Raw genomic sequence first — 70,982 nt, 5'->3', positions numbered from 1 at the left:
TTGTTAAATGTATTTTAGTTTAGAATTAAGCTTATTTTAATTTCGTTTAGAATTAAGCAATTTTATTTTTCAATACCACAGAATTATTGAACTATTCCGTTGCAATTCTGGCACAAGAGCTCAAGGTAGTGCATATTATGCACGGTTGGGAAAAGAGATAAAAGGATTGGCAAGGTGAGCTGCAGAGGAAAATAAGAGAAAATAAATGAGGCATGGTCAGGGAAGCAGTAGGGTGGGGAATCTGGGTCGAGATTATTTTCTTCCTTGATTCAGCTAGACTTCGCGAAAGCCAGTGAGTATCTGCAATTCCAGACATTACATCAATTCATCGTTGGAGTAGATTAGAGAAAGATCAGATATCTCCATCCCATACCTCAAATACTTAAAAACTAATGTTGAGAAAGGTCTGCAGATGCTGAAATTTTGAAAAGAGAACAGAGTGGCGGAGCTAATGCAGCAGGTAGAAGACCTCTGGCCAGTGACGATGCATCCCACAGACGCTGCCTGATCCAGAGTGTTTCCAGCATTTTTTAAAGCAAAACTGGGTCATCGATGGTGGGAGCAAGACAACAACACATCCATGCAAATACTTTCCTCACCTCCCCCCCCCCCCCTTAGGCCCCCTTCATGCCACCGCCCTTAGACCCCTTCACCCCACCCCTTGGCTCCTCACCCTATTGTCCGCCTTACCTTGCTTTCTTGCCCCTCCACACCCTCACCTTCCTTTCTCCCCCTCCCCTCACTCTATCCCACCCCTCCCCTTTCTATATCCTTCCTCTCCCTCCATACTATTCTCTCCACCCCACTTTCTATATCCTTCCTCTCCCCCCAACCACCCTTTTCTCTCCCCCCCCCCCCCCCGCCCCCCTCCTCTACCCTATCCACCCACCCCCCCCGCAACGCCCACCCTCCTCTACCCTACCCACGCCCCCAACACCAACCCTCCTCTGCCCTAGCCACTCTCTCCACCACCCCCCCCCAACGCCCACCGTCCTCTGCCCTACCCACCCCCAACGCCCACCCTCCTCCACCATATCCACTCTTCCCCCCCCCCCAACGTCCACGCTCCACCATATCCACCCCCCAACAACGCCCACCCTCCTCCACCCACCCCCACCTTCCTCTGCCCTATCCACCCCCACACCCAACGCCCACCCCTCTCTGCCCTATCCACTCTCTCCACCCCCCTCCTCTGCCCTCCCCCCCAACGCCCACCCTCCTCCACCCACACCTTCCTCTGCCCTATCCACCCCCACACCCAACGCCCACCCATCTCTGCCCTATCCACTCTCTCCAACGCCCACCCTCCTCTGCCCTTCCCCCCCCTCCTCTGCCCTTCCCCCCCCTCCTCTGCCCCCACCCTCCTCTGCCCTATCCACTCTCTCCACCCCCCCACCTTCCTCTGCACTATCCACCCCCCCCCCCCCAACGCTCACCCATCTCTGCCCTATCCACTCTCTCCACCCGCCTCCACACGCCCCACCCTCCCCCACCCTATCCACTCTCTCCACTCCCCCCCCCCCCCCCACCTTCCTCTGCACTATCCACCCACCCCCCCCCCCCCCACGCTCACCCATCTCTGCCCTATCCACCCTGCAACCGCCGCCCTCCTTCCCCCCCCACCCCACAACCGTTATTTTCTCCTTCCACGCGGTTCCAAGTGGAAGGTTATTGGTGATTGCCAATAAAGAGAGCGCTTATATTCATTTTTTTTTCCTCTCACACTCTCTCTCCCTCTCACCCACCGGTTTCTCTAGCCGCCACTGAAGCACAGCAACTGTGTGAAGAGAGCTCCGAGCCGCTACCAGCCGAATAGCGCCGGGTCCGCTATCACACCGTCACACAGCGCCCCGCCCCCTCCCGGGCGCCCCGCCCCCTCTCCCCCCTACCACGCTCCCATTGGCCGCCCGCAGCCCGCGCCGGCCCCCCATTGGCCGCTCCCGCCAATCCTCCGGCCGCGATTTACCTCTGCATTTTGTGCCGGCCCGGCATGCAGCGCGGCGGCGGGAGGCGCGTCCTAGCAACCGGCGGTTGTCGTCGTCCAGCCGGGAGCTGCCGTCGTCGAGGCGGCGGCCATGCAGTCAGTCCTTCAGCTTCCCTCGCTGTAAGCTAGATGGATCACATGTGATAGGAGTAGAATTAGACCATTCGGCCCATCAGGTCTACTCCACCATTCAATCAAGGCTGATCTATCTCTATCCCCCCCCCCCAACCCCTTTCCCATGACCTCTCCCCATGACCTCCCCCACCCCCCCCACACGCTCACTCAGGGCAAGAGGAACAGAAGTGCCCACAGGTTCAGGAAAAGTTTGGCGTGTTCATACGTTTAGTTAAGAGGTACAGCGCGGAAACATGGCTCTTTGGCCCACCGAGTCCGCGCCGACCAGCAATCACCGCACACCAACACCATCCTACTACTCACAGTGACTGGGGCCAATTTTACATTTTACATCAAACCAATTAATCTACAAACCTGCACGTCTTTGGAGTGTGGGAGGAAACCTGGAGGAGCTCCTGGAGAATACCTATGCGGTCAAGGGGAAAACGTACAAACTCTGTACAGAACCACGATCAGGATCTAACCCGGGTCTCTGGCGCTGTAAAGCAACAACTCTACCACCGCCCAAAGTGGTAGCAGAATTAGGGCATTCGGCCCATCTCGTCTAAGCCATTCAGTCGTGGCTGCTCTATCCCTCTTAACCCTGTTCTCCTGCCTTCTCTCCTTAACACCTGTACAAATCAAGAATCTGTATATCTCTGCCGTTAAAAAAATATCCATTGACTTGGCCTCCACAGCCTTCTGTGGCAATGAGTTCCACAGATTCACCAAATTCCCTACAATTCCCAGATGTCCCCAACAGCTCTCACCAATTTCTACCGATGCGCCGTACAAAGCATTTTATCGGGATGCATCACAGCATGGTTTGGAAACAGCTCTCCAGGAACACAAGAAATTTGCAGAGAATAGTGGATGCAGCCCAGATTATCACAGAAAACAACTTTCCTTCCATTGACTATTTATACCTCAATTTGCCTCAGCAAGACCAGCAGCATAATCAGGGATGAGTCTCTCCCTCTCCTCTCCCATCAGGCAAGAGATATAAAAGAGTGAAAATGTACACCTCCAGATTCAGGGACAGTTTCTTCCCTGCTGTTATCAGGCAACTGAACCATCCTATCAACAACTAGAGAGCAGTCCTAAACTAAAACGGTCGTCTTTGCTTTGGTATGGACCGGCGAGTACCTGGGATTCCAGACATTACACAAATTCATTGCTGGAGGAGATTGATGAGTTTAGTTTACATTATTGTCACATGTACCAAGGTACAGTGAAAAGCTTTTGTTGCAGGAAAAGCTTTTGTCCAGCCAGCAGAAAAACAATACATAATTACAATCGAGCCATCCACGGTGTACAGATATGTATTATCTTTTCATTGACTTGACGCAACAAAAACTTTCACTGTATCTCATGTACACTCATGTACACATGACAATAAACTAAACTAAAAAACGGTGTATCTAGTTAGTTCAGATATGTTGAAAGTTACGGCCTAAAACAAAAATGTCCAGTTTATAGTTCCATCTCCATTTATTTACTTATCAAAGTAGGATTTTTTTTTAAATCCACAGATGTTACAAACTATTATATATAAGATTAAGAAATATTAAATCACTCAAGGCCTTTGAGGATTATACAGTAAGCAAGAAAGAACCCAAGTGGGCAATTCGAAGGGCCAAAATGCTTGAAATGTCACTGGTATGTCAGATAATACCATAAGAGATAGGAGCAAAATTAGGCCATTTGGCCCATCGAGTCTACTCCGCCATTCGATCATGGTTGATCAATTTTTCCCTCTCAACCCCTTTCACTTGCTATCCTCTATCCTGTGATGCCTCTATTAATCAAGAACCTATCCATCTTCGCCTTAAAGATACCCAACGAACACTGCTGATAGCAACTGCCAATTATGATATGTTTGCAGCACCAGGCTGACCAGGTGCAATCAAAAATCAGAAGTGAAAAAAGTTATCACGTTATGACACAAAGTAGCCAATAAATACATTGGTTCTCTTTCAACATTGTGCCGGAACTGTACACCGTTCCTCTTGCCTCTCCACTGATAACCCAGATATAACAGCTTCCTGTGCAGTCTCAGGAAATGGAATATCTCTTCTTTATCCCCCCCCCCACCTTCCAATTTATCAAGCCACAGATACTTTCCAAGCAAAACACTTATTTACTTGGACCTCATTCAGTTTAGTATTTTGTATTTGTGGCGACAATTAAGTGTTTTGCTTACAGTCCTTTCTTTCGAGGTACAGCGCCATCACGTCTTTCAGTTTGGCCCATTACTACATCAGGCTCAATATTAAGTGTGTGAGAAGGAACTGCAGATGCTGGTTTACACCAAAGATAGACACAATGTGCTGGAGTAACTCAGCGGGTCTGGCAACATCTCTGCAGAAAAGGAATAGGTGCATTTCGGGTCAAGACGTCCTGAAGAAAGGTCTCGATCCAAAATGTCACCAATTCCTTTTCTCCAGAGATGCTGCATGACCCACAGAGTTACTCCAGCATTTTGTGTCCATCTTCAAAATTAAATGTAATGGTTTTGGAGACTAACATTTACACCTTCTCTGGGAGCTTTTTTGTCTTTTTTACAACCTGTTGCCATGCTCTTTTTGACTTGCACCGTGATTCCTCCTGTTCTTTAATTCTATTGTTCCAGTTTAATAATAACAGAAGTGGAGATAGTCAACAACTTCAAATTCCTGGGCATGCATATCATTGAAGATCTGTCCTGGACCCAGCACATTGACGCAATGATGCAAAGTAAGCTCACCAATGGCTCTACTTCCGTAGAAGATTGAGGTCAGTATGTTGACAAATACTCTCTTGAACCTCATGAAGGACTTGAAAGACTTGAGCTGGCCAAGCTGAAAAATATCACGAACCCCCTGCTGGACCCTCTGCAGTTTGCATACTGGGCCAATAGATCGGTGGATGATGCAGTCAACGTAGGCCTGCACTTCATCCTCCAGCACCTCGACCGCCAGGGGACCTATGCAAGGATTTTGTTTGTTGATATTAGCTCTGCATTCAACACCATTGTGCCAGAGCTACTACACTCCAAACTCTCCAAGTTGAATGTGCCTGAACCCCTCTGTCAGTGGATCACAAACTTCCTGACAGACAGGAAGCAGCATGTGAGGCTGGGAAAGCGCATCTCGGACCCGCAGACCCTCAGCAGAGGAGCATCGCAAGGCTGCGTACTTTCTCCTCTCCTTTACTCTCTCTACACCAACGACTGCACCTCCACAGACTACGCTGTCAAGCTTCTCAAGTTTGCGGATGACATAACCCTGATTGGACTGATCCAGGATGGGGAGGAATCTGCCTATAGACAGGAAGTGACACAGCTGCCATCCTGGTGCCTTCGTAACAACCTGGAGCTCAATGCTCTTAAGACAGTGGAATTGATAGTAGACTTTAGGAAAAGGTCTCCTAAAAGACTTTAGGAAAAAGTCTCCTAAAGCCTCCCCCTCCCCGTCCCATACTCACCATCAATAACACCGCAGTCTCTGTGGAGTCTTGTAAGTTCCTTGGAACTATCATCTCTAATGACCTGAAATGGGAGGCGACCATCGACTCCACAGTCAAAAAGGCCCAAAAGAGAATGTACTTCCTGTGGCAGCTGAGGAAACACAATCTGCCACAGGCAATGATGGTCCAATTCTATACTGCCATCGTAGAATCTGTCCTCACCTTCTCCATCATGGTCTGGTTTGGCTCAGCCACCAAGCACGACATCCAGAGGCTGCAGAAAATCGTCCGATCAGCTGAGAAGGTTGTTGGCTGCAACCTTCCCCCCTTTGACGAACTGTACACTGCAAGGTCCAGGAAGTGAGCGGGTAAGATCATCTCTGACCCTCACACCCTGGCCACAAAATCTTTGAAGCACTTCACTCTGGAAGGCGACTCCGAACTGTCAAAGCCGCCACAGCCAGACATAAAACAGCTTTTTTTCCATGAGTAGTAGCTCTACTCAATAACCAAAAGTCTGCAGCCTCATTTTGCTCTGGTATTTTATTTCATTCACGTGTTCAAACTAACTGGCGGCGGCAGCAAGCAGGCAGGCTGGCAGGGCGGGGACGGGCCGAGTGGCAGCAGTGGGCGGGCGGGCAGGGCGGGCATGGGCCCAGAGCGGCAGCAGCGGGTGGTCGGACAGGATGGGGACTGGATGAGCGGCGGCTGAGCCGGAGTGGGCAGAGGGAGGGAGAGTCAGGTTGCAGGGTGGCCGAGTAGTTTGCGCGGAGTTTGAGTAACTCACACACACACACATGATGCAAACTATTCCAATCGTCAAGTCAACGGGATCTAAACCACAGCTAACAATGAAAGACCTGTGGAGAAAGGAACTGCAGATGCTGCTTTTTATGCATGGATGGAGGGAGGGAGTGACAGGGTAGGGGAAAGGAGAGGGAGGGAGGGAGAGGTGAGGGAGGGATTGGGGCGGGGAGGAAGCGAGGGGAAAGAAGAGGGTGAAGCGGAGGGGTAGGGAGTGCTGGGGGATGAGGGGAAATGAGCTGCGCCTGCACAGTTGGGGGCTATGCGTGAGTGGTGGAATATTGCGTTGGGGGAACGGGTTGTGTTGGGGAAACGGGAGGGTGGTGGAATATTGCATTGGGGGAGCAGACGGGTCTAGTAATTGATAAAAATATACTGGATGAATATTTAGAAGGTGTTGTACACGCAATGGAGGATTGCTTGCTAGCATTTTAAGATACAAAGAAGACCAAATCAGACCGAAAATGTTATTTTTACACTGAGTTCCGCCAATACGTACACACAGTTTATACTGCGTTCGCGATCACTAGCAATGTTCTTTGTTTATCCTGAATGACCTTTGACAAATCCCATGATTCATTGCGCGCGAGATACCGAACTCACTTATTGTTCTGTTTTGGGACATATGATAATAACTAGAGCCAGGATTTTGCCATAATGCCATAAGTGCCTTTTCATGCCTTTTTTGATGATTTCAGGAAGATAATGCCTTTTTCACGATTGAGTGCCTAAATCAGCCTTTTTTGCCATTTTAACGTAACTTACAAGAAAATTTACACCACCGGGGCAAAACCTGGCTGTAAGTGGGTGTTAAGTGGTGATTGGAGAGAGGTGCTTGGGAAAGGGTTCAGTCTTTGCAAACTGGAGTCATGCTTTAAGTGGGTGTGAAGTGGTAATTAGGGAGGAGTAGGTGGGGAAGGGTCCAGTCTTTTCAAACTGGAGTCAAGCTGTGAGTAGGTGTGAAGTGTTGGTTGGGGTTACCAGGGTTAAGCTTCTGTTTATCGAAACTGCAGTAGAACTCGTTCAGGTCGTTGGTCAGCTGATGATTGTCCAAGGAGCAGGGGGTTTTCCTCTTGTAGCTTGTGATTTCTTGCAAGCCCTTCCACACTGAAGAAGAGTCATTTGCTGAGAACTTGCTCCTCAACTTCTCGGAGTACCTTTCCTTGGCAGCTCTGATTCCTCTTACGTAGAAACATAGAAACATGGAAAATAGGTGCAGGAGTAGGCCATTCAGCCCTTCGAGTCTGCACCGCCATTCAATATGATCATGGCTGATCATCCAACTCAGTATCCTGTACCTGCCTTCTCTCCATACCCCCTGATAACCCTAACCCTGATCCCTTTTGCCACAAGGGCCACATCTAATTCCCTCTTAAATATAGCCAATGAACTGGCCTCAACTACCTTCTGTGGCAGAGAATTCCACAGATTCACCACTATCTGTGTGAAAAATGTTTTCTCATCTCGGTCCTAAAGGATTTCCCCCTTATCCTTAAACTGTGACCCTTGTTCTGCACTTTCCCAACATCGGGAACAATCTTCCTGCATCTAGCCTGTCCAACCCCTTAAGAATTTTGTAAGTTTCTATAAGATCCCCCCTCAATCTTCTAAATTCTAGCGAGTACAAGCCAAGTCTATCCAGTCTTTCTTCATATGAAAGTCCTGACATCCCAGGAATCAGTCTGGTGAACCTTCTCTGTACTCCCTCTACGGCAAGAATGTCTTTCCTCAGATTAGGAGACAAAACTGTACGCAATACTCCAGGTGTGGTCTCATCAAGACCCTGTACAACTGCAGCAGAACCTCCCTGCTCCTATACTCAAATCCTTTTGCTATGAATGCTAACATATCATTCGCTTTCTTCACTGCCTGCTGCACCTGCATGCCTACTTTCAATGACTGGTGTACCATGACACCCAGGTCTCGTTGCATCTCCCCTTTTCCTAATCGGCCACCATTCAGATAATAGTCTACTTTCCTGTTCTTGCCTCCAAAGTGGATAACCTCACATTTATCCACATTATACTGCATCTGCCATGCATTTGCCCACTCACCCAGCCTATCCAAGTCACCTTGCAGCCTCCTAGCATCCTCCTCACAGCTAACACTGCCCCCTAGCTCCGTGTCATCCGCAAACTTGGAGATGTTGCATTCAATTCCCTCATCCAAATCATTATTATATATTGTAAATAGCTGGGGTCCCAGCACTGAGCCTTGCGGTACCCCACTAGTCACTGCCTGCCATTCTGAAAAGGACCCGTTTACTCCTACTCTTTGCTTCCTGTCTGCCAGCCAGTTCTCTATCCACATCAATACTGAACCCCCAATACCGTGTACTTTAAGTTTGTATACTAATCTCTTATGTGGGACCTTGTCGAAAGCCTTGTCTTCTTAGCTTGTACTTGACCTGCCTGTAGAGGTCTGCATCCCCGCTCCTGTAGGATCTACTCCTGCAAGCATCAAAAATGCCTAAAGTCAAGTCAACACCTTGTAAAAAACGGAACGATTTGGTGAGAGTGTACGGGAGTGATATATTCTCTACAGACAACTGTGTGCTGTTTTGCAATGCATGTGAGAAAACAGTGAATCATGAGAAAAAATATTTCATCTCCATGCATGTCTAGACTGCTAAACACAAGTTGGTGGCAGAGAAACAGAAGGTAGGAAATACGCAAGCTTGTCTCCTCACAACATTTATTGCTGGCTCCAGTGAATTTTCAAGTGATCTGTGCAACGCATTCATTGCTGGAATTCCACTGTAGAAAATGGAAAACAAATCTCTGAGTTTTTTTAGGGAAATACACCGAGGAACATATACCAAGCGAGTCATGATTATGGAAAAATGATGTTGACAGCAACTTCAACATTGTTGTGCAGAAAATTAGAGATGAAGTAGCATGCAACAAAATATGGATCTCAATAGACGAGATAACTGATGCTGTGGGGAGATTTGTTGCCAATGTGGTCATTGGTACACTGGAGGTAGATCAACCATCAAAGGAGTATTTCTTGACATCGGAAGTATTGGAGAAGTCATAGAACTGAACTATTGCTCAGTTGTTTACATCTTCACTTGCTGTACTTTGTACTTAAAGTTCCTGGTGATGTAGGTGAAGACATACAAGGATAATGGGAGAGGGTGATTTTAGCAACAAAGATCTTGAAGAAATACAAAACCTAGCTAAAGTTCTCAAAGATAGTTGTAATGCACAAGATATCGACATGAATGTAGAGTTTGTAGCTTGTTTTAGGTATGCATCAGTGACACCAGCTGGGGTAGAAAGAAGTTTTTCACAACTGTAGCATATTCTGTCTGACAGACGGCATAATTTAACACCAGATAATTTAAAAAAATGCTGGTAGTTATGTGCAACCAGGCAACTTTGGGTCATTTAATGTAGTATACCTTTATAATTATCATTTTTAACCATATTTTGGTGGTGGAAATAAATGCTTTTTTATGCCTTTTTTGTCAATAAATGCCTTTTCGTGCCTTTTTTGTAATTTTATTATGCCTTTTTGCCTGCCTATTTCAGAGATTTTTAGCGCCTAAACATCCTGGCTCTAATAATAACATACTCTTGGCCCTTGACATAGTAACCCAGAAGGACTACATTCAGCCCATCATCTCCGTGCAGGTCAGTAAAGTAGCTGGCCTAATATATCCTTCCGTCACTAGGTCAGTAACTCTGCAGGTACACATCTGGACATACTCAGCAGGTCATGTAGCAGCTGCAGAGAGCAATAAGCAAGGATAGCATTCTGATCTTTCATCAGAACTGGAAAATGAGAGAAAACAGGTGTGCTGTAAATTGAGAGAAGGAGGGGTGTGGTGATAACAACCCGTCTGAGATAGGGTGAAGATCAAGAAAGATCATCTGATAGACTTGGTGAAACCCACATAAAACACAATAAATCCATTCTTGTCATTAACATTCCTTATTATCTGCAGATATGAACTTACCGCAACAAGTCCACGTTAACTGTGGATTAGATGTATCTTTTTTTAATGCTTATTCAGGCTCTCAAAACTGATTATTTGTTCGCTACTGAAATTAAACAAACCAGCCTGTAATTATTTGGTTTATCTCTTTCTTTTTTACGCTGTACTGTATTAGCAGTTCTCCAATCTTCTGTCAAAACAATTAACAAATGATGATCATAACTTCTGCAATTTAATCTCCAGCTTTTTTTTTAACAATCTGGTATATGTTTCATCTGGGACTGGTCATTTAGCTGTTTCAAAAATCCTAAACAATAATACTTCCATTTTAACTATTCTTATTCACTTAATTAATTATAACGCCTGCACCACACTCCTCTCTTGCAAAGACATCTACAAAGTAATTATAAAAAAACTCTGACTGCATTCTCTTCTGGTTTCTAAATACCCCAACACTTTCCTTTCCTTAACCTGCCAATACTTTATTCATCCTCTCTCTTTGGTTTCTTAATTTCATCCTAACACTTCCTATATTCTTTAAAAAATTGGTATCTGACATGGGCTCCCATTTTTTCCCTTTATCTCATTAGACGTTACCATCCAAGGAGCTATAGATTCAATACTCACATTATGTATTTACACTAAAGCTCTTGAATGTTCTTGAATACCTCCAATTGTCCTGAGACTGATTTACTGCCAAGTAGTTGCTTCAGCTTCTAAATTGCATCTCAGCCAAAATTACCTTTGTTCTTTTCCACAACTGTACTAAATCTATCTGAAATATGATAATTACAACAATAGTGCATTATCACTGATAGTCTTTCTACCTACGCGGCTCATTCCCTAAAACTGAATACAGAACTGACTCCACTCATTGTCTTACTTTCCTACCCCTCTTGCTACATATTTGCTAAAACAAATTCTCCCGTATTGTACCTTCCCATTGATTATTTTCCTTTTTAACCCCTATCTCTTAACATTTGTTTATCATTAATAGTTTTCCACATTGATGAAAAATCAATGACCTGATATATTATGGTCCAATTCTATATGGCTTTCATAGAGTCTGTCCTCGCCTTCTCCATCATGGTCTGGTTTGGCTCAGCCACCAAGCACGACATCCGGAGGCTGCAGCGAATCCTCCGACAAAGCTGCAACCTTCCCTCCATTGACGAACGGTACACTGCAAGGGCCAGGAAATGAGCGAGTAAGATCATCTCTGACCCCTCTCACCCTCAGGGGCTGCGAACGGTTTTGAAAGTGGGGGGGCTGAGCGATCACTGATCACCGGCCTCGGGGGGAGGGTGGCTCAATTATTATTTTTTGTCGTTGCTCGACCTCCTAAAACTGGGGGATAATACAGACCATCCCCCAACTCAAAAAAGTAGGGGGGTATATCCCCTATCACCCTCCCCCCTCCCCCCCTCTCTCGACCTCCCTCTCGGGGCCGACTCTCCCTCTTTCTCCCTCCCTCTCGGGGCCCACCCTCCCTCCCCTTCCGTTCAGCGGCTAATCACAGACGTTGAGCAGAAGGGAGGGAGGGTTTTGGGGGCACAGTCGGTTTCCGCCACGGCTGGTCGTGGTTTTGCCCAAAGAGCATAGAACGGAGCTCCACTCTCTGATCTTTGGTTTTGCTGCACTCACTGTGCGCTTGTTCTGAGATTCTGGATGTCGGAAGTCCTCAGAAGAAGAGAAAAATCCGCCTGCGGGCCAGATAATTTCAGGTAATGAAGCATGTCTCTCCAAAAAAGTGGAAGGGCTGCAGCCCCCCAGGTTCCGTGGCCCATGCCCTGGCCACAAACTCTTTGAATCACTTCCCTCTGGAAGGCGACTCTGGACCGTCAAAACTGCCACAGCCAGACATAAAAACAGCTTTTCCCCCATGAGTAGTAGCTCTATTCAATAACCAAAAATCTGTCGCCTCCTTTTGCTCTGGTATTTTTTATTTAATTCACATGTTTAATCAATAATGTTTTATTATTAATCTTTAATGTTTTATGTGTCAATCCTAACTGTCACTGCATGTCATGTTGTCACTTGCGAGCGGAGCACCAAGGCAAATTCCTTGTATGTGAATATACATGGCCAAAAAACGTATTCATAAACTTATTCATTCATTCATTCATTCATTAACTGCATTTTTCCACAGGTGCTGCTGACCTCTAGAACATTTCAAATATTTTGTTTTTATTTGTTGTTAAGGAATTCCTTAAAAAAAAAAACAGAATTAAGACAATGCAAAATTAATTGTCACACCCAAGTACTCTGAAAAGAATTTGCTGAAATTAAAACATCTTCAACTGGCAAATTAAGAAATAAAATAAATACCGTGGAATAAATTTTTTAAGTGGATGTTATGAAAGTATTTGCTTTGGCTAGTGGCAGCATTCTAAGACAAAAAGCAATGTACCCCCAGAGAGAGCTGAGTATTCAATCTTGGACAAGCTGAGGTTATTCTGTGTAGGAAAGAACTGCAGATGTTGGTTTAAATCGAAGGTAGACACGAAATGCTGGAGTAACTCAGTGGGACAGGCAGCATCTCTGGAAAGAAGGAATGAGTGACGTTTCGGGTCGAGACCCTTCTTCAGAAGTTATTCTGTACTGTATTACACTTTTACAGCAGTGGAATAAAATTGTGAATTTCTTTACCTGACAGCATGGTGGTAGTATTATCACCACAAGAAATGAATCAGTCGGAAGATAGCTCATCACCAACTTACGAAGAGCAATTGGCGATAGACATTAAATGTTGACCTTTCATATGCCATGTGAAAATTAAAAGCAAAGCATGTAGCTTAACCATTCATTTGATATGGAAGCTAGGATTTGTCTGTCTTAGTAAGATAATGTGTTTGCTTGCTATATAATTTTCTAAGCCAAGATGTTTTTTCATGAAAATATGTTAACCATTTGTGGTGAAGCAAAATGTTTTAATGGTTCAAGGCATCAAGTGAGGTTGTTGACAATGAATTTATCTGCAAGCAGAAATTCCCTTACACAGTTTTAAATTACTGTTCCCATATTTTGTTAATGATTATCTTTTGAGATTATCGCATTAATGGAAACATTCCAACATTTAGCCTGTCATACCCCCTTAGAATCTTGAATGTCTTGAGAGGGAGTTAGATTTAGCTCTTAGGGCTTTAGCAATTTGTGCATTCTCCCTGTGACCACGTGAGTTGTTTCTGGGTGCTTCGATTTCATTGCACACTCCAAAGACATACAGGTTTGTTGTTAATTAGCTTTGGTAAAATTGTGAATTGTCCCTGGTGTGTAGAATAGTGTTAGTGTGCAGGGATCGCTGGTCAGCGTGGACTTTGTGGCCGAAGGGTCTGTTTCTGCACTAAATCTCTCAAGCCTTAAGGCAGTTGCAGCTAAACCCTGTTCTACTATAACGATACTTATCTATTTTAACACTACTCAACCAGCAATAATGACCACAATGTAGTAAAACTTAAATCAATAGTTTTACCTTAAAACTCTTCTGTTGAAGGCCATCAGCTTCTGGTGATTTGTCTGCATTTAGTCCCATTAGGTTTTCCAATGCTTGGCCTTTTATGATAGATGGTCTTCCAAACTCTCGTTGGTCTCCTCCCTCAGTAGCTTCCGAGTCACCCACTGACTGTAAAATTCTCAGTCCTCTAGTTTTCCACTACTGATTGCCGTGAATATTTAATATTCTCCTTGTCCTCTTTTCTTCATTTGTGTGGTTCATCTTCCTTATTAAGTCCCTATTTCTGATTGGAATTAGTGTTTTGCTGCACATTATGAAATAGCTGTTAAAAATATCTGTCCCTGCTTGTCCAGTGAACTTTCCTTTTGCCTATTTTCCTGTACCATTCTAATCACCGATTACTACTCCCCAGAAGATCCTTAACTGTGAGATATTTTATTTATCCTACTTTATTGCACATAACCAGAAATGATAATAGAGTCTGATCGAGCCTCTGACTGTGCTCACTTGTTTTCCCGCACTCTTTTTTCGGTTTTCGTCTTCTTGCCCTGAAACGGAGTTGGGCTCTCCTTACACCTCGGTGCAGTTTCCAACGCCCCCCAACATGATGCTTCCATCCAACACATCTTTTCCTCCACTCCCTTTCCTGCATTCTGAAGAAACAGTCGGCTACAAGAGACTGGTTCAATTTTCCTTTTTTCATTGATATTCATACTCTTTCTATCTGAAGCAATGATTAACCTTCAATTTAGTCTGTATTTGTTCCTAACATTATCTCACATTGGTTAACCATCCCGTGTGACTGTCTGTATCTGGTCTTATTCACAATTATAGTGAAGCTCATCATGACCAATGCTTCATTTTCTGCCGACATATTGCTTCCTTGAGTCAAAAATGAGTTAAATAATCTCAGCAAATCAGTTTTTCCTAAATTTCCAGTATGCAGTTTCCTGATAATTCTAGAGAATTATTTCTGCATCCTCAACTTCCTTCAGATTGTGCATCTGTTGGTCATTTATTCCTCTACCATTCTATCTCACCTTATTTATCACTCCATTTGTCATTTAATCGCATGTGTCTTCCAACCCATCACCAGATTTCACCGTGTGCTCCTCTTCCTTTTCCCTATTTTTCTTCATTTTAAAACTTTATTTCATCTCAAAATGAAATGTTAACTCTCATTCTTTTTCACAGATGCTACTACCTGACCTGGTGTGTAGTTATAGCTTTTCCTCTTTTATTTCATATTTCCAGCATCTGCAGCATTTTGCTTTGCATTCAGGTTATCAATTTGACAGGAACTTCCGAAGATTTCAAATGCCTTGTGTTATAATAGCAAGTAGATTTTATAGTTTTGTTAAAATCAGAATCAGACTAGCAAACTGCTAGGGGGATAATTTAAAACCTCTAAACATCTCATGGCAATATTATAAAAAAGAGCAGAGAAACTATTCACAGCATATGGTCAATATTTATTCCAAATCACAACTAAAGATCTTTTGGTCATTATCACTTCACCAGTTTGTGGAGCTTGCCATGCACAAATTGACGGCTGATTTTCACACAATACAAAAATGTTTCTGGGCTTTGATGTCAATGTTCCAGGGCTGATTATTCACGTAATTAACATGTCAAATAATTATACCTGAAGAATAATTGGAGCCTACCTGAATTAGTCATATGAAACAAAATTTTATTAACACAAAACATTCTCTACAAACGCCGACATGATGGATCAATGGCAAAAGCTTGCATTTATAGAGAATTTTTGATGTAATTAAACATCCCATTAAATGTAATATTTTCAAAAACATGCATATGGACATGTTTGGTACATCCTAAAGCCAAAACTCAAAGATTATATTTAAAGAAAATTGGAGACTGGCAGAGATTTAAGGCAACTCCTAGCATATCTCTGATGGTGGAGAGAAGAAAATTGTTGATGGCTTCCAGACCTGAATTAGGGTAATACCAAGATCTTGAGAGTTAAAGTGCTGGAAGAAATTACAGAGTCATGGCCCAGGCCATGAAGAAATCTGAATTTTACAATTGAGGTATTGATGGCGTTAGCTTTAGCACCATCGACGGTGACCTTACATTTGGAAAAAATTAGACTTGTCTTAATTGACAAACCAGAATAATTTGCTAGAACATGGTCTCCATTTATAGATTATTTGAAGGGGTAGATTGGTCCAGCACGGGAGCCTGACTGAAGCTTGAATCCAGGATTAAATGAATAGTTATGTTTTATAACCCACGGACCTATCTCCTAAGCTGTATTATTGATAATTTACTCTTTTTAAAAAAAATTATCTTTTTTTTCTTCTCTCTCTTTCTATCTATAAATAAAAATAAATAATTAGAAGCAGTGTTAATACGTAATTGATAAATGAGGATCCCAGCTATTTTGATAACTAATAATATAGAATCGTTAAACAAAGTCTGTATTGGTTTGGATTATGATATGCTTCTAATAAAAAATATAATTTAATAAAAAACTTTAGCACCATCGTGATGCTCAGTTCATGAGGCATTACCCCATGTGTTACAAACCAAAAATAGGAAGATACATTAAGGTTTCAGTGTCAGAAAAGAGGAAAGTTGAACATGCAATCTAGATTTTGACTGTCAGGAATCACGACAGTAAATAAATTCAGATACCACCCACCCAGCCATCCACCGCCCTCCCTCTCCAAGTGTAAAAACACTGCACCTGATATTTTTAGTCTAAGTCTCCCATTTTGGCACTACTCAGGTCTGAATCTCCTTGCTTTCCAAGATATGACAGAGTTAAACATGCTCATACTAGTAAGAGGAAGTTCTATAGATAGCAACAATAACATTTCTGAAACTACAAAGAAATGATAGTCATGTGATAATTAGAAATACAGTAAACTATTCTTTTGACATGCTTTTCTTCAAAAGTTGACCTTTGTGGTTATTGCTGGAAGAACTAGTTGAAAATCAATTACCATTCAAGACGAACAATTTCTTTCTCTGAAATATGCTAAAATTAACAAACATAGTGGCGCAGCAGTAGAGTTGATGCCTTACAGTGCCAGAGACCCGGGTTCAATCCTGACTACGGGTGCTGTCTGTAGAGAGAATGTACTTTCTTCCTGTGACCACATGGATATTCTCCGGGTGCTTCAGTTTCCTCCCACACGCCAAAGACATACAGGTCTGCAGGTTAATTGGCTTTGGTGAAATTGTAAACTGTCCCTAGTGTGAAGGACAGTGCTAGTGTACAGGGTGATTGCTGGTTGGCGCGGACTTGGTGGTCCAAAGGGCCTGCTTCAGCGTTGTATCTCTGAAGCCTAAAATAAAGTCTAACGTCATAAGAGTCTGATTGTAAGATCCAGCGCATCATTTATTTTGTTTCAATTTTCTGCCCCAGAAAATATTGTCGCTGAGGACAGAATTATGTCACTTTGTAATTAAAGGTGAGAAAATATGCAATGAGAATCGTTCTATCCACTCAGGCATTGCATCCTCTAATACCACCTTCTCCAGTATTTAGCAATTCTCATAGAGAATAAAATTTACGCCAATCTCAAAAAGTTCCCTCCAACTCTCTAAGGGAATCTTGTTATCACCAGGAGATTTTGATTTGGTGCAATAACTAAAGTTAGCATTTCATTTAATGTAAGACCTTTTATGACAGGGCAGCACGGTGGCATAGCGTTAGTGCTACTCTTTACAGTACCAGAGACCCAGTTTGTCTGCACGGAGTTTGTACGTTCTCCCCGTGACCTGCGTGGGTTTTCTCCGAGATCTTCGGTTTCCTCCCACACTCCAAAGACATACAGGTTTGTAGGTTAATTGGCTTGATATGAGTGTAAAATTGTTCCTAGTGTGTGTAGGATAGTGTGAATGTGCAGAGATCGCTGGTCAGCGCGGACTCAATGGGCCGAAGGGCCTGTTTCTATGCTGTATCTCTAAAATAAGAAATGTTAAATGTTAAAATAAGAAATAGTCTACTCAGTTTACATACCAATTTCTTCAACCCTAAATACCATGTCCTCATCTCTCCTTTCTTTACCCCTCCCCATCTGTCTTATGGATGTGTCCTTATAGGCCAGACAATTGTATTCACTAGGCAAACTCAAAGATTAAGATATTAAAGCCTTCAATAAATGTAATCCTTTCAAAATAAGTAACAGACTTTACTTGTTCAGACATCCAGAGTAGAGCAATCCAATTTTTCACCATGTTATGAATGAAAATATCTATCTTTCAAACAAGAATATAGATCTTTTTTGATCTATTAAATGTGATTGGGACAATTTGATCCTTCTCTCCCCTTTAAAATAATGAGTATCTCAGTTAGATTAGCCCTAAGATATCTTATTAGTTATGTAAACATCTATTTTAGATGCTATTCCCTCAGGCATGTGCCCAATTCCAATTATCAATGTTGCATGTACTTTGTAACCTTCCAAGGCCAAATTGTTCTTCTTTTTCCCAGAAAAGTACATATTTTGAGAAGGCCATTTTTGACAGGCCTTGACTTACAAACAAAAAAGAAAATTGGAAGAACACTAGAGGCGTGTGTGTGGAATCATGCATAATAGAATGGGGAAAATCTAAAAGCTATTGAGTGTATTTTTACAGTCAATTCTAGCAGTATCACATTATTATTAGAGTCTCCCAATCCTGTTCAATGTTTCAAAGACAACCATTTTTATTTTTATTGAGTTACTCCGAACTCACCTGAAAGTGCTGACTTATACCAGGTATGATTCCACAAACTCAAGAACCCAAGTAGTCATTCAGTGAATATCAACAATTTGTTCAGCTTCAGGATATACCAAACCTGAATATGACCCCCTTTATCCCTGCACAAAATAGCTAGGCCAGCATCAGGCAGGAAAACATCTACAATGATACAACAGCAAAATAACTGGAGATGTTAGAAATCTGAAACAAAACAAAAAATAGTTCATTTAATATATTTTATATATTCAATAAAAAATGAATATATTTTTATTCATATGTAGGTTAACACAGGGTCAACGGTACAATGAAATGTGTTAGACAAGACAACGGGTCACCTCAGCAATGATATTGTAAATACTCAGCATTATCAAGTCGTCAGAGATTTCATGAGTTGTGTTAGATCTGATGGTCTACCTTCTAAGCAACTTGCTCTTTTCTAGAGGGAGGCTACCGCTTGCCCTCTTTAGAGCTGCCCTTGAATTACACCCCTTTCCATTATCCGCCCCTGTCCTAACAGCTACACTACTTGAACCATGTACTCTCCAACCTTTCTGGTTCTCTGATTAACGCACTGTCTGCGCCTCCATCTCCTACCAAGCTTTTAACTGGTGATTCTCTTAAAATCCAAAATCTATCAATTTAGGTTGTGAATATACTCATCACAGATCTTCCACAGCCTAAATTGGAAGTAGATAGTTGATCAATAACAGGCAATTGACTATTGCTGGTCTAATGGGTTACTGTACCTGCACTTTAACTTTCAGTGCAGAAGGAACTGCCGATGTTGGTTTATGCCGAAAATAGACATGAAATGCTGGAGCAACTCAGCGGGTCAGGCAACATCTCTGGAAAATTGGAATAGACAGTAGACAATAGGTGCAGGAGTAGGCCATTCGGCTCTCCGAGCCAGCACCGCCATTCGATGTGATCATGGCTGATCATCCCCAATCAGTACCCCGTTCCTGCCTTCTCCCCATATCCCCTGACTCCGCTATCTTTAAGAGCCCTATCTAGCTCTCGCTTGAAAGTATCCAGAGAACCGGCCTCCACCGCCCTCTGAGGCAGAGAATTCCACATACTCACAACTCTCTGTGAGAAAAAGTGTTTCCTTGTCTCCGTTCTAAATGGCTTATCCCTTATTCTTAAACTGTGGCCCCTGGTTCTGGACTCCCCCAACATCGGGAACATGTTTCCTGCCTCTAGCGTGTCCAAACCCTTAATAATCTTATATTTCAATAAGACCCTCTCATCCTTCTAAACTCCAGAGTATGGAAGCCCAGCCGCTCCATTCTCTCAGCATATGACAGCCTCGCCATCCCGGGAATTAACCTTGTAAATCTACGCTGCACGCCCTCAATAGCAAGAATGTCCTTCCTCAAATTAGGGGACCAAAACTGCACACAATACTCCAGGTGTGGTCTCACTAGGGCCCTGTACAACTGCAGAAGGACCTCTTTGCTCCTATACTCAACTCCTCTTGTTATAAAGGCCAACATGCCATTCGCTTTCTTCACTACCTACTGCTTACTTTCAATAGGTGACGCTTGGGTCGGAACCCTTGTTCAGCTGAAGAGGGGTTCCGATCCAAAATGGCTCTTATTCCTTTTCTCCAGAGATGCTGCCTGTCCTGCTGAGTTACTCCAGCATTTTGTGTCTATCTTTAACTTTCAGCGTTTCGTGTACAACGATAGAATAGAATGCCTTTTATTGCAATTCAAACAAACAAAAGTTTGAACAAAATGTTGTTCCCTGCAGTCATAACAACAAAAAAAACAAAACACACAATGAACAGAGTTTCACACAAACATCCATCACAGGGAATTTCCAACACCTCCTCACTGTGATGAAAGGCAAAAGTCTTTTCTCTTCCCTGTTCTTCTGTCAAACTGCTGCATCGATGTGATCAAGGCTCTTGATGTTAAAGCCCCCGGTGGGCGATGGTAAGTCCCGTGGCCGATCAAGCCGCGCCGGGCGATGAAAAGCCCTGCGACGGGCCAATTCAAACCCCGCGATTCGGGGCGGGTGAAGTTGCCGTTGCGGGAGCTTCCGAAAATCGATCTCCTACCAGGGACCTGCGAGCTCCCAATGTTAACGTCCACAGGGCCTGCTGCCGAAGCCGCCGAAGCTCCGGTGTCGGGTCGCAGCCACAGCGCCACCACAGCCTCCGAAGTCAGCCAGTTCTGTGATGGTAAGTCCACAGGCTCTGCGACCGGAGCCATCAGATCGATTCCAGTTGGAGGCCGCCAGTTCCACGATGTTAGGCCCCAGCGAAACGGAGACACGACAAGGAAAAGATCGCGTCCCCGTTCAAGGAAGAGATTTAAAACGTTTCCCCCACCCCCCACCCCCCACATGTACACAACTAAAAATAAACCAAAAATATACCCCTAGCAAGACAAAAAAAAAAGACAAAAAGAAAAAAGACAAATGGATTGCAGGCGAGCTGCAGCTGCTTAAGCAGCGCCGCCACTTCCGGAGGACGTCTCTCAACACCAATGCTTATAATTCTCATACCATTTTAAATTGTAAGGCATCGCTGGAGATAGAGACTCTGTTAAGTATCTCAAAGTCCCTCAAACAGCTATCATAACACTCTTGCAGGTTGTCACCTACCAGTATAGGTAATGCATCCTGCTACTCAAATTCGCGCACTCTCTCTCACACATTCATTCTTAATACAAATTGTTTTTTCCAAAAAATATATTTTATTCATGAACTATACAATTAAACCATCCAGGACATTCATCTGTCATCATGCTATGTCTCAAGAATATCATTACAATACCGCACAATGTGTACATTGCCAACAATTTTTCATTCACAAACATTCCATTCATGAGATTATTGACCTTTGAACTATCTTTAATTGGATTTTATCTTGCACTAAATGTTGTACCCTTCACCCTTTATCTGTGCACTGTGGGCGGCTTAATTGTAATCATGTGTAGTCCTTTCTTTGACTGGAAAGCTCGCAACAAGAAGCTTTTAACTGTACCTCGGTACACGTGACAATAATAAACTAAGCTAAACTAAACTATACATTGCTTCAGTGTGTCGTGGCTGGTGGATGTGAGCTTTCCGCTTAGAGTGTCTGAACTAAGCTTCAATGCGTTCCTCAGTATGTACTCACGACCTTTGAATATGCCAGTTTGCAGTTTTTGATTGAGGACAGCTCCTTGCACTTAGACCAGAATGTGTTTGACAGATCAAAGCGTATAATTTGCTGAGTTAATCTTGCAGCAGCAGTGAACATTTATCTCAGTATGTGTTCCTGGGAACAGCCCATGTTACACAGATCTCAGAATGAACATCAACAACAATTGTTGCATTCCTTGTCAGATCTTGTTGGCAGAATGCATTCTGCAGAAGGAGGTGGATGGATGACCGTCTTATTTGCACTGTGACCACTCCAACGTCAGCACAGAGACTCATTGTGCATGTGGGATCTGATGGAAGGGGCCTTTTTACACTAGCTAACAAACCAGAGTCTCCATGTGTGATTGAGGCATTCTGCCAAAAGATTTTGATATTCACTTATAGAGTCATAGAGTCATAAAATGATAGTGTGGAAACAAACCCTTTGTTCCAACTTGTCCACACCGTCCAACATGTCCCAGCTACAATAGTCCCATCTGCCTGCGCTTGATCCATATCCCTCCAAATCTGTCCTATCATATTGGGCAGTCAAGGTGGTGAAGCAGTAGAGTTGCTACCTTACAGCGATTGCAGTGCTGGAGACTGGGTTCAATCCCAATTACGGGTGCTGTCTGTATGGAGTTTGTACGTTCTCCCCGTGACCTGCCTAGGTTTTCTCCGAGAGCTTCGGTTTCCTCCCATATTCCAAAGTCATACAAGTTTGTAGGTTAATTGGCTTTGTAAATGTAAAAATTGTCCCTAGTGGGTGTAGGATAGTGTTAATGTGCGGGGATCGCTGGTCGGTGCGGACCCGGTGGGCTGAAGGTCCTGTTTCTGTGCTGTACCTCTAAACTAAACTAAACTATCCAGTTACCTGTCTAACTGTTCCACTGGAAAGGATCCACTGTCTCCTTTCCCCAAATCCATTTACTTTCAGCAGTGAATATAGTCATATTTCAATACACTGTATTTGCACTGTATCTACAAGTTATCTGGTCAGTAATTTACTCTTTTGACCCAGAACTCTTAAACTTTATCTCTCTATCTCTTTCCATTCCTCACAGATTGATTTATTATTTATCCTCACATTCCTTAATTCCTCGTTTATATACTTCCTGCAATGAATATAGTCATACCATCAACATCATAAATACTACGCCATGATCACAGTGAATGACAGTGCTGGCTCGAAGGGCCGAACGGCCTACTCCTGCACCTCTTGTCTATTGAAACTAATATCTGTTCAAATAATGTTAACTCTCCTCCATTATATATGTTGTAGTTACAGTACCAGTAGACTCTTTGCCTCGTTGATTTTTTATTATTTTCTATTAGCATTAGATTTGAAATAAATTAAATTAAATGACTTGGAGAAACATTATTGCTATTAGTTTATTATAGTCATATCTATCAGGGTACGGTGAAAACATTGTTTTGCGTGTTATGCACGCAAATCATACCATACATGAGTACACCAGGTTAAAAGAGAAAATAAACAGAAAGCAGAATAGTGTGTTACAGCAGATAGAAAATGTGCAAGGCCACAATTAAGTAGATTTGAAGATCGGAAATTCCTCCTTAGCGTACAAGAGGTCCATTCAAGAGTCTAATTTCAGCTCGAAAGATGTTGTTCTTGAATCTGGAGGTACATGCATGTTCTGCCAGGAGGGATAGGGGCAAAATGAAAATGGTCGGGTGTGAGTGGTTCTTGATTATGTTGGTTGCACTATAATATAACAATTGGAGCATAAATAAAACATCTCATTAATATCACCAAGAAAACTAGTAGCAGTAAAGCCAGATTTATGTCCAGTATGTGATGGTTTCAATCCAGGCTTTTAAAAATAATAAAGAAACAGGGTTTGCAAATTATGCTGGTTTACAAAAAAGGACACTAAGTGCTGGAGTAACTCAGTGGTTACCTAGAATATCCCTGGAAAACATCAAAAGGGATGTTTTGGGTCAGTATCCTTGTTTAGATTAATTGTGAGGATGGTGGAGAAATCTGGAAGAGAGTAGTGGCTGCGGCAGGACAAAGCCTGGCAAGGTAATAAGTTGAGGGGGGGGTGGGATTGATGAGCAGGTGGTGAACAAAGGACAGAAATGAAAAGATAGAGGGGAGAGACAAAATGTTGAAGAGCTGTGAATTGTTCTTGAAGCTGGAGGAAAAGATCTAGGTGGAAGGGGAGGTGGAAAGCAGAAATAGGTGGGGCATAGGGGAGGGGGATGGGGGAAGAAAGAGGGGTGGGAAAAGAGGGGGAGGGGTTGCAGGTTACTTTACCAAAAATTGGAGAATTCAATGTTCTTACCGTTAGTCTGTAAGCTATCTAGGGAAAGGGTGGGGGGGGGGAGAGGAAGGAAGAAGGAAGAAAAAGGGGGTTGTTCTCTCGAGATGCTGTTTGACCCACTGAGTTACTCCAGCACTTCATGTCTTTTTTTTATCAAATAATGTTTCTTGGAGGAAGTAACCAAGCAGTGGACAGGAATAATTTCTAGAATGCATTGAAAGTAGACAGTGGACCCTGGCTCCTGAAACGGATGTCAGAATCTTTGGACAGAATGCCTCAATCATGCGTGGAGACTTTAGTAGGTTGGCTTGGGGCAAAAAGGTCCTCTCCATCAGATCCCTCACACTTTCTGTACTGTTGTTGGCGTGGCACCGATGGCGGTCAACCACCTTCTTCTCCGGTGTGTATTAGCTAAGAAGATCTGATGATGTTGTACAAGACAAATTGTTGGTGATTCACGTTATATAGACACAAGTTGCTGTTCACGTTATATAGATACAAAAAGCTGGAGTAACTCAGTGGGTCAATCAGCATCCCTGGAGAAAAGGAATAGGTGACATTTCAGGTCGAGACCGTTCTTCGGACCGAGAGTCAGGGGATAGCGAAACGAGTGGTATAATGATATAGGGAGATAGCGAACAAATTAATAAAAGATATACAAAAAGTAATGATGATCAAAGAAAGGTGGAGCCCACAATGGTCCATTGCTGGTTGTTAAATGGTTGATAACGAGTTGTACAGATCGAGAAACTTAAAAGGTCAACGTGAAAATAGTATGTCAACAGAGGGAATGAGAAAGAGAGGGGATGCAACGGTTAGATGAAGTTGGAGAAATCAATATTCAAACCACTGGGTTGTAAGCTGCCCAAGTGAAATATGAGGTGCTGTTCCTCCAATTTGGGTTTGGCCTCACTCTGACAGTGGAGTTGGCCCAGGACAGAAATGTGCAGGAATGAACTGCAGATGCTGGTTTACCCCGAAGGTAGACACAAAACGCTGAAGTATGTCAGCGGGTCAGGCAGCATCTCTGGAGAGAAGGAATAGGTGATATTCTGAAGAAGGGTTACGGCCCGAAATGTCACCCATTCCTTCTCTCCAGAGATGCTGCCTGACCCCACTGAGTTACTCCAGCATTTTGTGTCTATCCCAGGACAGAAAGGTCAGTATGGAAAGATAGATACAAAATGCTGGAATAACTCAACAGGACAGGCAGCATTCTGGAGAGAAGGAATGGGTGACGTTTCGGGTCGAGACCCTTCCTCAGACTGAAAGATGGAACAATGTGTACTAATATCTCTCGTTTCCCTAATCCCCAAATAGTCTGAAGAAGGGTCTCGTCCCGAAACGTCACCCATTCCTTCTCTCCAGAGATGCTGCCTGTCCCGCTGAGTTACTCCAGCATTTTGTGTCTATCTTCGGTTTATACCAGCATCTGCTGTATAGGAAGGAACCGCAGATGCTGGTTTACACAGAAGATAGGCACAAAAAGCTGGAGTAACCCAGTGGGACAGTCTGCGTCTCTGGAGAGAGAGAGAGAATGAATGAATGAATGAATGAATGAATGTGTGAGTGAGTGATTGAACGAGTGAGTGAGTGAGTGAGTGAGTGAGTGGGTAAGTTAGTGGGTGAGTGAGTGAATGGGTGAGTGAGTGACTGAATGAATGAATAAGTGAGTGAGTGAGTGAGTGAATGAATGAATAAGTGAGTGAGTGAATGAATAAGTGAGTGAGTGAGTGAGTGAATGAATAAGTGAGTGAATGAATGAATAAGTGAGTGAGAGAGTGAGTGAATGAATTAATAAGTGAGTGAGTGAGTGAGTGAGTGAGTGAGTGAATGAATGAATAAGTGAGTGAGTGAGTGAATGAATGAATGAATAAGTGAGTGAGTGAGTGCGTGAATGAAAGAAAGAAAGAATGAATGAATAAGTGAGTGAGTGAGTGCGTGAATGAAAGAAAGAAAGAATGAATGAATGGGGAGACGTTTTCGGGTCGAGACCCTTCTTCAGACTGAACAGAACAGGGGCCGGCAACAGTTGACCCCAGAGAGGCTGGAGACCACGCTGCTTGGACTACTAGCGGCGGCGCGCACGGCCGGACCACCACCACCACCAGCAACGGCGGCGCGCACGGCGCGGGCGGGCGGGGACGCGCGCAGCTTCCCGCTGGTTGAAGCCGCTGCCGGGGCCACACCGCCCCCGCGCGACCGGCCGCCCGTCCCGTCCCCGCGCACAGCACAAGCGGCGGGAAGCAGCGTCGCCGAGGTGGGCATCGCTCGGAGCTGCGGCCAAAGCGCGGAAAACCCGGGTAAGTGGCGCTCGCTCGCTCGGCTTCTGCGGCCATTTCGGGGACTCGACCGAACGGAACGTGCATGGCGGGGAAAGGATGCCGTCGCCCGGCCTCTTTAGTCCGGTGAGGCCCGGCTCGGCCAGGCATGGCGGGGAAGGGAAGGGAGGCCGTGTCCTGGGCTCGGTGGGCCGGCATGGTCCGGTGCGGCGAGGCGAGGCAACGCCGGTTGGTGCCGGCATGGCGCGGTTTTTGGCTGGGCGGGAGGAAGGTGTTCACTGTCCTTGATCGGCCTCATCTGCTTGCAGGCCCCGCATTGTGAGGGGGGCAAGATGTCGGGTGGCTACCGGTGGGGAGGCCCCAGCGGCGGCGAGAGCCGGATCTATGTGGGCAACCTGCCGACCGACGTGAGGATCCGCGACATCGAGGACATCTTCTACAAGTACGGCAAGATTCGGGACATCGACCTGAAGAACAAGCGTGGCTCGGCGCCCTTCGCCTTTGTCGAGTTCGAGGACCCGAGGTAAACGGCGGAGCCGCGGCCCGGGACATGGCGCAGTCTCTAGTGACCCCCTTCTTACTGACCGTGAACCGGGACATCAAATCCCCCCCTCCCCCCACCATCGGGCCGATGCACCCGCACCCTCCCCACTTACAGTGAACCGGGGCCGAATGCTCCCACCCCTCGTGTCCCGGGATCTCCACCTCCCCCATCGGGACCGTGTGCTCCCGGGACCTCTAATTTCCCCCATCCCCACAGAGGGTGCTCTATCCCCCGGGTCACAGGACTTCCAACACCCCCCCCCCCCCCTCAACGGGGCCGTGTACCCCGTGCCCCCCCCATCATAGAAACATGGAAAATAGGTGTAGGAGTGGGTCATTCCGCCCTTCGAACCAAAATGAGCACCCCGTTCCTGCTTTCTCCCCATACCCCTTGTTTCCCTTAGCCCTAAGAACTAAATCAGGCTCTCTTTTGAAAATCTGTGTCCCAGGAGCTCTAATTCCCCACCCCGTCGACTCGGGGGACCCCCCCCACTTCTCAGGAACCTACCCCCACTGCTTGTATCTCTTCTGCTCTGTGAAATGGGCCGTATGCTACCAATCCCTCCAACCCACCCAACAGGGGCCATGTGCTTCCCCTCCCTCCCCCGTGTCCTGGGACCTAAAAACTATCCCCCACCGACCCCCACCATGCCTTGGACTCCAACCCTCTCCTCCACCGTGCCCCAGGATCATGCCCTCCCACCATGAACCTGGCAGTGTGTCTCTTCCCTTTCTCTCCACCCCCCCCCCCAAGTGAACAGGGGCCTGCACCTTAACCTCCCGCATCACCTTCCACTATGAATGGATCAGAATTTAGTTGTTGGTGCCAATGTTCTTTATTCAAGATTTAGTTGAATGCAACATGTGTCCTGCACATGTCTTTAACAGTTTGTCTCGCTCGCCCTCTAGTCTTTATTTCCACCCGAGGGAAAAGGTTCTGACTCCAGAGAAAACTAAACAAGTTTGTCCAAACTCTCTGTTTAGGTAATGATCTCTTATCCACGTAAAGTGCAAAATCTCACACTTGTTCCAAAAACTCCACATGCCATTTTTCCACCCATTTCTGTAGTTGATCTAAATCCCGTTGTACACTTTGACGGTCTTCCTCACTGCAAACGTACTAACCAACCCCTTTATGTTTACGTCCAAGTCATTTATGTGTATATATATCACAAACAGAAGTCCCAGCACAGATCCCTGTGGAACTCCTCTGGCCACAGACCCCCCCCCCCGCCAGAATAACACCCTTGTGCCACAACCCATGGTCATCTATAAGTAAGCCAGTTGCTTTATTTATATTACTATTCTAAAATAATAGTTTCGAAATTTTCCTAAATGCAGCAACATCTATCCATTTTTTTCTTGATTGGAACTGGGAAGAACCTGACATTTCTTCTTGTTGCAAAGGACAGTTATTTGCATTCAAGGGTGGGCAGCAAAGAAAATTGTTTACTTAAAAATAAATGTAACATTTAACCACTTCTCCCTTACTACTTTCCTCAACAGTTGGAGAATCATTCCTGAAGTCTCATACGTCTACAGCAGCTTTCTTAACTAGTTTGTGACCTCTTGTTATTTCCCGGCCCTCATAACCTGCCCATGTGTCTGATTATTCTCAGCAAGCCATTGTGCCCTGATGATCTGGGCTAGTACCAAGTTGTAAATGGTTCTAGCTAGGTCATGCCCAGATCTTTTTGGTGATTGTAGCACAAATCAAATTGAATTCTGATGGATGTGGACGGTGTTATACTGGATATACGGTTGACCTAACAGAGCACTTCATGTCTTAGCTTGATGCATTCTGCAAATCTGTTCATCTTTGTGCTCAAATCTGAAACTTGGTTTTTAAAAATATGGGTTGCGAATATGGTAGGTGAGGCACATTAGAAAAATTGGTTGGTCCAAGTCCCTGCCATAAAAGTCAGAACGAGGAGCTGTGAATTCATGCAACAAAGACTGGAAGAGTGGATGTAGTTTTAACAAAAAAAAAACTTCAGCTGCAGTGATCTGTGTGTCTTAGTATCAATATTTTTTGCAACAATCACTCTCTGCAACTTTGAAATTAGTCATATTAGTTCATTTCCAATTAGGATCTTTATTTAATTATAACTTTATAATTAAAACATGAATGAATTTTCATGCAAGCTGTTGAAGAGTAAAGTGAACTGGTTTTGTGTCAAAGTGGATCATTTCTATCTGGCGTTTCTGGCATCTCAAGCTTAAAACCGTGCAATTGGTTTTATTCTTGCAGTACACAAGCACTATCCTAAACAGTAGGGACTATTTGCAGTAGCCAATCAACCTACAAGCCTGCACGTCTTTGAAATGTGCGAAGAAACCAGAGCACCCGGAGAAAATCTAGGTGGACACAGGGAGAGTGTACAGACTCCGTACAGACAGCACTCGCAGTCGGGATCGGATCCGGGTCTCTGGCACTTTAAGGCGGCCACTCTACTGTTATGCCACATTGCTACCCATTTAAAGCTGGTATTGTTTGAGCCTTCTCAACCAGTTTTGCTTTCTGGCTTCATCTAACCTAAACCAGGTTAAACAGTCTTAAATTTTTTCAACAAATAAGAAACACAATATTCAAACCATTTTCTAGCTGTCCAGATTTGTGTGTCTGCCCTGTTATCTCCCTGCAACTTTGCAATATTGTCTTCTTGAAATCCATTCAAATGCCTTTCTAAGAGTTCCAATGGAATTCAATTCTGAAAAATATTGTGAACCCTCCTTATTTCCCTTGTTTTGTAAGTTATTTCAAATCTCTGATCTCAGGTCATGTAGTATTTCTGAACCAAAGAGGAAAAACCTTGGTGATTTGAAGACAGAATGCCAACAAGCTTAGTTAGTAATTAGTAAACCTGATCCACACAACTTGCCCTGAAAATCCAATGACAGTATTAGTATTGCAGTATTAGTTTGTAAAAGTTCTACTTCAGCTATCCATGAGATTGTTAAGGAACAAAAACTGAAGCTTAGGACAGTGAGTGATTTAAACATCAGAAGTCCAAAGTTTGATCCACAATTTCATACGGTTGTAGAGCCATTGCCAGTTGACCCTGAAACACTCCACTTCCAAGTACTATTTATGTTGGGGTGTGTTCAAGTTATGTGAGGAGGAATCCATCACCTGATATTTACTTGTAAGGGATTTCTTAAGCAATCTCGGTTGCATGATAATCAACTGTCTTCTTCGCATGGAGTAAGATCCCGGTTCAAGTTGACTCCAAGACTGCATTGGATAGAAACATAGAAATTAAGTGCAGGAGTAGGCCATTCGGCCCTTTGAGCCTGCACCGCCATTCAATATGATCATGGCTGATCATCCAACTCAGTATCCCGTACCTGCCTTCTCTCCATACCCTCTGATCCCCTTAGCCACAAGGGCCACATCTAACTCCCTCTTAAATATAGCCAATGAACTGACCTCAACTACCCTCTGTGGCAGAGAGTTCCAGAGATTCACCACTCTCTGTTTTTCTCATCTCGGTTTTAAAGGATTTCCCCCTTATCCTTAAGCTGTGACCCCTTGTCCTGGACTTCCCCAACATCGGGAACAATCTTCCTGCATCTAGCCTGTCCAACCCCTTAAGAATTTTGTAAGTTTCTATAAGATCCCCTCTCAATCTCCTAAATTCTAGAGAGTATAAACCAAGTCTATCCAGTCTTTCTTCATAAGACAGTCCTGACATCCCAGGAATCAGTGGTGAACCTTCTCTATATTGACTCCGTTATTGAAATAATGCTTAATATTTAAATGGAAGTCTCATAAACCCGCATATTGCAGGGAGCCATTTGAAGAACAGATTTTGATTTTTAAAAGATGCTTTCACTGGGGGCTCAGATTACATATATCAGTTTGAGACCAAGTATCCTTGGGATGTGTTGGTCATGGGTACGTGACATGAGAAACCATCTACTTTAATCTTCTGTATCATTACGTGGTTGCATCCTTGTTTCACCCCATCAATCAAGTCTTTACTTTCACCTCTACTTTATTATTTTATGTCTGGCATTCCAAATGCCATCCTTCATCAACTTGAGATCACCTAAATCTCTTGGTTCATATTTTTCACGAAGGACTGTTCCCTCGTCATTCTTGCTCTTGCCTTATTTGACTTGATATGGCAATGTTATTAAAATTATCAGTCTTGTTTGCATATTCTTGTACATCTATTTTAGATGCTCAGGTAGCATTCAAGTATCTCTAAGTACCACTTCTATTGTCAGGCCTCATTGTTCAATATCTTTCCCAACTGATGTTTATAGTTACATTTATTGGGAAAAATTGTTTAAGGTGGAAGTTGTCTAGGAAAAAATGTTTTGTGCACAGCTGAAATTGACGATTGAAAACACCAAGATTGTTCCTTTAACTAATAATTTTCAATGTAAAGTGCAATTGCAAAACCTGTACATTTCCATTTAATTGCCAACTAAGTGGGTATAGGACCTCCCCACACCCAAAAAAAAACCCTTTAGGTCTTTTAAGTATGCAAGTTTCCAATAAACTATTTATAGTCATGCTGTGTTGAGTTACGTGGAGCTGGCCTCATGTACTTTACAGTGTGCTGGGCCTCTTTTACTCTAGTAAATGGTATGGACTAGGAGTGGGTTGCTTATTCACCTCATTTAAAATAATATTTTGATTAAAATATTCAATTTCCAGTTTTTCTCCAGAAGCATTGAATAATTTTAAGATCTTGTAAAGGGTTCCTGAGATTCATATGCATGTCTTAGATTTCTACTTAAGCTAAATGCAAATTGAACGGGATTAATATGACAATAAAATTGAATGTGGCTCGAAGATTTACTTGGTAGAAATGGGTTTCAATTCATGGGCACAGCCACCGGTACTGGACTCCATTTGCTGACAAGTTGTGAAAGGAATTGGATGTTGAAAGATGTTAGTTTTAGGAGTGACCTGGGTATTCTTGAACACAAAGGTAACATGCCAGTACATCAATAAGTTACAAGGCAGGTGATATGTTGGCCATTGTTCAAGGAGATTTGAGGACTAAAGTAAAGATACGTTGATGGAATTCCGTGGACTTGATAAAACTGCACATAAGACATTGCTTGCAGTTTGGTCTATCTGAGGGAAGATATATTTAAAATAGAGGATATGCCAAGATTGAAGGGTTAAGCAGATGCAAGAGCCCGAATGCCTCCTATTTATACTCTGTGCCCCTGTAGAATAATTTACTACAAAGCAAAATGCATATTTAAAATAGGAATTTATAGTGTCTTCCGTAATGTTTGGGACAAAGACCCATCATTTAATGTTTGGGACACAGCAATGTCATGTTTAGTATTTTGTTGCATATCCTTTGCACACAATGACAGCTTGAAGTCTGCGATTCATGGACATCACCGGTTGCTGAGTGTCTTCTCTGATGATGCTCTGCCAGGCCTGTATTGCAGCCATCTTTAGCATACGCTTGTTTTGGGGGCTAGTCCCCTTCAGTTTTCTCTTCAGCATATAAAAGGCATGAGTTCAGATCGGGTGATTGACTTGGCCACTCAAGAATTGACCATTTTTTAGCTTTGAAAAACTCTTGTTGCTTTAACGGTATCTTTGGGATCATTGTCTTGCTGTAGAATGAACCGCCGGCCAATGAGTTTTGAGGCATTTGTTTGAACTTGAGATAGGATGTGTCTACACTTCAGAATTCATTATGCAGTTGTATCTTCAATGAAAATATGTGAGCCAGTACCTTCAGTAGCCCAGGCCATAACACCCCCACCACCGTGTTTCACAGATGAGGTGGTATGCTTTGGATCTTGGGCAGTTCCTTTTCTCCTCCATTCTTCTTGCCATCACTCTGACATAAGTTAATCTTCGTCTCATCTGTCCACAAGACCTTTTTCCAGAACTGTGGTTGCTCTTTTAAATACTTCTTGGCAAACTGTAACCTGGCCATCCTATTTTTGCAGCGAACCAGTGGTTTCCATCTTGCAGTGTAGCCTCTGTATTTCTGTTCATGAAGTCTTCTGCGGACAGTGGTCATTGACAAATCCACACCTGACTCCTGAAGAGTGTTTCTGATCTGTCAGACAGGTGTTTGGGGATTTTTTCATATTATAGAAGGAATTCTTCTGTCATCAGCTGTGGAGGTCTTTCTTGGCCTGTCAGTCCCTTTGCGATTAGTAAGCTCACCAGTGCTCTCTTTCTTCTTAATGATGTTCCAAACAGTTGATTTGGTAAGCCTAAGGTTTGGCTGATTTCTCGAACAGTTTTATTCTTGTTTCTCAGTCTCATAATGGCTTCTTTGACGTTCATTGGCACAACTTTGATCCTCATGTTGATAACAGCAATAAAAGTTTCCAAAGGTGATGGAAAGACTGGAGGAAAGACTAGATGCTGAGAGCTCTCTTATACCTGCATTAAGGAGGCAATTAAACACACCAGAGCAATTACAAATGCCTGTGAACTGAACATTATGGAGGGCACTGTAACTACAAACCTTTACTGACCAAATGAAATTAAATAGCAGTGGAATTGGCTTGTTGACTGGACTGACTTGATCTTGCACACCTGGAGTTGTGCAAGTACCTAGCCATTTGACTTTAGTAAAATATTTTATTGAACTAAATGAATGATAAGACAATATGATGTAATCTTTCTGGCACTAGTCAAACCAGACTTGCAAGTACTACAAATTTGCATGAGCCCATCTATCTATAAACTCCAACATACATCCCTGCATAATTTTTCTACTCGTGTGTTGAATTTAGCAATCGGCTCTTTTGGGGAGTCGTGGGCAACTGGGAGAAAATGGTAAATTTGAACTGAGGCCAAGATTAGATTGGTCATATGGGGGAATAGGGGATGTGGGATATGGGGAAAACTACAACTAAAAGTGCCCTATTATATACTCGTATTTGATATACCAGTAGATTTTTAAAGTAAGCTCCACTTTTTAAAGACTTTATCTGTAACACCATTATTATTATTTAAAGCTCCATCAAGCAAGATTTGCTGTTTCTTATAACAAAATTGTATATAGTGCCTGATAGCTTTGCGAGGGTATCTTCATAATTAGTTTGGCAAAATTTGAGATTTGTTTAAAAGATATTTGCAAACACAGCCACGTTTAAAAACAAAAAAGAATAATTGTAGACTTAGTGAAGCTCAATTATTTATTTGAGTGATTCTTCATTTTCTTTCATGTAATTGTGAACCTTTTCGTTTTTAAAACGTTTTAACCATTTAGCTTTCTGTCCTTTATTGTCACGACACATCCAACGAATCCCACGGACAAGTGATTATAGGTTAACTAAAAAAAAACCTTATTAACATTGGGAGAAAAATGAATGAAAATGTTAATGCCTGTTTATCGCAGAGAGGCTTTTAGAGGAAAAAAGGTTATAAACAGATTTTATAGAAGCGTTCTGGGACTGTATAATTGGTTAAGATGTAAAACATATAAGACTTAATTAGAAAAATTGTTCAGAATTTCCAACTGGAAATGCTCAGCAGCTATTGGCCACCACATGGAGATCGCCAGTCATGAGTTTGGCTAGACAGTGACAGCCCTTCATGGACATTTACTTGGTAACATCTTCCTTTCATGAGTTAGCACATAAATCATGACTATTTGGGTGAGGTACTGGAGATGTATGTTACTTTGGATTGATTGCACAGAAAATGAGTCAGTCTTCTGAGGAGCAGAAAACTGCATCGAGGACGTTAGCAATTCACTGGCTGTTAAATATCATGTGAAATATAAATGATGCTATTTGACAGATTGTGAAGCGGATGAGTCATGGAGTGGGGAACGTAACAAGTTAGGCTGTGTGCTCTATAAAACCTAATGGTGTTTTTACTGAAATGCTGCTGAGTGAGTTGTTAGCATGAACTGACAATCCAAACCCAAGTAAAATAAGAGTGCTTTGGTTAAGAACAACTCAAACAATTATCAGAAGTCTCCAATTGTATAAGTTGTGATTCACAGCAGCAGTACTGTACTCCAATTTATCACTTGCTTGCACTGTATGAACTCTTGATTGACCATTCAGCAACATGCCTTTGTCTTTGGGAGCACTACATTGCCCTTTTCTTAAAACAGTTTAAAATAAGAGTTTGAAAGTCAAATTGATAATTGCACATTTTTGCTGTTAAATAACTGAAAATTAGTTATGGGGCTTTGCCAATGTGTATGTTGTGCACTTGATGTATCCATATTGCGTTAACTGAACAGCTATATCATTGGTGGACAAAAGAAGTAATTGCATTACTGTAGGAAACTCATCCGTGTGCTGTGCTTCTGCTTACTAGAATGGTTGCCCTGAATCCTCAAACCACCGAAGGACATCTTTTTTTATGGGATTGGAAGGTTTTAATTGATAAATGCACATATTCTCTCTTGATTGAACTACAGCCATGATTTAGTGTTCATTTGCCTGTGTACCTTTTGCAGCCTGTGAAACTGTGCAGCCAACAGGACCATCCGTAAACATCCCAGCTGGGCATCCTATGAAGCATCTGAAATAAATAGAGCAATTATAGAGCTCCTGTTGATGTCACCAATGACTGGATCCTCTGTTGCATTACACATAAGGAAGAAATTTCCAAATAGGAAAACTGTGGCTTAACTTCTTCCTCCCCCCTTGCATTGGCAGAGATGCACAAGACGCAATCTATGGAAGAAATGGGTATGATTATGGAGTCTATCGCTTACGTGTGGAGTTCCAGAGAGGCCGAGGAATTGGCGGAGTCGGCGGTGGATCTAGAGGAAGACCAGGACCACCAGCTCGCAGATCAGATTTCAGGGTCATTGTCTCCGGTGCGTTTTTGTTTTCCGTTTCATGTTTGACAGCCAATGTTTTGTTCTAAAGACCTGCTTAGAGTTGGAAAACCATTTAGTGTAGAGTGTCCCAGTAAAGCTGGGGTATTCGTATGATGACCGACAACCTTGGCAATGCAACCTAGGAGCCCAGGCAACCTACTTTCTTTTCACTCTGGTATGTTCATATGGTTTAAATTTGGTGACCTGGGAGGCTTGGAATGGGCTATTTGTTGATTAAACCATCCTTGAAACTATCTGCATCTGTTAAACCCTGCAAATTAACCGGAATACCCATGTAGGCTTTGGACTCCAAGGATTTGTATGTGCATCATGAAATAAGATTTGGACACTGCTGGTATCAAGCAGCTTCATATGTAAAAGGATGAAGATCATTGGCACAAGCAGCTTCTTGTGGAAATTTACATGTCCTTATTCTGCGACCGAATGCACTGCGTAGCAAGTGCAGTCTTTCTGCCTTCCCTTGGAATTCTCAAAGTGCGCCACCACAGTAGGTTTAGTTTAAAATTATGCACTTGGCCTAATATGTCTGATTTTAAAATATTTTAATGGAAATTTTCCTTTTTAAATCTCTTCCATTATTCTTTGCCAGCTCTCTGTACCACCCAGCAGGCTTTGATTACTTGCAAAACCGTGATACCACAGGAGTCCTCTAGTGTCTCACCAGAACAGCCATTCATTTTGAGATGAGCTCGGCCAGCCACCTGTTTGAAGGCCATGGTGACTAAGTATAATCCCATCCTTGTCCAATATCCACATCCAACATTTTACTGTGTGAATCACTTGACTGGAAATCCTGATAATTTTCTCCCCTCTAGGATTCTTACAATTCTCAATTGTAAAAACACATGAAAAAAGCCGGTTAATATTTCAAAACTATTCACCTCAAGGCGGGACTAATTACTTGGAGAAAATCAAAAATCATGGATAATAATGGATCGAAGAGAAAAAGCCAAACAATCCTTTTCAACCATGCTGACTGATCCCCTTTTGGGTTGTTATTTCTCCCCCTTATTTCCAGAATTTATTTAATTCTGTTAATTGATATTCCTGGACCGATGCTTCAGACCTCATGGAGAGAACAAGGATATGAGGCCCATTCGTTTTGAGAATGTTGAAATAAAGCACATTCTTTCTGGATTGATATTTCGATAATGCTGGACACAGAATTTCCTTCTCCATATTGATTTAATATTTTACTGGCCTGTAACCAATACGTCCTGAACTTAGCCCATTGTGTACTTGGGTCTCTTTCTCTTGTGGAATGAGCTGAAAGCTTTAAAAAGATACGATCATGGAATTGAATCGCAAGTTCTGGGTGGGAAACTGAGAGCAGCTGAAATCAGATCAGGCATCTTCACTACCCTGGAACACAATGCAAAATTCAGGTACTTGGACAGCTATTAATTCTACATTCAACAGGCCTCAGAACTTGCCCTACATATTTCAAATATACTTTTTGTGGGTGAAGATATGGATATTTCATCAAACCCCGTCCTTAACTAGCTCTTAAAATGTGGTTAGATTTGTTGCTTCAGCGTTCACTACCAACCTGACGTGCAAATGACAGCACATTAATGCTGGTTTATGACGTAGTCGGATGCCAGGAGAATTTATGAATAACTAAATGTACTTATTCTTTTTTTTTCCTGTAAAAATCATGTTCTGGAAGTGGTTTATTTGTGTATTCGCTTGTTTCTCTTTTGTTATTTCTCCATTTTTGCAGTGTTCTGAGGTAAACACCATTGATGCTTGCACATTCTTTACATCTCAATCCACTTCTTACGGTTAACGCGTATTTTATCCGTGTGTAGGGCTACCTCCCTCTGGCAGCTGGCAGGATTTGAAGGATCACATGCGAGAAGCTGGTGATGTTTGCTATGCAGATGTTTTGGGGGAAGGTGCCGGAGTGGTGGAATTCCTCCGCAAAGAGGACATGGATTATGCAGTAAGGAAGCTCGACGACACAAAATTTCGCTCACATGAGGTTAGTTTGTATTGAAGTTCAAGTGTGCTTTAGAAATGTTTACCACGTTAACTTGTTATAACGATGCTGCTTCCTGACAACTCTGCTGATAAGTATAGCAACCAGTATGAATCTTGGGTCCAACAGATCCTAATGAATGAGATTTGATCCATGATCTTCATTGATTTAAGTGCCACCCATGTTTCGCTTGTTGGATTACGGAAATGTACCCTTATAGAACTCACAAAATCACCACCCAAAGTTGAGGGGGGGGGGGGGGGGATAGAATAAAATTCACTCACGGAAATGTAAATTAACAAAAACAAATTATTAGTTTTCAACTCGCATTTCTTGACGCGTGTACAGATAGCATGGCTTTGTATTATTGAAAATTGCAATGCGGACTGTCCCTAGAACACATTCCCCTATAATGCAGGCGCACCTGGACTTCTGTCTAAATTAGAAATCAAATTGCGTCATTGCTTCTGATTTGGCAATGGATAGTCGAGCCAAGTTTTATTGTTGGCTTTTCAAACCCAAATATGGATGAATGCTAAGATTACAATAGGAGACTTATTTTGTTTGCAAAACATCATTATGGTCTAATATGACCAATATTTGTTTTGAATGAAGCACTATATTAGCTATGGACCTTAAGGTTCAGCAATGGGAACATTATCAATGTAGTCTGGAAAAGTACAGAGACATTCAACATTGATTCTCTTAAAATATTGTTTATTGAGTTTGCATGAGAAACCAAGTATTTTAGGAGCTTTTGAGACTGGGTATACAGCATCTAGATATGCCATATAATATCAATTTAATGAGAGAGCAGCATCAGTGGTGAAAGCTAAAAGTGATGGCTTCCATCTGAGTGATATTAAACCAGAAAAACCTGTTTTCATCCATGACTACATATCAGGCAAGCAAATTGACAATGCAAAAGTAGTATTGCAGTTGTGTGTAATTGGATATTAAAGGGAAATTAGTCTCTTGTCCGAGGATGGTGCTGTAGATAAGAGCAGGAGATGCTGTGGAAATTTTGGGAGATCTCAAGGATAGTGATGCAGATGAGATGTTTTGAAGTTGAAGTAGCCAGGAATGGAACAAAACTTGGAACACTACTGTGTGGAAATAGATATTTGGCTTTTAATGTCAAGTTAAATCAATTTCCTCTACCTGCACATAATCCATCTATCTAAACTGGCAAAGGGTTCCATGAAGCTGGATATTAAAGAGAAACTGAAGGTGCTAATATGAGATTTTGATTGGGTTGGGTAGTTGATATGTCCATTAATGAAATATTTTCATGGGGATGGGGGAAGAACCAATGAATGTTCAATCAAAATCTGTTTGTGACAAAACCATTTGATTTTGGAGAAGCAGAGATACATGGAAGTTTTAAGACTATGTTTGAGATGAGGCTGGAGACATCAGAGAGACACGGGACTCAAGAGGCTTAGGACACAGTGGGTCAATGAGAAAATGGAAAAAAAGCGTGGCGTTATCCCAATCTTCCAGGATGTTGCTAGAGAAAAGCAAGCGTGCTGGGTCATCCAAAGCAGATCTGGTGATTGTGGATTTATTATTTAAAATGCTGACCATACAGCTTCTCATGCTTACTCCCCCATTTAAAGATCATGCATCATATTCCTGCATTAACCCCAATATACAGAAATATATTGCTCTTTGTATTCAATATTCTACTATCCTAGGTTAGAGAATTTTGATGATTTCCTGCCCTCTGGGCGAATAAATTTATTTATATCTCTGTTGTGATTGACCCCCCCCCCCCCCCTATTTTGAGACTGAGCCCTGGTTTTAGGGCTTCCGTGTATTTTGTGTGGTTTCAATTAGATGATTTCTTATTCTTCTAAACCCTAGAAATTATAAGCCCAGTCTGCTTAAACTCTGACAGGGTAATGGGCCAGTCCAGGAATCAATGTGGTGAATGATTACAGCATTCCTTATATCAAAAGTATGCCTTTCCTCAAATATGGAGACAGAGCCTGTACATAATATTCCAAATGAGATGTCACCACATTTGGAACAAGAAGGCTCTAGAAATCCTCTTCCATGAAGTACTATTTGCCTTCCTGCTTGTGGTAGCTGAATGGTAACTTTCACTGATTTACAGATAAGGTCATTCGTGCCTATGGCCATCAATGACTTGCAATCACATTTTAAAAAGAATACTGACTTTTCTTCTACCAAAGCGTTTTTTCTGCACAATTGACCAGCCTATTAACCTATCGTAGCCACCTAACTTTGTATCAGCAACAAACCTGGACATATTACACATGAGATCCCCATATCCAAATAATTATTTAAGATTGTGGGCAGTTAGATCCACAGTACAAATCTTGGTTTTGCCCCATTAGCCTCATAACCAGAAAATTGCCCATTTATTAATGCTATTTTCTTTTGGTTGTTCTCAATCCAGACCTTTTAATTGTTAATACTCTCTTATGCAGCACCTTGCCGAAGTTTTACTTAATGTTTAGAAACACCAGATTGTATCATCTTTTCCACTAATTGCAATCTAGACCTTTCTTACAATTATTACACGTCCCACTTTCCAATTTTGTTTCCCTTTTTAAAAAAAATAAAAAATTAGTTGGGTATTTTTTGTATGTGGACTGTAGCCGGAATCCTAAATGTTTATATGACAAAGCATTATTCTTATCATTCAATCAAATGCAGCAAAGACCACTGGATAAAAGGCAGAGGCGGGGGATTACACAGTCTGATTCTAAATCCGCTGTCACTCTTTACATAGACAGAATCAAACCTGACACATTTTGTTCTGCTTGTCCAGTTAAACAATATAGGAGCTGGTCGAGTTTTCCTCTAATTATTGCGAACATATTTTTTCAGATATTAAATGTTTGCAATAATCATATACCCAGAAACAGATTTAAGAACCATTCTGCCCCAATAGCTTGCCTCATTTCTAAATTCTCAAAATAGTGCAACAACGAGAACTCTTCCAATATCTATCTTTAGCCCATCTGGATCCTTTGAGATCCTGTTTTACTGCTACTACGGAGATGGCTGTGGCTTGTAGTAGGAACTAGCTTAAAACAACCAATCTGTTTACCCCTTTTGGCTTGCAGTCAAAACATCATTCCTATAAACCATAGCACAGTTTAGGATTATCTACGATGCAGTAAATTCTTCCTGCCCAAAGAATTGTTTATTGTTGAACCACTGTTTATGAATTCTGCTGTTAATTTTTTTCCAACTGAATCTTCTCTTGACTCTAATGCACATAATTTCTTTTCCAGGGAGAAACTGCTTATATTCGAGTTCGTGCTGACAAGCCCAGAAGTTCTAGTTATGAGAGATCAAGGTCAAGGTCCATTTCCAGAGGTCGTTATTCTCCCTATCAAAGCAGAAGCTCTCCTCGATATTCACCGAAACCCCAATATAGATGAGGACTTGGTAGTCAAAAATTTCTTTTTAATCCACATTCCATCACTGGCGGTTAGGTTTTATCTTCAGTTCTATATTTCATGCGATGCTTTGAATAAACTTTTTTCCTTTTTATTATTGACTTAATCTTTTCTGGCTTCAGCTAACTAAACACACTTCCCTTTTTTATTAAATAAATAAAGTAGCCAGGGGACTGGTGTGTTTAATTTCTGAGCCTTTAATCCACAGACACAGCTATTCAGATATAGTATTAACAATACCAAACAAACTGAAAATAAGTTAACGGTAATTAACTTTAATTATGTTGAAAGTTCATTTCAACACGGAATGAGCTGAATTCAAGTTATGGAGGGTATTGGAGATGGTGTTGATGCTTGTCTGTTTAGAAGATGGTAGCACCACCCCCTGGCCAGTTGATGCGAGTCTCCAAACTGGCATTTCAGTGATAGGAGCGGGCTAGCAAAGACCAATGTTGTCTTTTGGATGAGATTTTAAATTATGACTTGCAAGTGTTCTTGAACATCTTCATAACACTTTCAATGAAGTTTATCTGCAGTTCTGGGGATGACTCATCAAAACTGGGCCACAGCATCTTTCATTTCACCCTGGAACACTACTTTTTTGGATCTCAAAAATAGACTAGCTAGTTTAGCAGTGTGATAGTCCTTCAGTATCATGCAAGTGTTAGTCTAGATCGGGGGCCTCCAAACTTTTCAGCATGAGGGCCACATATATTTGGCACATTTCTGCAGGCCGTAGGAAAAAATAAAGAAATATCACACATACACATAGAAATGCACACATGAACTCCCACATACCGAAACAGACACATAGATCCAGACAGACAGGCTCTCTCACTCTCTCTCTCTATCCCTCTCACACACATGCACCGTGATCACCCCTCAGGCATATTAACAAAGACCCACGCACACATATTGCTCACCCATCGGGCACACACACACACAGCCAGCTACCGATCCACCGATCTCCGCAGGGCTGGTGAGAGAGGGGGGGGGTAAAGGAGGGGAGGATTCCCCTGGCCACACCGAGAGACCCTGTCAAAGGGTCCAGGTCAGTGTGGCGTCCAGAGCGGGAGCTGTTCACGGGTCACCCTCATCCTGACTATGGGTGCTGTCTGTATGGAGTTTGTACCTGCGTGGGTTTTCTCCGGGTGCTCTAGTTTCCTCCCACACTCCACGTTTTCAGGTTAATTGAATTTGTCCCGGGTGTGTGTGGGATAGTGCTAGTGGGTACGGGCATCGCTTCAATGGCCGAACGGCCTGTTTCCGCACTGTATCTCTAAAGCTGCGCTACCACAGAACTCGCTAAATAGCCCGCCGCACGGAATGTGTTAAGAGCTTGTTGCGGGGCGGATGTGGCCATAGTTTGGAGACCCCTGTTCTAGATGCAGTTCTGGATTCCTACCCACAGCTTTCTGCCTCAGGCAAGAATGCTTCCAAGGTGCCAATGCTTTTCTGTTTTTGTCTTAGTTGACCCTATGTGGCATTTAACAAAATAAAATGTTGACACCAGAAACATGCATGAATAGATTAATATATGATGGCATTGCCCTTCAACATAAAGTTCAACTGAAAATGTTGTTGACTTGGTTCCTCGGTGGATCAGATATGATCTCCCTGATGCAGTGTATTCTGTGATCTCAATATCTGTTCAAAAGCAGTCGATCCATGTTTACCATTTGGAAGGTTGAAGAGCATCTCTCTCCTCTTTCCGTGGAAGTGGAATATTTCCTGAAATTAAAACGTGTTAGGTTATATTGTGCAAAATGCAATCTTATTAGACAGTGGAAAAAAAAGTGGTCTGAATATTTAATGCTCAACATTTCATTTTCACTACTTCTAGGCACTTAGCAGATAAGGATACTTGTTAAATCGTTTAAAAACTGATCAGCTGCTCAGTTATGTTCCTTGGGCCCTATGGCTTTCCTGTTGTGAATGGGGATAAATCTCAGCCATGAAAAATGTGCTTTCCACTTGATGAACAATCTGCTCTGATTTTATTGTTACAATCCAATCTGGAGAAATGGACAATGGCCAATCCTTGACTGATTTTGACTTCATAGCACAGAACCACACCAGAGATCTGCATTCATATTTCTTGTGAATCTATGAAAGACTAGGCAACCTCAATGACATTGCAATTTTACTCACCTGAACACAGCTATTCTACAACACCCTATCATGGTTTCAATATTAATCATGGTTTCAATATTAAAAATCCATTCATCTTGCAGATAAATCCCTGCATGTTAAAAGGTGACATTCTTATTATCAACTTGTATTAACATTAGTTTGCAAATGGAAATAATCACAGAATACAGGCCCTTTGGTCCAGCATCTCCATGCTGACCATTAGTAGCCATGCCTACAAATCGCATTTATTAGTATCTGGTCTGTAGCCTACTGTGACTTGGAAATTTATGTGTTCATCTAGATGCTTAAATGTAGTGCCGTACTATCACCAAGTGACTGAGTGCCAGATTGCAATTACTTTTCTGGATGAAAATATTATTCCTCGACTCCCCTCTAAGCATCTTATTCATCTTAAATCATTGATCCCTTATCTTAGACCCTCTCTACAATGGAAACAAAACTCTTATAATCTACCCTGTGAATACCTCTCATAATTTTCTATATCTCATAATTTTTCCCCTCAGAGGGGAAACAAAACCAAGTTGTACAGTCTCTCATAACAGGTGTGTTCCAAGCAACATCCTAGCTCTAAGCATTATCAACTACTTCAAGATCTTCCATCACCAGGTTAGAAGTGGGGATACTCTGATGATTGCACAAAATGTGTGGCTTGTCAAATGTAGGCTACAGGTAACAAAGCTGCAAGTGTGGATGTTATCAAAAATAGTTAAGCAGTGCTTGTGTTTCCAAACTTTTAAGGACTTTGGAAACAAGATCAGGAAGATGTCAAGTATATTAGTTAAAATGCATGGGTGACAACTGGAGAAACAAAATGGAATTTAGCAACCTATGAACTTTTGAAACAATGTAAAAATGTTGTGCTTATAAGTTGCATTATCTTGGGTTGAAGGAGAGTAAAAATAGCCACAACTCCCATCTCAACTTCTGTATCTTAATTTTTTCCAAGCACCCATATGTGAATACTTGGAAGTCAGAATCACATTTTGTCTGGTATATATTCTACAAAATCTTTTGAATCTAAGAAAGCAAACAGAAGCTGTAGCCAATGACACTGTAAATCCTGCAACAGGTACGATTCAGTAGTAAATATTTTTAATCATTGAGCGTATGGTAGTTAAACCATGTCATTTGTATAACTAGGAAACATGCTGAAAATCTAGCTAAACGTTCAGTAAGGATGACTACCAAAGTAGTACCAAGATGGCAATGTTTACCTGGAGGTGCCACAAAGTATTCCTCTTCAATGTGCCTTGCATTGCTCAAGATCGCCTCGGTACAGTAACCATCCGTAACCTCATCTGCACGCAAATACAAAGGCCTGTGTGGGTGTAAATAGAGCAATGTTTTTGTAATATAACATCTAGTACCTGTCTTTGTAGCTCTTTTTTTTTGTTTAGAGATACAAAGCCAACCTTTGGCCATCCCACTCAGCGCTGACCAGTGATCCTTGTGCATTAATACTACCCTACACACACGCGGGACAATTTACAATTATACCAAGCAAATTAACCTACAAACCTGTACGTCTGGAGTGTGGCAGGAAACTGGAGATCCCAGAGAAAACCTACAAATGTCACAAGGAGAACTTTACAAACAGTACCCGTAGTCAGGATCGAACCCGAGTCTCTGGTGCTGTAAAGCAGCAGCTGTACCACTGCTGCCTCATGTTGGCTCAGCTTCCATATACCGCAAGTTAAGAACAGTAAGGTCATTAACAAATACTCAATGCGTTGACCTTATAAATTAGGTTTTGCCTCTGGGAAGTATTGCCAACGTTAACATGCCTACATTTGTACATTAACACGTTGCATTCGTAACCACAAAATGTACCGTGGGAGGAACAAACAAAAAGTCAAATGTCTTAGGTACTGAAGCTGTTGGGACAGTACTGAAGCAACCACTGATGATTTCAAGAATAATAGTAAGATTAAACGAGAACTTACCAGTTTGAAGTTTGATCTGTATTTTATGAGGAGTTACGATGAGGGATTACGTGAAGAGCCCGCTCAGCGCGCATGCGCGGCATACTTCCAAGCAGCGGTGTGGAATCACAGATAGACACAGTTATTGAAGTAAACATAGTAAAGAAAAGGAGACATCAGTTATCAGTTTGACCCATATTATGAGGGTGGGAGCGGAGGGCACGTAATCCCTCATCGTAACTCCTCATAAAATACAGATCAAACTTCAAACTGGTAAGTTCTCGTTTAATCTTACTATTTTACTTCGGAGTCACGTGAGTGACTACGTGAAGACTTCAAAGCTCTGTGATTTCAAACCGTGTAACAGTTTTATTTCACTCACTGCCGAAGTTCTTGAGGGAGGAAGTGTTATCGTAAACCAATGAATCTGTTTGATGAAAACACAATGGTATTTTTTAACAATAACAACAAAGAAATTAAATTGCTCCCCTGGGCTTAAATTAAATATTTGCAGTCCGTAAATCTTTACTGCAAATAAAACAGGTTTTGCCAACGGCTTATTATAAAATTTCTGAACGGTCTTTCCCCCCACCATCCTGCTGTAGCTAGGATGTGGTCTATAGGCATGTCCATTCTTTTAGCCGTCGACGTGGATGGTGGTGCCCTGGTGGAATAAAATTTGTACATGTTAGTGTTTATCCCAGCAGTTTTTAGCACCTGCTTGAGCCATCTCGCAATGGTTTGGCTCGTCACCCAACCATAAGGTTTTTTATGACTGACCCACAAGGCTTTTCATCTCCCTCGAATATTTTGGTTGTGTCTATGTAGGATAGTAGGTGGGTCATGGCACATAACCGTGGTTTTGGTGGGTAAGCCCGGAATTCCACGACTGGATTAGGTGTTCCTGGTCTGCTCTGTTTGATCTGTCGCTGGATAACGACAGATCTGGTCTGGAGCTGTGATCATGTTGTCCAGTCGCAATAGGTGTAGTGACCGGACCCTCTGTGCAGATACAAGTGCCATCAACATGAGTGTTTTGAGCATAGATTGGTCCAGGTTAAGGGGTCTGGCTGGTGGCCATCCCCTGAGGTATGTCAGGACCACACTGACATCCCATGTATGGGTGTACCTTGGTCTAGGGGGTTAGAGTTGTAAATACCCTTCATTAGTTTGACCACCAGCGGGTGGGACCCCATGGCCTGTTGTCCTGGAGCTGGTTTTAAATAGACAGGCATGGCACTTCTAGCCGTGTTGATGGCTCTGTAGCTGAGTCCTTCATCGTGGTGAAGGTTCGCCAGGAATTCCAGTACGTTGGTAACTGTAGCGGTTGAGTAGGTGGTCCCTTTATCCAAGCAGTACTTCTCCCATTTCTTGATGCTGGACAAGTGCTGTTTTTTAGTGGATGTTCGAAGGGATGCTGACATGGTGTCGATGGTTTGTTCTGATAATCCCAGTCCCAGAAGTGGTTTGTGCAGAATCTGCAACCCAGGAGTTTGATTCTCATGGCACGGGTGGCTTGTGCCCGACACTGGGTGTTAATAACTCTGGGTCACTGGGGATACCATCGGAGTTTCAACAACCATGTCATGGAGTTTTGGGAACCATGGCTGTGTAGGCCAGTCGGGTACTATCAAAATACCTGAGGCAGAGTCCATTTGTATTGTGCGTAGTCCCCAACTGATGAGGCAGAAGGGAGGAAATGCATAGAAGAAGAATTTCCCCAATCCAACGCGAACGCATCTACCGCTGCTGCCTCAGGGTCTGGTTCCCAAGCGACATACATAGGTACCTGGTGATTTAGCCTTGATGCAAATAAATCGATATCTGGCGTGCCATATTGCATGATAACTTTTGCAAATTATTTGGGGTTTAACATCCATTGTCATTAAATTTACGTGACCTGGTGTCTGCCACTGTATTTAGCTTACCTGGCAGGTAACTTACTGTTAGCCAAATATGTCTTTCGACACACCATTGCCTAATTGTGTTGACCAACTTGTCGCATGATACCGATTTTATGCCGCCCATATGGTTAATGTAGGCTACCACCGTATTATCTATTTGTAACCGTACATGCAAGTGATGCATATGTGTGCATATGCTTTTAAACTATAAAAGTCACCCAACATCTGTAGATAATTAATGCCCAGTGTAAGTGGTAACGATGATTCTGGGTTAGTCCATCTACTACTTGTTAGTGATGATAATAGGTTGAAATTATGCCAAACATTTTTTGCCCACCACTGTAGTTATGATATTGCTTCAGTGGGTGACTTCATGACACGATCATAATGACCTGTATGTCGTTTTGGTGCCTGTACCTTTGCTCTTTGTAAGTTTTGACAGTGCAAAGGTCTGAATTGTGTAGCCGGAAATGCTGCTACAATATTCCCAATTACTCTGTTACTTGTCGAATAGTTGGGAGTACGTGGACCATTAAATTGTTGCATGATTGTGCCAATTCAACTGTTTTGTCTCTTGGCAAAGTTACAGTCACGTAGACTGAATTAATTGTGAAGCCCAAGTAGTCCATGATTGTGGATGGCTTCAACTTAGATTTATCTGGATGTAAGACAATCCCAGGGTTTCGAATAACTGTTTGGTAGCTGATACAGCTAACATAGTCAATTCCATGGTCTTGCCTATTTTCCCATTGGGTAACGCTTTAAATTGCCATAGCTGCCCCATCCAGGTAAATTTCAGGTATCTGCGATGATCCTTGTGAATGGTACTAAAATAGTAAACATCTTTAAGATCAATGCTTGCCATGAAGTATCCTTTGGAAATTAGTTGTTTGGCAGTAACAACCGTTTCCATTTTGAAATGTATATATTTAACAACCATATTTAGTGAAGTTAAGTCAATGATGATGTGACATCCACCATCTTTTTCGGTTTAGTGACGAATATTTGATACGAATTCCAAGGGTTCATGTTTCCCATGATACCCTTTGTAATTAGTCTCACCAGTACAGCTTGTCCCTCTCGTTTCTTTAACGGAGAGGGAAAATACCCTCTGGGGTAAATGTTGAACTGGTGGCAATTTTTCTAGTATGAATTGTATTTTGTATCCACTAAAGCCATTGAGTATATACTGATCACGTGTGATAGACTCCCGTGCTTCTTAAAACAGGTGTAATCTCCCCCCTGTTAGTATTAAGCCCCTATTTTCTATACGTTGGTAGGAACCAGACCCACCTACCTCCATGGTTATGGGTATTCTTCTGTTTCCTGCCGGTCCAACGAGTCTTGCACGTTGTCTGACGTGGTGGTGGTGTTGGGGGGTGGCGCATTTTCCATGGGGCCTGCTCTGGGCCTTGGCCTGAAAGGCTTACGGGATTGGCATGCAGGCCCCGAGCTTTCACCAGTACCATGAGGTGGACCCTCCTGGTGGACGTGTTAGAGGTACTGCTGACTGGTTTACGTGTGGTGCTCATTCCAGACCCTGCCCTCTTGCGCCGATATTTTGGACACTTCGTCCAGTTTTTGTGAGGTCGGCGTTCTTTGAGGGCAGGTTTTGTAACTTCCTGAGAAGTTGCGGAGCACTGCGAACAGTAGGTCAGGTGTTTTGCCATACTACCGTGACCCTCTGGAAAGAGCATGCGAAAATGATAGCCGACGTCAGGGATATCAAATTCATTTTTTGATATTTTGGCTTTTTTAAAGCGATGCTCAATGTACCCTCCAATAATGGTGGCCACTTTGAGTAAATGCAATTTAGGGGAAGCGTGATGAAATCCAACGCCTCATGACTACCTGTCTTGGAGATTTTTGAAAAGAACAGGTAGTAAGCTGGCCATCAGTTGAGACTGAAAAGCCATCTCGCTAGTGGTGGAGCCACATAGCGGCCACACCCAGCAGCTCTTCCTGATCCTGTACCTCAAGCATACTCCCGATGTTGTTCAGCCAATGACCCCTCTTCATGACCAGCCCAGCCACTGGTCACGCCAAAGCTAACCACACTAAGGAGGAAGCGATGGGCAGTGCCTAGGCACTGTGGAGGGTATGCCTGAACCCTCCAGCGAGACTGCCCCTCACGTAGCGTGTCTCGCAGGAGCTCCTGCTCCAGGAGCCGCTCCAGCGGCTCAGGCGGCTGTCTCTCTCCCATGCGGGTGGAGAGACGTCCCCTCCGACAAGTCGGAAGCCACCGGCCGGATGCCTCTTCGGATGGCTAAACATCCAGCCCGCAGCTCAGGCACTAGCGGGACTGGGCTCGGCGCGGTGATGGGGATAGCGGAGCGCCCGGTAATTGTTCCTACCGCCTGTTATTCTAGAGCTTTTGTGCCTTGTAGAAGCGAGAGCGCCCCTCAAGCAGCGCGTCTCGCAGGCACCTGCTCCGAGAGCCGCTCCAGCGGCTCAGGCGGCTCTCTCTCCCCTCGTGCGGGTGGAGAGACGTCCCGTCCGAAATCGGGAACACCTGCCGGATGCCTCTTTGGGTGGCTATGCATCCAGCCCGCTGCTCAGGTACTAGCGGGCTGGGCTCGGCACGGTGTCGGGGAATAGCGGAACACCGGGTGAACGCTCCTACCGCCTGTTGCTGCCCCCCTCCCCGACGGAAAACGTTCCTCCTTGAACGGGGGACAGTTTTGTTCCAGAGCCTTTTTCTCTGCCTGTAAAACACAAGCAGAAAAAGGCTCCCCTGTAATGGAAACCCGACCTCAGGGTACTCACCTGACGGTCCGGTTCATTCTGTAGCGGGAGCGCCTAACTCCCGTTGCAGCCGCTGTTGCACTGCTGGCGTTAATGCCGCGCATGCGCGCTGAGCGGGTTCTTCACGTAGTCACTCACGTGACTCCGAAGTAAAATTAACAATTTGCCCTTAGACTGCAAGTCACGATCAGAGGGCATTAAATACATTAGTAGACAGCAAGATAAGACAGCTCAGGTAGAGACATTTCAGGGTAGGGTTATCTCTATGAAGACCTGTATACATTGACCATCGCAAAATATCCTCCAGTAGGTAACAAAGTGATTTTACCGTAGTGGTAGGTAGTAGTTACACAGTCCTTGAGCCTGCACCACCGTTAGCTTCATGACTGATCTGATTCTAGCTCCCTGTATCTGCTGGTTTCCCATTATCTTCCATTTCCCAATACTCCAAAAATCTGTTTGAATACATTTCATGACTCAATTTCCTCAGCTCTTTGGGGTAGAGAATTTCAAAGATGCATGATCCTCTCCGAAAAGGTTCCTCCTAAATTGGTGGCCTCTAAAATTGGTAACCTAATCTAAATCCCTATGACGATATAACAATGTCAGTGTCCAACAGATGAAAGATTAACTGTTTCTCTCTCCACAGATCATAATCATATTCATACTTTATTAGCCAAGTATGTTTTGCAACATACGAGGAATTTGATTTGCCATACAGTCGTACCATTAAAAAGATTAGAACATAGAACAGTACAGACAGACACAAAATGCTGGAGTGACTCAGCAGGACAGGCAGCATCTCTGGAGAGAAGGAATGGGTGACGTCTCGTGTCGAGACCCTTCTTGGCACAGGCCCTTCGTCCCACAACGCCTGTGACAAACATGAGGCTGACCAATTCTTATCTGCCTGCACACAATCCATATCCCTGCATTCCCTGGATATTCATGTGTCCATCCTTAAGTCTCATAAATGCTAATGTCATATCTGGCTCCACCACCAACCTGTTCCAGCATGTTCCAGGCACTCACCACTCTGTGTAGTGTTAAAAACCTGTCCTGCACATTTCCTTGAAACTTTGCCTTTCTCAACTTAAAGTTATGCCCTCTAGTATTAGATATTTCCGTCCTGGGGATGTCTGGCCTGTCTACGTTATTCACTTTATCCTGTATCTGTATGCTGTGGACAACTTGATTGTAATCATGAATAGTCTTTTCGCTGACTGGGTAGCACGCAACAAAAAAAAGCTTTTAACTGTACCTTGGTACGTGGGACAATAATGAAATTAACTAAATTACCGGTCCTCCAGCACTGAATCCATAGGCTCCACACCATCTGTGTCAACACCATGCAACTGGTTGGCAAACTGTATGGCACTTGCCAGCCTTTGCACGCCCTCCTGGTTCTGAAAATCTACAAGTGCCAGGCGTTCTAGATGGTCAATCATCTCCATAGATACCTGCAGATTTTTCATGTAAAGATATACAACTCATTAGCACATCACATTTTTTTTTAAGATACGGCATGAAAAAACGTCCTTCAGCCCACTGAGTTCATGGCAACCATAAATCACCCATTCACACCAGATCTATGTTAGATACACTTTTGCATCCACTCCCTGCACACGAGGGACAATTTACAAAGGCCAATTAAATCTACAAACCCGCAGTTTGGGGATGTGTGAGGAAATCGAAGCACTCGGAGGAAACCCACGCGGTCACAGGGAGAATGTACAAACTCCACAAAGGCAGCACCCGAGGTCAGGATCGAACATGAGTCTGTGAGGCAGCAAGCAGTTCTACTGTGCCAAAGATCTGATACCCTACTGACTGAGCTATCCAACTCCCAACCTGGTAGCACATTGAAAACTAATAATAATAATAATACATTTTATTTATGGGTGCCTTTCAAGAATCTCAAGGACACCTTACAAAAATTTAGCAAGTAGAGGAAAAACATGTAAGCGGAATGAAATAAATAGTAGAGACATGACTAGTACACAAATTAAAGACAAAATTCAATTCAAAACACAATATGAGGCAATTCAAGCCCAGATGAAAAGGGAGGGGGACGTGGGGCTAAGGATAGGCAGAGGTGAAGAGATGGGTCTTGAGGCGGGACTGGAAGATGGTGAGGGACACGGAATTGCGGATCAGTTGGGGGAGGGAGTTCCAGAGCCTGGGAGCTGCCCTGGAGAAGGCTCTGTCCCCAAAACTGCGGAGGTTGGATTTGTGGATGGAGAGGAGACCGGCTGATGTGGATCTGAGGGACCGTGAGGGTTGGTAGGGGGAGAGGAGGTCAGTGAGATATGGGGGGGCCAGATGGTGGAGGTCTTTGTAGGTGAGGATCAGGATTTTGTAGGTGATCCGGTGGGAGATGGGAAGCCAGTGAAGTTGTTTGAGGACTGGAGTGATGTGATGCCAGGATTTGGTGTGGGTGATGAGTCGGGCGGCTGCGTTCTGGACCAGTTGGAGTCGGTTGATGTAGGTGGAGCTGATGCCAAGGAGAAGTGAGTTGCAGTAGTCCAGTCGGGAGGAGATGAAGGCATGGATGAGTCTTTCAGCAGCGGGAGGTGTGAGAGAGGGTCTGATTTTGGCGATGTTGCGGAGGTGAAGGAAGGAGGTTTTAATGACATGGCGGATGTGAGGCTCAAGGGAGAGGGTGGAATCAAAGATCATGCCAAGGTTGCGGGCCTGGGGAGATGGAGAGACAGTGGTGCCGTCGATGGTGAGAGTGGGGTTATTGATTTTGCTGAGTGTGGATTTGAAGCCTATGAGGAGAGAACTGACCCTAGTTTGATCATTGGTATGTATTGAGGTGGCACAGTGCAGGTAGAGTGTGCCTGGTCCCACACTCGTACAGCACAGAAACAGGCCCTTCAGCCCACCATGTCCATGCAACCCTTTCGCCATTAGTGTACATATGTACTGCTGCTGTGAAAGTTACTGAATGCAGCAGCAACTGGTTCAATCGTCAGGTGTCTTCCATCCCCTCCTGTGCAAGTGGCCTTCATGTGCTGGTCTGGACAGGCAGCATCAACAGGTTGACAGTGGAGACCGTATACAAGGCAGTGATTTAGCTTAGTTTAGAAATACTGCACGGCCCGGCTTGTCCACGCTGCCCATTGATCAGCCGTTCACATTATTTCTATGCTATCCCAATTTCTCATCCTCTTGGGGCAATTTACTGAGGCCAATTCGCCTACAAACTCGCACGTCTTTGGGACAGCATACCAGGTCAGGAGCGAGCCCGGATCTCTGGCGCTGTGAGGCAGCAGCTCCACCAGCTGCGCCACTGTGGGATCAACAATGGATACACTTTCAATCATTCAGTTCCATCCTCATCAACAAGGACCTGATGGTAGCAATCCTGTCCCTGCCACAGAAATGCAGCAATGGGTTCTACCCCTTGAAATTCCTGCCCTCCGCTGCACAGAGCTGCCTATTCTGCAGCTGAGCCAAGACTAAGAGATGTCAGCTATTGTCAAATCCAACTGGTCAATTCACAGTTGTTTGCTTACCTCTGGAGACTGGCTGTATTCAACGGGCTTCCAGGTTGGACTCTGGGGCACCTGCAATGATTAAGAGTACAGATCTAAATAGCAGAACATCAGTTGCAAAGGTACAGAACAGATCAGAGCTGGTATCGATGACCAAGGAGCCCACAATGGTCCATTGTTGGCTTTGGAGGAGGTGATATAGGGATACGAAAAGTGAAACAAGCAGGAAGACCAGGGTTGGGGGGAGACGGAGAGAGGGAATACAATGGTTACTTGAAATTAGAGAAATCATTATTCATACTGTGTAGGAAGGAACTGCAGATGCTGGTTTAAATCGAAAGACACAAAATACTGGAGTAACTCAGCGGGACAGGCAGCATCTCTGGAGAGAAGGAATGGGTGAAGAAGGGTCTCGACCCGAAACATCACCCATTCCTTCTCTCCAGAGATGATGCCCGTCCCGCTGAGTTATTCCAGCACTGTGGAAGTTTCTTGCTTCCAGTTCCTTCCCCTACAATCAATCTGAAGAAGGGTCCCGACTTGAAACGTCACCCATCCATTTTCTTCAAACCCGTGGAGTTACTCCAGCATTTTGTGTCTATCTTTTGGTATAAACCAACATCTGCAGTTAATTTTTATTACATTTACATGAAACACCAATGGAGTTAATGAAATGGGCCCACAAGTGCATTTTCAATCCTGCTATTTTGAGTATTTTGTGGATTGGATGAGGTGCAACACAGTGTTCCAGGAACAGTTGAGAAAACGACAAGACAAACCTGGCACACTAAGACTAGAGAGACACAAGGCAATGCAGATGCTGGCACCTTGAGTAAAACACAAAGTGCTGGAGTAACTCAGCAGGTTAGATAACATCTGTGGAGGGAACGACCTGCCAAGTTCCTCCAGCATTTGTGTTTTGCAGCATCTGCAGTTTCTTGTGAGATCCAATCTCAGTGCAGACTGGCCTCAAGTGAGGCTGTGTAATTATCCCAGTGCATTCCCAATCGTCCCAGCCACAATGCTCCATTTCACCTCCACAAAGCATCTTGCTGGACAGGAACCCGTCTGCAGGACCATTGAGTGAATGTTCAACCTACGTTGCCTCCAGTCTACAACCACGTTTGTCTCAGCCCCAGTAACTTTCACTGTAGCATACTGAAGACATGTGTCAGCGCATCTCCAGAGGTCAAGTTCGAAAGACATTGATGGCTCATTCACCAAACCATCTGAGAGAAATGACTTTGACGATCTGCTTGCATACAATCCATATCCCACATTTTCCGTATATCCATGTGTCCATCCATAAGTCTCTTAAATGCTACTGTCATATCTAGCTCCACCACCAACTCTGGCAGCATGTTCCAAGCACTCGCCATTCTCTGTAAAAAAATTTGTCCGGCACATTTCCTTTAAACTTTGCCCCTCTCAACTTCATTGCTCCAGCTCAGACTTTGCCAACGGCGGAAAAAAGTATTTGAAGACCAAGAAGCCAAACCTAGAACAGGCCTCATGATCTACTACAGATGGCACAATGGGCTAAGTGTTCGGCTGGCAACCGGAAGGTAGCCGGTTCGAATCCCGCTTGGAGTGCATACTGTCGTTGTGTCCTTGGGCAAGACACTTCACCCACCTTTGCCTGTGTGTGAATGTGTGTGAGTGATTGGTGGTGGTCGGAGGGGCCGTAGGCGCAGATTGGCAGCCACGCTTCCGTCAGTCTGCCCCAGGGCAGCTGTGGCTACAGAAGTAGCTTACCACCACCGAGTGTGACTGAGGAGTGAATTAATAATGCGATGTAAAGCGCCTTGAGTATTAGAAAGGCGCTATATAAATCCCATCCATTATTATTATTATTACATGATCTCTTCCATATTCTTCTGAAAAGGGTAATCAATAGTAGGCACCTCAAAACACTGGCAAGGCTACACCAATGCTATCTCCGCAATATTTTCCAAATCTACTGGCAGGATAAGCTAACCGATATCAGAATCTCTCCCAAATTTATACAGCATTCAGACTCACATAACTCAGCCAGTTTTGTGGTGTTGGATATATTGAACGTACCCAATGTCTGAAGCTCAAAGCAGTTCTTCTACTATGAGCTCTATCAATGGGAAGAGATCACAAGCCAAAAGAATGATTCAAGGGTGTACTCAAAGCCTCTTTAGAGAATTTCAACATCCTTGTGGACTCCTGGGTATCTCAGGCCCATCCCCGTTCAAAGTGGCAAAGGGGTATTTGTGGTGGTATTGGAAACCCAGTTGCCATGGATTGAAGCCATGCATGAGCAGATAAATTAGCCAGTAGTGGGGTCAGTGGTCCCACACTGGTCTCACCAGACCCTGGAGGTGACACCAAAGTGACCCCCGAGTCCGGGAGAGGAGGTGTGTGTGTGTGTGTGTGCAAAGATGTTATATTTGTGTGTGTGTGACGGCCCCATCTCTACCTTACTCCGCCTCCGTCCAGACACCGACCTCTCCGCCTCCTCGCTGCCCGGCGGCCGCGCTCCAACAGCGGCCCGGCGACTCGCCGCTCCGAGAGGCCTGAACCAGGCCGAGGGCGGCACCGAGCGGCCGAGGGCCCACATCCCCGGCTCCCAGAGAGGACAGGCCCGGGCTCCGGCACCGAGAGAGGGAGGGAGGGAGGGAGGGAGGGAGGGCAGGCCCGGAGACCGGCACCGCCCCCGGGGAGGGACCGCGCTGAGCCCGGGGCCTCCGCCGCTCAAAGCCCGCAGCCCCGGGGACGGTTTCCAGTTACTCAGTGACCACCAGACTGCATCAAATAACCCCCACAGACTCTAGTCTCTAGCCAGTGCTCTGGATTAATAATCCCGCAGATTTTAACCTATTATCAACAGATTTGTCCAATAATCCCACAGACCACACCAGCAAACTGGATCAATAATCCCACCTGCCTTCATTTATAACCATCTGACTGGATCAGTAACCCCAGAGATTCTTACCTACAGCCAAAAGACTGGATCAATAACTCTGCAGACCTAATTTATAACCAATAGACCGGGATCAATAATCCCACTGACCCTAATCTGCAACTACCATAGAGTCACAGAGTGATTCAGTGTGGAAACAGACCCCTTGCCCACATGTTCCAGCTGCACTAGTCCCACCTGCCTGTGCTTGGTCCATATCCATGTACCTGTCTGTTTCTTAAACCAGGCCGGATCAATAACCTCAGACCCTAATCTATAACCAGCTGTGGATCAATAACCCTTCTGACCCTAGTCTATAACTACCACCAGATCAGTAACCTCTCAGACCCTACTCCATAACCAATAGATAGGGATCAATAATCCCACAGCCCCTAACCTATAACTACCAGACTAGATCAATAACCTCAGACCCTAATCTATAATCAGCAGAATGGATCAATAACCCCACAGATCCTAGCAGAGCAGACCCATACCTAAGCTACGCAATAAATGGCAGGGCCCTGGGGTACAAATAGTTCACTGAAAGTGGCAGCGCCTTCATTGGTCATGGCTGTGAATACAAGACGTGTTATCACGTTACAACTGTATGTGATGTTGATGAGACTACACGTGGAGAATTTATTTATGCAGTTCTGGTCTCCAAGCTGTAGGAAGGATGTCAATGAGATGGAAAGGGTTCAGAAAACATTCACAGGATGCTGCTGGGTTTGCAGGACTTGACATAAGAAAAAAATTGGTGCTTTTATCCCTGTGGTGCAGTGGACTGATAGGGTGAATTAATAGAGGTTTATAGGATCACGTAGATAAGGTGAGGAAAAAGATTTAAAAGTAACGTTTTCACACAAAGGCTGGTGTATACGTGGAACAAGCTGTCAAAGGTCGTGGAATTTTTCTGTGACATGCCACACGTGTTAATAAAGTATAATTCGATTAGTCAATCAACCAAGTGGTGGTGAAGGCATTTGGCACACTGGCCTTCACCAGTCAGGGCATTGAGTATAGGAATTAGGACATTATATTGCAGTTGTACAAGATGTTGGCACACTTGGAGTATTGTATATAGTTTTAGTTACCCTGCTGTAGGAAAGAGGTCATTAAACTGGAAAGAGTCCAAAGCGGATTTACGAGAATGTTGCCCGGATTTGAGAGCCTGAGATATAGGGAGGGTTTGGACAGGCTACAACTTTATTCCTTTAAGTGGAAGAGTCTGAGGAGTGGTATCATAAAGGTGATTAAGATCAGGGGCATAGATATGGTTTATGCATGCAGTCTTTTTCTCAGGGAAAGGAATCAGAAATGAGAGGGTGTCGGTTTAAGGTGAGAGGAGAAATTTTAAAAGAAACCTAGGGGCAACTTCACACAGAGGGAATGAACTGCCAGAGAAACTGGTTGAGGTAGGTACAGTAACAGCATTAAAAAGATTTGGACATGAACAGGAACAACTTAGAAGTATTAGGGGGCAAATGGGACTAGCATGGACGAATTGGACCGAAGGGACTGTTTCTGTGCTGTATTATGCTCTGAATAATAACTCCACAAATCTGAGTAACGATCAATAATTCTAGAGATTCTAATCATAGACTTTAATAAATATGCCAATCAATCTTCCCGTAGACCTTGGTAAATTGCATTCTGTGTTCCCATTGCCATGCACAGACGTACTGATCTGGCCAAGACTCTCTTAGAATGGACACTTGAAAATCCGACCGAAAATTGTCAAATATGCTTTTAAAGCAGCTGGCGATAAATCCTGGAAAAAGTTAAAACTAACCTGAAAGAACTTTGCAGATAAACGGACGATTCACCTATTTTTGATGACATTACTAAAGTTTTTGAATATTTTTGGCCTTAGTCATTCTTGTCAGTCACTGGGAGCATTGCCGTTTGTTGCTCCTAGTCAGTTGAGTGAACAATTGAGTGATTTGTGAGGAAATACGGCCAGAGTCAGGCACAGATAGACACAAGGTGCTGGAGTAACTCAGCAGGTCAGGCAGCATCTCTGGAGAAAAAGGATGGGTGACATTTCAGATCGGTACCATCCTGCAGACTGGAAGGATGGGTGACATTTTGGGTCAGGAGCTTTCTTCACACTGGGTCGGGACACTTTTCCAGAGAAGCTGCCTGACCCACTGAGTTACTCCAGCACTTAGTGTCTATCTTTGGTTCACAACAGCATCTGCAGTTCTTTGTTTCTACACTCAGTCAAGCACTTTGAGTGTGGGACTGGACGCACATGCAAATTGTAACAAGTAAAGATTTTCACAAACTAAATCCAATTCCAATTTTCAAAATGCTTTTAATTCTCATTTCCCTAGGTTCAATTTATGAAAGGAATCCATTGCTGGAAAATGTCTGATGAAGCAGAATTTCATAAATTGTAACGGCTGATGGTGATACATGCTGGTGGAACGTATCCATACGTGGAAAGAGCAGGCCGTTGTTTGGTACGACTGTTAATAACTTCATGAATCTAAACCAAAAGGATCAATAGCTTTCGGATGAAAATTCATAAATCAAACATTTGAAAATCAAGGAATTATTAATCTACAAAAGTGGATGGGATTGTATGCATTCTTTATACACAGGATGACAAGACCCGTGTTCCCCCCCCCCCCCCCCCCCCAATCCTAATTGCAGTTGAGAAAGTCACAGTGGCCATTTTGAGAAACAGCTGCAGTCCTTCTGGTGAAAATAGTCCCAGTGCTGTCAGGTAGGGAACTCTACGATGTATTCATTTATGAGGAAGGATTATTTATGCGACTAGAAGGGAGGTTTGGAGCTGGTAGTTTTACGATCTACTTGATCTCCATGTCTTTTTGGGTGTGTGATTTTTGTTGCAAGCTCCGGTAAGCCTGTTCTTTATTGGTTCTTTATTGTCACATGTGACTGCATGGGTTTTCTCCGGTATCTCCTGTTTCCTCGCACGTTCCAAAGATTACAGGTTTGTAGGTTAATTGGTTTTGGTAAAATTGTGAATTGTCCCTGGTGTGTAGGATAGTGGTAGTGTGCGGGGATCGGTGCACGGCGCGGACTCGTTGGGCCGAAGGGCCTGTTTCCGCGCTGTATTTCTGAAGTCTAAAGTAACTCAGCAGGTCAGGTGGCATCTCTGGAGTACAAGGCAAGGTGAAATTTCAGACATGATAATGGGTCAGCCCAGCTACATAACAACAACGGTTTGTGCAGTGAAGCCTGTAAAATTGAAGCAAGACTGCTAAAAAAGATTTAAGGGAATATATTAAAACTTTGTGTTACAAAAAAAACCTCTTATACATGATGTAGTTAGTTGGAGCTCAATGCAGAAATCTACACATTACCATAGCAGATTCTTATTTTCAGCATCTGAGTTTCACATGAACCGTCAAAGATATATATCACTTCAATGTTAGAAAAAACTGTACAAGGGGATTGCAAATTCACCAACTTCAAGTCATGATCTCTTTGTAAGTGATTCGCAACTGCTATTCCAGAAAATTAATAATCAAACAATAATTATTGGATCAAATCCTGCCTCCTGCATCTCCTGTGATATCAGGCTGTACAAATGGATTTTTAAGTTCAGATAAGGAATAATGGAGGCGGGAGTCCAGTGTCCTCGTCACATCATGATGATCCGGCACTTCCATGAGGCTTTTCTCTCCTGGGGCCCATGAACTCCAGCCCTTCAATCGGGATTTCCTTTTCTTTGATGGCTTTCTGCGATTAAAATAAAAACTTCTTAAACGTTTTAAATTTGAGACCCATGGTTAATGTCCCCGTAAATTAGTGAGAGGGTTTCTCCCACCACAAAGCCACGGTGGCTATCCCTGATTAGTACCGGCCTTTCCAACTGTACATAAATAGATAGGATTCTCTCCAATAATTTCCCTACGACTGACATAGGACTCACTGGCCTTTAATTGCATGACTTATCCCTGCTGCCCTTTGTCAATGAAGTAATAACACCAACTATCCTCCAGCATTGGGCGGCACGGTGGCGCAGCGGTAGAGTTGCTGCCTTACAGCCTAGAGGATCTATGCTTACAGCACCAGAGACCTGGGTTTGATCCTGACCATGGGTGCTTATCTGTACGGAGTTTGTGCGTTCTCACCGTGACCGCATGAGTTTTTTATCACACTCTAAAGCAGTGGTTCTTAACCTGGGGGTCGTGACCCCCATGGGGGTCGTTTGGGGGGTCATGAAGGGGTCATAAATAACCAATTTGTTGAGCCCATTTTTAGGAACCTAACAAAGGTACATACCACACACAGTATTTTGTTCACATATGTGATTACGTATACGCACAAAAAACTGTGTGTGTTGTGAACCATGTCTGCCAAGAAGCGCACGCATAGTGAAGCATTTCTCAAGTTCGGCTTCACAAGCATTGTTCAATAATCTGTGGTCAAGTCGCAATGTGTTATCTGTGCCAAGGTTTTGAGCCACGAGAGCATGAAGCCCAGCAAACTGAAGATCCATTTGGAGTTTTGTCACAGTGACCTGGCGGGGATGGGCGTGGACTATTTCAAACGAAAAGAAGCCGCACTAAAGGGTTCACGCATCGATTCGACGGGTCACTGCTTCGTCAAAATGAAGCAGCGCTGGAAACTTCACACCGGATTGCTTATCGAATCACACAGACTAAGAAACCTCACACCATCGGTGAAGAGCTTATCAAGCCATGCCTTCTGGAAGTAGTGAAGTTGATGCTGGGGGAACACCAGTCAAACAAGTTTAGGCAGATTTCCCTTTCGATTGACACAGTCAAAAGTCGAATCTCAGATATGAGTAATGATATTCTGCTGCAAGTAGTGAGTGCTGTGAAGAGCAGTCCAGTGTATTCACTGCAACTGGACGAGTCAACAGATGTTGCTTCATGTTCCCAACTGCTAGTCTACGTTTGTTACCTCGACGGAGAAGCCAAGAAGGAGGAGTACCTTTTCTCAGAGCCATTGGCCACTACCACTCGGGGAGATGTGTTCAGAATGCTGGAAGCCTTCCTCATCAAATATGAGCTTGGCTGGGAACGACTTGTCGGGGTGTGTACGATGGGGCACCTTCCATGGTCGGATGCAGATCCAGCTGCAAAGCCTTTGTGAAGAATGTCGCTCCCCATGTCTCCTTCACCCACTGCATAGACTCTCCCTCCTGGTCTTCGAGAAGTATTTTCAGATGTGGTGAAGATTGTCAACCCCATTGGAGGGAGCGCAACAAACTCAAGAATCTTCAAAGCGATGTGTGAAGAAATGGGCGCTGATTTTACTGTTCTGATATTCCACACAGAGGTGCGCTGGCTTTCGCGTGGTAAAGTTCTCAATCATGTGATTCAACTTTGATAGGAAATAACGCTGTTCGTGGAGAAAGGGTGTACCGAGAAGCTTCATGAAAAGATGCAGGATGAACTGTCGTGATGAAGGTTGCTTACTTGGCTGTCTGAAGAAGGGTTTCGGCCCGAAACGTTGCCTATTTCCTTCGCTCCATAGATGCTGCTGCACCCACTGAGTATCTCCAGCACATTTGTCTACCTTTTAATAAATCGGGCTGGTTTTTTTTCAATTTTTGTTTCGGGAGTCACGGTACTGACCAAGAATGTCTGATGAGGTCGTGGGGCTGAAAAGGTTAAGAACAACTGCTCTAAAGGCTAATTGGCTTTGGTAAAACTGCACAACAAATTGCCATCGGGGAATCTGAACTGTCGGATTACCCCACCCTCTCCCTATCCCCACCCCTCCTCATCCCTTCTGGTCCGCCCCCCCCCCCCCCCCCAAACACTCCTATCCCCACCCCCTGCTAATCCTGTCTACCTACTCCTATCCCCACACCTCTCCTCATCCCTTCTGCCTCTTCCCCTCCATTCTCTATCCACTCCCCCTCTCCATCCCACACACCCATGTACCCTCCCCACCCCTAGACTACCCCTATTCCCCAACCACTCTCCCCTCTCCTCCAGCACTCTTCCCAACCCTATCCCCCGGCCTCACCTTCACGCACTCCTGGTACAGTTTGAAGAGCTCGCTGCACGGATCCGGGCTGCGCTCTCCCTTCAGAAACTTCTCTGCGAACCAGCGGTTGAAGCAGAGGTCGTAACCGCGCTTCAGCTCCAGGCACTCGTTGCCCACACTGTTCATGGCGGTGCCGCTCCCCTCCCCCACTCCCCTCACGGGGCGCTGCACAATAGCGTCATCGCCAGGCGACGCAGCGGGCCGCGGTGGGGTGGGGACGCCATGTTTGATGCTGGCAGTTGGGCTTGTGTCTGACGCGCCATGTTTGATGCTGGCGGACTGGTTTGTGCAGGGCGCGCCATGTTTGATGCTGGCAGTTGGGCCAGGCGCGCCATATTTGATGCTGGCGGACTGGTTTGTGCATGGCTGGCCATGTTTGATGCTGGCAGGTACACAAAAATGCTGGATGCTAGCAGTTGGGCCAGGCGCGCCCCCCTGCGGCACCGCCCGCTTCCTGCAGCGCCCCGCGAGGCCGCTGTCCAACGCCCCGAGCGGCGACCCCCCCTTTCCACCGACTGGGATGGACCAGATTCAATTCTAATTGGCATCATATGATCAAAACACCAAAATAAAAAAAACACTAACAAAAAGCTACCGCCCGAACAGGGACTTGAACCCTGGACCCTCAGATTAAAAGTCTGATGCTCTACCGACTGAGCTATCCGGGCCCTGATTAAGGGGATGGCGATAGTTAATTTGGAGCATTCTGACCAACCTTTTGCAGCTAGTTTTTGATGTCGGGTTCCTTTGCCTCTTCAGATTCTGATTTCCTGCTGAGTTCTTCCAGCAATCTATATTTTTTGTTTTATAATAATTGCGAAGTTATTTCTACTGTAGACATTACACTCTTACATAATTGCATCATCTCTCCATTTTGAAATTATGTTCTTCAAATGCATCATTGCAATGTTGCACAACTATTTTTAGTCATCATCATGCAAGCAGTTCTCAAAGATTGAATTCAAACCGTTCTCAGGCTTAACTTGCAATTCTTGACACATGCATTTGTTAATTGGGATTTTGTGCTTTTACAAAAAATAAAATTTCACATTGAACAATTTCATGACAATCTTCTGTGTGTCACTTTCCCTGAGTGGTGTATATTGTTATGCAGTTTTATTCATCTTAAAGCACCATGGCTTATAATGAGGCATTTCAGTGGTAAGGGAAATAGATTCATCTGCTTCTGCAATTGCTAAACAGGTCTGCAGGAAAATGCATTTATTGACTTGATAAAAGTGAAATTATATAAATGGAGTAAAGTTGCAGAAAAATGTCTGTAGTGCGTCGTCAGAATTGATGTGCTGTTGCTGGAGTTTGTGTTGAACTTCAAGGTAACTCAGCGGGACATGCAGCATCTCTAGAGAGAAGGAATGGGTGACGTTTTGAATCAGCATCTGCAGGTCCTTCCTACACATTCAATGGAACATATAACTGGACAAAGACAAAGAGGCCACTGCCCCAGGCTTCAAGACCTCACAGTGAATTGAACAATTTTAAAGGATGTTGAACAGTAAAGCACAGCATCATAAGATCATAAATGATAGGAGCAGAATTAGGCCATTCGGCCCATCAAGTCTACTCCTCAACAGGCCATTTGATGCTGGCGGCTTGGTTTGTGCAGGGCGGGCCATGTTGAGGCCAATGTCAGGGGAAAATATGATGCCAAGTTAAACTGATCTCCTCTGCACGTGATCCATTCCCCTCCATTCCCAGTATATTCATGTGCCTATCTAAAAGCGGTGACGCAGCAGTAGAGTTACTGCCTTACAGCGCCAGAGACTGGGGTTCGATCCTGACTACGGGTGCTGTCTGTATGGAGTTTGTACGTTCTCCCTGTGACCTTGTGAGTTTTCTCTGGGGTAAATGTAAAATGTCCCTAGTGTGTAGGATAGTACTATTTGTATCGGGTGATCGTTTGTCAGAGCAGACTCGGTAGGCCGAAGGGCCTGTTTCCACTCTATCGCTAAAGTCACTTAAATGCCCCTATCATTACGGCCTCTATCACCAACCTGAACAGCACTTACCCCGCCCTTCTCCTTTAATTGTTGACCCCCTAAACTTAAAGTTATGCCTTTGGTCTTTAGAGGAGATGCACAGGACAGAGTTGTGGGTGCCTGGAACATGCTGCCTTGGATGGTGGTGGAGACAGGTCTGATAGTGGCAATTAAGAGGCTTCTCGATAGGCACATGGATTTGTAGGGAATGGAGGGATGTGGATCATGTGCAGGCATTAGAGATTAGTTTAATCTGGAATCATGTTCGGCACGGCATTGTGTGCCCTTGCTGTACTGTTCTATGTTCTATTTTTTTACCTCCATGCTACAAAGTTCACAAAGAGTCACAAACTCACAGCACGGAAAGAGGCCCTTCGGCCCACTGGTTCCATGCTGACCATTAACGATCCAGTTACACTGATCTTAAATTAGTCCCATTTCTTTTAGTCTCCCCGCATCCTCAACTGTCCACAGATTTTGACACAGACCAGGGGCAATTTACAGCGACCAATTAGCCAACCTGTTGGGATTTGGAAGGAAACTGGAGCACCCGGATAAAACCCCAAAAGTGACAGGGACAAGGACAGGCGGCATGCAAGGTTAGAAAATAACTGTGGTGTCAACTAGCTGTGTGAGGCATAGTTCTACCAACTGTGTGAAGCTCTACCAACCTTCAAAATTTAGATTAGTTTAGAGATACAGAGTGGAAACAGGTCCTTTGGCCTGCCGACCAACATCACCTGTACATTTTTTCAATCCTATAGGTCTTAGGAGTGTCTTAAGAAACCAGAGCACGCGGTCATATAGAGAACACTGAAGAAGGGTTTTGGCCCGAAACGTCGCCTATTTCCTTCGCTCTATAGATGCTGCTGCACCCGCTGAGTTTCCCCAGCAATTTTGTGTACCTTAGAGAACATACAAACTTGGTCTCTGGTGCTATAAAGCAGTAACTCTCGCACTACGCCACCCTAAAAGTAACAGCCCGAACAGGGACTTGAACCCTGGACCCTCAGATTAAAAGTCTGATGCTCTACCGACTGAGCTATCCGGGCTCTCTAAGAAAGCTCTTCTGGTTTTCAATTTCAAGCCTTCTTTATCGATCTTCTCTAAACACACATTTACTACTCTCTTTCAGCCAGTAATTACATCACCAAGTCTCTAACAGACCTCCGTCTTGCTCTCTCCTACACCTCCTTCCCCTGCAACATTTCAAATGAAATCTTTTAACCATTTTGCTCTCCACAGAAGCTGCCAGTACATAAAGTAACCAAAAAAGCCAAAGAATTCTGCTCATTATATCTAGAGAACTGGAATGACGAAACTTTTCAACTGAACACTATATATATATATAGAGAGACAGAGTGCTGGTTAAGTTATCCTCAAGTAGACAATAGGTGCAGGAGTAGGCCATTCGGCCCTTCAAGCCAGCACCGCCATTCACTGTGATTATGGCTGATCATCCACAATCAGTTCCCCGTTCCTCCCTTCTCGCCATATCACCTGACTCTGCTATTTTTAAGAGTACAGTGAGTACCTCTGGATACCAGACATTAGGAAGGATGTTTGAGCCTTAGTGTATATGAAGGAACTGTAGATGTTGGTTTAAACCAAAGACAGACACAAAATGTTGGAGTAACTCAATGGGACAGGCAGCATCTCTGGAGAGAAGGAATGGGTGACGTTTTGGGTCGACCTGTCCAACTGAGTTACTCCAGCATTTTGCGTCTATCTTTTGTATGAGCCTTAGAGCAGATACACCATAGACTTGGCGGTATGATGTCTGGATTCCAAGAGTTAGGTAGACACAAGGAATTCTATGCTAGAACCTTGCATAGAATATGAAATGTAACTCAGTGGGTCAGGCAGCATCTCTGGAGGACACGGATAGGCGACGTTTCGGGTCGGGCCCCTTCTTCAAACTGATTGTAGAATGAGAGACACTGAAAAAAGGTGGAGGTGACATGATAGAAGGATTTCGGCCCGAAACGATGCCTATTTCCTTCGCTCCATAGATGCTGCTGCACCTGCTGAGTTTCTCCAGCATTTTTGTGTTCCTTTGATTTTCCAGCATCTGCAGTTCCTTCTTAAACAACATGATGAGTGATAGTTTCATTGGTAGATGGGTGGACAAAGGGCAAAGATGAAAAGCTGACAAAAGGGTGTGAAAAGGAGATAAAAAGAGTAAAGGTGACAAAACGGTGTCAAGAGGAGAGAAATGCAAAGCCAGAGGGAGTGTTATAGGTGGAAGGGTACAGGAAGCATGGGGTGGGGTAATGGGAGAAGTCTCTAATGGGAATAGGAAGGGGAGTTAAGATGGTTAACAAGCTTAGAGGAGATGCAGCAGGCCTAGACGGACCAAGCGCATGTGTTCAGCCAAACAGTAACCGAGTCAACACTTGGTCATGCCGATGTATTGGAGGTCACATTAGGAACATCAGATGCAGTAGATGAGCTTAGAGGAGATGCATCATGCATGTGAACCTCTGTCTCACCTGGAAGAACTGCTGGGGACCCTGGATGGAGGTGAAGGGTGTGTGTGAGGTATAGGGGAATGCTGGTTGCCCCTGGTTGCAGGGGGAAAGTACCTGGGGGGGAGGGTGAATTTCTGTCCTGGGCCTTCACACACAAACCAGAGGCACATCACCTCATATCACCCCCATCAGTCTGAGGAACGATTTCGGCTCGAAACGTTGCCTACTTCCTTCGCTCCATAGATGCTGCTGCACCCGCTGAGTTTCTCCAGCCTTTTTGTGTACCTCATATTTCGCTTGGGTAGCATACAACCCAATGGTGTGAACATTGCATTTTCCAGTGTTAAGTAACAGCACCCCCCCAACTCCCTTTTCACATTATTTTCTTCCCTCACTTTCCTGTGAGCGCACCCCTCTGTACACACTGTCCAGTAAACTATTTATATATAGGGGGTGATAATTCAAGGGAAGTAAACATAATTATTTTAATTTTTTTAAACATTGTGTTTGTCTTTTTGCACTATTGTTTGTTTATATATATATGTGTGTGTTAGTGTGTGTGTGTGCACATATGTATATATATAGAACTTTCATTTATTATATGTTTAAAGAGTACTTTGTTTACATATTCTGTTGTGCTGCTGCAAGTAAGAATTTCATCCTTCTGTTTGGGACATATGACAATAAAACACCCTCAATTACTGCAGCTATAGAACGCACTGCTTAGAACACTTATAAGTAATGAGTGATAGCAGTTGGTAAAAATATCATAGGCTCTGCAGTGTAGCCACTAGGGTATAATTTCAGAAGTGGGGACCAGGATCCACAGAATGGTACATTCAACTTTATTAAATTCCTACATATGAAGGCAGTGAAGGCCGATTCACTGGTGAAGTTTCCAAGAGAGTTAGATTTAGCTCTAAGGGCTAAAGGAATTAAGGGATATGGGGAAAAAGCAGGAAGAGGGTACTGATTTTAGATGATCAGCGGTGCTGGCTCGAAGGGCCGAATAGTCTACTCCTGCACCTGTTTTTCGATGTTTCTAATGCGCCCAAGATAGTTTCTTCAAGGTTTGAAGTACCAAGGTTATTTCAACTATTTTGGAGATAATTACATTTTAGTCAACAGGCTTAGTTCAATCCAATGAACTGCATGAAAATTCCCCATCAACTCCATCAGCATCTAAACTATAACAGAGGGCCTATAACATCGGACTGGCTGTGGAGGCCACAAATAGGCCCCGACCTCGGGTGATCACAGAGGAAGAGGACTGAACTTTCTGATGCCTTTCCCCACAGTGGAAAATTTTGATTCTGTTGTGGGAAAGAGCATCAGGGGCAGAGCTACGTCCGGATGCTCTTTGTGGATTATAGCTCAGCTTTCAACACAATCATTCCGGACATTCTCATTGATAAATTGGTCACTCTCGGCCTCCCCACTCTCACATGTGCCTGGATAAAAGATTTCCTCACCAACCGGCCCCAGACTGTGAGACTCGGCCCCCACCTCTCCTCCACTCGCAGGTTGAGTACCGGCTCCCCACAGGGCTGTGTGCTAAGCCCCCTCCTATACTGTCTCTACACCTACGACTGTAGTCCGGCCCATAACAACAACCGCATCGTCAAATTTGCTGACGACACTACTGTAGTCGGACTTATTTCAAAAGGAGACGAGGCAGCATACAGAGAGGAAGTCCTGAAGTTGACAACCTGGTGCTCAGAAAACAATCTGGCTCTGAACACCAGGAAAACAAAAGAGCTCATTGTCGACTTCAGGAGGCACAGCACCGACTTAGTCCCCCTACATATCAACGGCGAGTGTGTGGAGAGGGTCAACACCTTCCGGTTTCTCGGCGTCCTTATCTCTGCTGACATCTCCTGGACAGACAACACAACAGCGGTCATCAAGAAGGCTCAGCAGCGGCTGCACTTCCTGAGGGTTCTCAGGAAGCACAACCTGGACTCTAACCTGCTGCTGACCTTCTACCGCTCGTCCATCGAGAGCCTGCTGACATACTGCATTACAGCATGGTACGGCAGCTGCACCATGGCAGACAGGGAGAGGCTTCAGAGGGTAACTAGGACAGCACAGAAGATCATTGGTTGCCCTCTCCCCTCCCTGATGGATATTTACACCTCCCTCTGCCTTAGCAGGGCAAAGAATATCATCAAGGACAGCTCCCATCCTGCGTTTGGACTGTTCGACCTGCTGCCCTCTGGAAGGCGCTATAGGTGCATCAAAACTAGGACAAATAGACTCAGGAACAGTTGTTTTCCGAAAGTCATAACTACTCTTAACTCACACATGCACTGACTTCACAGCCCAACACCCAGACATCCATCTATTCTATCCACGTACTGAAATTTGGAACTGTAATGTGTATTGTAACTGTAATTTTTAATATTTTTAATTTTTTAAAAATATTTTAATATAACTTTTAAACATCTGCCTAAGAATCCTACCTATTCATCATTCACCATTTTGCCTTTATAGATATGTATATAGCGCCGCAGAATTGTGCACCTATCCCCCCCCCCCCTTTTGTTTAGTTTTCTGTTTCTTGTTTTTTGTACTAAATTATATGTATGCACTGAGTACGAGCTGCTTTTAATCTCATTGTACACGTACAGTGACAATAAATGGCATATCTATTTCTATCTATGGGGGGGACGTTCATGTTGAATTCTATAATGTGTTGTGTCATTTTTCTAAATTTTTCTATGGATGTACGGAAACTTAATTATTTCTTCTATGTAAAGCACTTTAGTTTCAACGCGAGTTGATTTAAATGTGCTATACAAATAAAATTTACTTACTTACTAATCGTTTGCAAATTGACACTGGAGGACAACAGGATATCAGTGATTTGGAAACTAGTTATAATTTGATGTCATTAATACAGTGCTGACAAAGGGTCGTTGACCCAGTGTTTTTGCACAGATACTGCTTACTCTGAGTGTTTCTGACTTATTTTATTTCCAATTTCCAGTAACTGCCATTTCGTTTTTCAAGAAATTAATGTTACTAGATTTAAAGTTAAATTACTGGTTTGGGTTTATTGTCACATGATATAGTGGATTGTCACTTGTCACAGGTATAGTGGAAAGCTGATTTGCCTGCTACCCACACAGATCAATCAGTTCAAACTCAAGTACAATGGATGGGGCCTGACAATTAAAGAACTGTAGGCTGCTGTTAACAACTTCAAGGTGGACCAATTATATTCACTTTTCTTTTCTGAAATGTTCAATTAGTTGACTTTGATGTCTTGATGGAAAGGTTTGTATTCATTGCTTTGCTTAATGCACTTGAAAAATTGATGTGAAATCACTTCAATTGATGTGAAAAATTGATGAGCAACTACATTATTTCTGGTGATTATATTTCCAAGTCAGGAAAACTTATGTAGGGAGGAACTGCAGATGCTGGTTTAAAACAAAGACCGACACAAATAGCTGGAGCAATTCAGTGGGTCAGGCAGCATCTCTGAAGAAAAGGAATAGGTGACACTTCGGTGGAGACCCTTCTTCACCTATTTCTTTTCTCCAGAGATGCTGCCTGACCCCCGCTGAGTTACTCCAGCATTTTGTGTCTGTCTTCAGGAAAACCTTTAGTTGGTTTCCTCAGGCACCCAAAGCAGTGCCAAGTCGTTCGCTGATGCACTGTAAGATTTTGTAGTGGAGCTGGATAAGAAGATAAATCTTTTTGTGAATCTTTTACCCACAGAGCTTATTATCCAGCTCCACTGCTAAACCCTGACAATGCATCAAAGCTTCATGGTGGAACGATTTGCTATAACATTAAGAGCTGGATATCTGCCGCTCAATAATGCTGAACCCCTCAGATCCTGACGAGTCTTCAACCCAAAACATTAACGGAGTTTCTTCCCACAACTCAACCCAACTTGCTGAGTAATTTCCACATTCAGCTTTCATTTCCGATATCCAGCATTAGCATATATATATATATATATATATTTAAAATGAAAAGCAGCCAACACCATCCAAATTTTTCATAATATATTTATTATGGTGTTACCTCAACAGTGGTCAACACTTGATTCTGGTTTCTGCACTTTGTTGGATAACACATTTATATAATTAGGCTCAAACAAATGATCCATAATCTCTGGGGCATTCTTCTCTGCTCCGAAAATTTCAGTGATCCTCTTTATCTTCATAGCCGGTGGGCAGAGGATTAGTATGGGAATTGTGGAAGAGGCTGTGGTTACCATCGCCCCAAGGGAATGGCTGTGAAACAAAATGGTAGACATGCACATTAGTACGACTTTTCCACATTAGTACTACTTTTCCCACCTCCCCCCTCCCCCCCCCGGCATCAGTCTGAAGAAGGGTCTCGACCCGAAACGTCACCCATTCCTTCTCTACAGAGATGCTACCTGTCCCGCTGAGTTAC

General features: G+C 43.8%; 5 protein-coding genes, 1 long non-coding RNA gene and 2 other non-coding genes across 9 annotated transcripts in view; 2 read left to right on the top strand and 6 right to left on the bottom strand.

Moving 5' to 3' along the window:
- Positions 1 to 1,857, bottom strand: part of dynll1 (dynein light chain LC8-type 1) — a 7,743-nt gene extending 5,886 nt beyond the window's left edge. Inside the window, exon 1 of one of the 2 annotated variants that reach the window (XM_033043659.1) lies at positions 1,746 to 1,857. The gene's annotated coding sequence lies outside the window, so the exon portion shown is untranslated. Of the gene's footprint in view, positions 1 to 373; positions 499 to 1,745 lie in introns of those variants that run through there. The other variant, XM_033043660.1, reaches the window with a different exon arrangement.
- Positions 1,858 to 26,025: 24,168 nt separating this feature from the next.
- On the top strand, positions 26,026 to 41,038 carry srsf9 (serine and arginine rich splicing factor 9). Its single transcript, XM_033043656.1, has 5 exons — positions 26,026 to 26,191; positions 26,479 to 26,693; positions 35,339 to 35,502; positions 37,338 to 37,510; positions 40,777 to 41,038. Exons 2-5 carry the CDS (start codon positions 26,503 to 26,505, stop codon positions 40,924 to 40,926), a joined length of 678 nt encoding a protein of 225 aa, XP_032899547.1. The 5' UTR covers positions 26,026 to 26,191; positions 26,479 to 26,502; the 3' UTR covers positions 40,927 to 41,038.
- Positions 35,509 to 37,303, top strand: LOC116987544. Its single transcript, XR_004415735.1, has 2 exons — positions 35,509 to 36,013; positions 36,116 to 37,303. It is a non-coding gene; the product is annotated as an uncharacterized LOC116987544 (long non-coding RNA).
- gatc (glutamyl-tRNA amidotransferase subunit C) lies at positions 40,667 to 55,991 on the bottom strand. Its single transcript, XM_033043657.1, has 5 exons — positions 55,616 to 55,991; positions 53,191 to 53,241; positions 50,969 to 51,129; positions 44,313 to 44,416; positions 40,667 to 42,675 (listed from the first exon to the last, which is right to left on the bottom strand). Exons 1-5 carry the CDS (start codon positions 55,754 to 55,756, stop codon positions 42,617 to 42,619), a joined length of 516 nt encoding a protein of 171 aa, XP_032899548.1. The 5' UTR covers positions 55,757 to 55,991; the 3' UTR covers positions 40,667 to 42,616.
- A 2,744-nt stretch (positions 55,992 to 58,735) lies between these two features.
- On the bottom strand, positions 58,736 to 62,252 carry triap1 (TP53 regulated inhibitor of apoptosis 1). The gene is made up of 2 exons (XM_033043658.1): positions 62,078 to 62,252; positions 58,736 to 59,812 (listed from the first exon to the last, which is right to left on the bottom strand). The coding sequence occupies exons 1-2, from the start codon at positions 62,222 to 62,224 to the stop codon at positions 59,720 to 59,722; spliced, it is 240 nt and encodes a 79-aa protein (XP_032899549.1). The 5' UTR covers positions 62,225 to 62,252; the 3' UTR covers positions 58,736 to 59,719.
- Positions 62,253 to 62,693: 441 nt separating this feature from the next.
- Positions 62,694 to 62,766, bottom strand: trnak-uuu. Its single transcript has one exon. It is a non-coding gene; the product is annotated as a tRNA-Lys (tRNA).
- A 2,308-nt stretch (positions 62,767 to 65,074) lies between these two features.
- trnak-uuu lies at positions 65,075 to 65,147 on the bottom strand. Its single transcript has one exon. It is a non-coding gene; the product is annotated as a tRNA-Lys (tRNA).
- Positions 65,148 to 70,572: 5,425 nt separating this feature from the next.
- The window catches only part of LOC116987540 (cytochrome c oxidase subunit 6A, mitochondrial), a 5,070-nt gene continuing 4,660 nt past the window's right edge, over positions 70,573 to 70,982 (bottom strand). Inside the window, exon 3 of the mRNA XM_033043655.1 lies at positions 70,573 to 70,816. Coding sequence (XP_032899546.1) covers positions 70,724 to 70,816 — 93 coding nt within the window. The 3' untranslated portion in view covers positions 70,573 to 70,723. The remainder of the gene's footprint in view (positions 70,817 to 70,982) is intronic.

This window comes from Amblyraja radiata, chromosome 25 (assembly GCF_010909765.2).
Source record: "Amblyraja radiata isolate CabotCenter1 chromosome 25, sAmbRad1.1.pri, whole genome shotgun sequence".
NCBI classification, from domain to species: Eukaryota; Metazoa; Chordata; class Chondrichthyes; order Rajiformes; family Rajidae; genus Amblyraja; species Amblyraja radiata.
The sequence above is the reverse complement of the archived record's forward strand: the minus strand, read 5'-3'. Positions and strand labels throughout refer to the sequence as shown.

Excerpts from the sequence above, each read along its gene's own strand:
- srsf9 (XM_033043656.1), top strand. The coding sequence starts at position 26,503 with ATGTCGGGTGGCTACCGGTGGGGAGGCCCCAGCGGCGGCGAGAGCCGG. Across the intron at positions 26,694-35,338 it reads GTCGAGTTCGAGGACCCGAG|AGATGCACAAGACGCAATCT; the intron begins GTAAACGGCGGA and ends TTGCATTGGCAG. Across the intron at positions 37,511-40,776 it reads CAAAATTTCGCTCACATGAG|GGAGAAACTGCTTATATTCG; the intron begins GTTAGTTTGTAT and ends TTTCTTTTCCAG.
- gatc (XM_033043657.1), bottom strand. The coding sequence starts at position 55,756 with ATGTGGGCCCTCGGCCGCTCGGTGCCGCCCTCGGCCTGGTTCAGGCCT. Across the intron at positions 53,242-55,615 it reads CTGGACGGAGGCGGAGTAAG|GTGCCCCAGAGTCCAACCTG; the intron begins GTAGAGATGGGG and ends TAATCATTGCAG. Across the intron at positions 44,417-50,968 it reads GATTCAGTGCTGGAGGACCG|GCCTTTGTATTTGCGTGCAG; the intron begins GTAATTTAGTTA and ends ACACCCACACAG.
- triap1 (XM_033043658.1), bottom strand. The coding sequence starts at position 62,224 with ATGAACAGTGTGGGCAACGAGTGCCTGGAGCTGAAGCGCGGTTACGAC. Across the intron at positions 59,813-62,077 it reads TGTACCAGGAGTGCGTGAAG|AAAGCCATCAAAGAAAAGGA; the intron begins GTGAGGCCGGGG and ends TTTTAATCGCAG.